Genomic DNA, 72089 nt, shown 5'->3' on the forward strand with positions numbered 1-72089 from the left:
AAGAGGAATAGAGATGATTGTCGTGTTCCTTTGTGGAATCAGTGTTTCGTATTATGACTCTGCAACAGTTAGGATTAATAGCCTAAAAGTGCATCGGCAACGCTGAAAGGAGAACCGTAATCATCAAGAGACAATGACGAATAACAAATACTCATTAAAAATAAATAAAGCAATTTACGCTTTGACTTTTAAAAAGATGGATCAGTTCTCTGTGAGGAAGATACATATGGATAGTTGTATTTGGCTTACTAAGACAAACAGACGGATGTTATTTGGCCAATATACCCAAAGGGACAATATTCAGACTATGAATGGCAGGATGTTTTTTTCCTTCATGAAAAACGTGTTGTGTCAAAATTGCTTTATTTCTTATCTTATCGCAATCTTGTCAATAGAGGTTTGAAATGATTGCTCATTTCATGTGATCTTTCATGAGAAGTTGAGATTTTAAAAATCAAAACATGAAATGAACACAATTTACTGTTTTATCAAAAAACTGCAACAACCTATATTTTAACGCCTAAATGTACTGAAAATATCCAACGGAGGCAGCCATTTTGTCCAATCGTCCTTGGAATCCTAGGTCATTTTTCCTGACCTCGTTTGTTTTTTGTCATGACGTCACAACGAATTCCCTGCCAGCACAACCAATGGAATTCCCTCAGGTTATTACACTTAAAAAGTGACATATGCAAATATACTACAGTAGATATCAAGGCGGATTATGTTATCTTTTTAAAGTGTGTTGTCATTCCAATTTGGATAAAATCTGAAAGATTCGTATTATACATTTTACAACAAGTGATTCTATCACGATATAGTGATATGACGACATACCCACCCAGGAATCACACTATCATTGGGACATCATCTCCATTTTAAAGAGACCGTGTCATCTTATCTTATGAGTTAAAAGGACATAAAATATCAACATTGTTATCTGAAAGCAATTTCCGTTCTACAGGAAGTTTCAATGACGCATGCGCGGTCGAAGACACCACACAGATGTCACCCATTCACAGCATGTTGGAAGCAGACACTTCCAATCGTCAATGCCCACTATGAATATCAATATTGACAATGGAAGAACGTATTTTAGATAAACATAGCAATTGCGTCCATAGGCAATAATTATTCGAGGTCTGAAAGATACCATGCACGAAAACAGACATGAATGAATGATAGGATGCGATCAAAATATTTGGTTATCAAAGGACACGAGTTCATGGCGAGTGTCAGTGGACGGACACTCGATATAGACATTGTGACAAGGGCAATTAGTCGTTATCACTGGCTGTATTCCGTAATTATGTTTTGCAGAATTATCTACCCTTACAAGCAGGTATTGATTTGACACCATGTGTTTACAAGCACAACACCTTTTTAAAGAGAAAACGACATGAAGTTTTTCTCACGAAATATTGACGACAAAACAAATACCTGCCGCTAGGGCATACTTATTTGAAATTCGGTTTGTTAATATATCTTAAATTATTCTATTCTGCTTTAATTCGAAAATCAAATATATATTCTTGAAAGAACATGTCATACGTCATGCAGTTTCTGTATCAGTTGAACGTAAATAAATATATATAATATGAGATAAGCGAATAAATCGATTAAATAAATGGACGTTGATAGGATAATAACAGTAGTCATTTATTAGTTATGTTTTTAATGTGACGCTTGGAATACATAAAGCCTTTATTCTTATTAGGCATTAATAACATTAATAAAATTTATATGTTTTATATAATCATGATTTCATCTAATTGCGAACGCTTTCAAAGTAAGCACAACCAATTTTTGGTGTATATTGAAATATATGAGAAATAAATTTAGTTATGCGGTCTCTTAGAACTGTAATGCATATGTCAGTCATATAACAAAATAGCATATGCCAATTCCGTTATCACAATGAGACAAAACATAAACATAAATAGCTTTTCAAATATAAAGTACATGGGAAGCCGTCACTAAACGATCTATTTAAAACGGAACACTACTATCTATTAATTTGGTATGATTGGAGTTCACGAGAAACTGAAATAACACCATCGTTGTCTTTATTGTGATTTATGACATCCAATTGACACGGTACTTTATGTATAGCTATGTTGGTGTAGCTAAATTGGTTTCCTATATAAAGTCTCCATACTTGACCTTTTTAATTACCGGAGCAGCTGGATAGCCCCGTTGGTAATAGGAAATTAATATACACATGACTATTTTTATAATGCTTGGCTACTTACTAAAATATTTTTAGTCGACACTGACACTCTTTATGTGAAATATATCATACTTGAGAGAAATAAAGCTTTTTAAGCGAAAGGGAGGACATACGTCACTTGGTGATTTGACACAAAATGGCGACAACAGGACGGATATCTCCCGCCAAATTCTATCTAGGTCACAGTTGATCGATATCACCGTCAAAATGTCCTCCATCATGTTATCATGTTGGACATATCGAAAATGGTAAACTATGAAAGAAGGATTCCAGACAGGCCGACTTCCTGGCTTTGTTCATTAATCAGTAGGTTTGCCCTGTCCAGCATATCCGGACACACATCATCTTTAACAATGGAGCGAGACGTGTGTTAATTAATCCTATATATATGCGCATGCGCAGAAAACTGTTCTTTGCCTGTAGTTCCGGTTGGCTGGTATATTACGTTAACGTCCTATTAACAACCAGGCGTATTTGAGGACGTCATCTCGTGTATAGGTTATGTGGCGTGTTCAGAGTTTGTTAATGTCTGTAACTGACTTATACCTTCTAAAATATATTTAACGACCCACGATACTTACCAGATAATAGACTTAACTTTTATTGTGACGGCTTGTTAATCTTCTGTTTCTATACATGATGTGTGGCACCTCACTTATATAAAATACATTATACTACCTACGAAACTTACTAAATAATCGAGTTAACCTCTACTAATTACATCATTCTCTATACAGAATCTATTTAGCATGGGCGGCCTAATTCTGTCTTCAACCAAATCAGGAACGTAAATATAATCTTCATTTAGACTGCATAAACCGTCGACATTGATAGGGCACTAATGCCGCGCTGCGCTCTATAGACATTTTTCGTTACCAATTGCGTTCATACTATCATATATCAAGTCTTTATTATGACTTACAGCTCACTCCGTGTTCATATATTACGATATTTATTGTTAAAAATATATATGCATAGATATAGTTATATATCTATATATTGTGATGTAGTACTGTAGCATATATATTGTGAAAAAAAAAGAGAAAAAAACTTACAGTACAGTATCTCGCAGTACAGACTGCTTTCTGATCCGTGGTTTTAACCACGACCTGATAGGAAGATATTTCAAGTTGTTCCGGCCGAACGTTGTAGAAAAAAACACGTTTCCATGATATGTTTAAAATAACATTAAGATAAGACAACTAAGATAATAACATCTAATTCGGCTTGAATTATGTCATATAAAACAATGAATCCAGATTTTGATAATTTGTGTTTTTGTATATGCACCATTGCTATTAAAATGTCTCATAATTAGGAGCTGCGATTGACATAAATTCATTGAAACAGATAACGACGTTTTCTACTCTGGAAAAGCGCCCCTTTTATCTCAGTGAGGCTTATCAGGAGAGTCTGAATTTCATATAACCTTATTCGTTGATAAAATTGGGTTTCTTGTATCAGTACATTTAACATAAGTAGAATGAGGATTACAATGCTGGTTATGTGTCTCACTCAACTTAATAGCAAATAGCTTAAATCAATGTGTCAGTATTCAGAGTTCAGTATAACAATTACATAAAACACATTAATTAAGATAATCTTCAACAGCAAAGCATATTTGCATTAAACATTACAAATGAAAAAAAAACCATAACTGTTATTTGTCGATGCGTTTAATCAATTAAACGATACCGAATGCTTTGTAATCAGTCTTCATAGATAGTTACTGAATTTGTTTGTTTGTTTGATTAATTAACGTCCTATTAACAGCTATGGTCATGTAAGACGGCCCCCCATGTATGCGATGTGTTGCATGTATGTTGTGCGAGGTGCGTGTTTTGGGAGACTGTGGTATATTCATGTGGTGTCTTCTTGTATGATGGGACTGTTGCCCTTTTTATAGTGCACTGAAGCATGCCGCCGAAGACACCAAGCAACACACACCACCCGGTCCAATGTGTCTAAATGTTTATTCGAGTTTCAACACGAATATCTTATATCTCCTGAACGTTTGCTGAATGGTACATGTATCTGTGCAATGTCCTACAAAGAACAAGTTGTTTGGTAATACATAGGGTCACCTATCTGATGATAGTATATCTTTGAGATTATTCTTTATGCCAATAAACATATGTCTGTTTAGGGCTACATTGGTAAAAAAAAGAGTCGGTAGGTCGGGATTTTTTTAAGTGTCTTTCACTCTAAAGTAATAGCCGGAACCGTAGTCTGAGATTGAAATCCCAACGTCTTTTTTCGTAGAAAAGTGGGGAAAAATTTGGATCGGGGGTAAAAAAATTAAGGTCGGTCGGGTAACCCTAAACAGAGATATTTTTTTGGCCTTAGTACATCGACATATTATGTAAGACAATGAACTCCACCAGTTGCCAGGTACTGACCGCAGGTTTCTCCGGGTACGCCAACTTTACTGCACCTCAAAAATATGTTACGTCCTTAATCAAATTAGCTGTTATTGGGGCTTTAAACCAAATTAAGTAACATTTGTGTTGGATATACTTGGTACCCAATAAGTACCAAATATATCCATTTCAGACTTTGCCTGTTTTTATGATGTCCGTGACTTTACGCGAGCCGACGAAAAGTCATTTCGCATTAGAGGTTTAATTTTATAGTATTCGTATTCATTTTTTGCCAGTCGATATGTTTCGTTTTTCCATTTAACCAACTATTCATTTGTAATTATACTTTGACTTAAGAAATACATGACATTGTACTTTTTTTGACATTTGCCAGACATAAATGGTATTTTGCTTTTGCGTCTACCTTCATGACAATGCTAAACTTTTTATCTATTTTTGGATTTGAGATAAAATTCAGTGGAAAAGAGCAAAACATATATAACGCCAGGACTTTGTATTTCAATGCGTGGCAGTTGCCAGGTGCTGTCTGAAGACCAATGATTTTTATCCGTGTACTCCGGCTTTAAGACAATACATAAACATGTCAGGTTGTTAAATGGCATTAAATTGAATATAAATTGGACGTTGAAATAATCAGACCGCATAGTGTACTTCAGGTTTTGCAATATGCATGAGAGTAATTTTTATCTGTAAAATCAACAGTCTTATAACGCAGAGAGTACATGGTGACATTCTTGATAAAGCCTGAAACACGTCACATAGAGCAACAAATTCATCATCATTTCCATGATAAACGATAGCACTGTAAATCATAAACAAAAATCATGCAGTTCGTGATGCGTTACATTGATTAAAAACGGCTTATCCGATCACACTGTTGCTACACTTCCGATCCAGTACAGTAGGTGGGAGTTCGGGATCAGGTGGTCCGGATAGGGCGAGAGGTGTAATCAACAAGGCTCTGGAGCTGATGTATCCTATCAAATCCAGAAAAAGCATCGAAAACAGGAAATGACAGCTTATTTAAGATACACTGAAGCCTTGACCGTCTTCTGTAAATATGTCTTACAGTGCTTCGTAAATATGCCATACATGTTAAGCATAATACGATGATTATATGCTACCATTATACACTGTATATTCATTTTAAGATTTTTTGTTTATTATGCGATATCTTTATTTATCTGCTGCATGTTTACTTATTTTAGCGTAATCAAATTTTTAACGAAAATGCTATAATCTTTATATCATTAAATTTTAGCGGTGATATAAAGTAGCGCATTCCGGAAATACACTTTCCAAAAATATAGCGCTGTGCATGAATTAGTGCGTCAACGACAGCGCGAAAAGCGCAAAAATAAAACTATCGATGAAATTAGTACGTTAACAATACTTGCAAATTATCGTTCAATAGTTAATAAATACACTTATGTATGTATTTAAATATGTCCGTTCATTAGTGCTCACCATAGTTTTTGTCATTTATTTTAAAAAAGTAATTCAATAGTTGATAAACTTCTTGTAAAGATGACTTTTCTATAAGAGCTACCCTTATTTTTTAATTTAGAAATTACTGGTTCGTTAGTTTATAGACATATGTCTTTGTCAGTAAATACAAATGCTACACCGTTGACAAAATTAAAGAAAACTTTTTAACAAATAAAGGTAGATCTAATTGGCGCTTACACATATACAATGGATTGTTAAAGAAATTTCACTTCTGGGCGTTTCTAATTAATCTGATGTGCCACCGTATTTCAAAGAAATTTCATACGGTAGTAAATTGCAAATCATGTCACTTTTGTATTTGGCGGAAATACTAAATGCCTTCGCCTTATCTTATTTCCAATATTAGTTGTCACCGTTGTCACCGATGTTGCGCCTTTGAAATATCTTTGCACACTGTATAAGCTCTTCAGGGCATTTTGTAAGTACTGTATAATTAACAACTTGTCTTTTTTTGATAATCTGGTCTTTAATTTGATATCTTTGTCAAAACTCAAATCTAATTAGGGTAGTTAAATTGATAAAAAGCAAGATGGTTACTTGAAGTGTAAGCTGCAGTTGTTTCTTTGACCAAGGTTATGTAGCCGATCATTTTAAATCTAGACATTTTATATTAACTTTTGTAACGAATATGCCAAGGAAACCCTAATTACTAGTAATATTAATAGCGTATATCCTTTCATGGAAATTTCGTTTAAAGAAAAAAATGAAAAGTTGATTTTTTATATGCTGTGCTGTAATCTGATCATATTTGATCATAAATGCTTAATTACCCTGGGATTACATCTAAGACAGTCAATTATATTGTAAATAAAATCTTGTTTGATGATTGGCACTATCAATTACAATAATGAATGGAAACGACTTTGTATTTTTTTGGCAATAAATAAACTACGACCTGTATCAATCATCTTTAATAATCTATTGTTTATTCTAACAAAACTTCCTTGTCCGTATCAGTGTAGATATCCGTTATAGTTTTCTGACACAATGGGGGCGACCGGGGCGGAATCTGATACAATCATGGATTGCCTGAAAATAACTAGCTAAGCCGATATATCGAACGGTCGCGAGGTGTTCTTTACTGGGAAGGGAAAAAAATCATTGGATAATCGATCGATTACCTGGTCACAGTTACGGGATGATAAAAAACAATAATCAGCATGGTTCCAAACGTGATAGGGATACAGTATATCTGTTAATAACTGTTTACGCTTTCTCTTTTTTGTAGGTGGACGACAAAACATTTCGTATCTTTCGAATAGGTGGTTGTGGTGTCTAAACGTTTAGGTGTGTTCTCATCAGTTGTCGTCGTTAGTCAAAATGTCGAACTGGTCAGACAGTACTGAGGATGGTGTAACGATGACGTACACAGAAAATGTAACGAGTATTGTTACAAAAGGAAAACAGACCTACTCAGATCACAAGGTAAGATTTAAACTATCCAAATATTGGCCTCTTAGCCGTCCTCAGACACATGAAAAGAAACCGCTATCAAGTAAAATCCAGCTTGATCTACTTGATATCTCAGTTAGCTGTTATCTAGCAATATATTGTAGCTGGATGATTGGTTTTACCAACAAAATGATATTACATTAAATAATTTATTAATGGTAATTAGTTTATAAATAATTTGAAAAGTTAATCATACAATGCAACTTTTATTGCACTGTTTGTCTTTCATAAATAATAAATTTCTCTTTGAATCAATTGTCGTTGCATAAAGCATTTAGTCACTTTATTGAGTAATGAAATGAAAAACGACACAAAAATAAAAATAAAAACTCAATAATAGCAAAATGTTGTAATATCCTTACTATGCATATAGTAATGTCTTTAAACCATTTTTATTTCCTAGCTAGGGAATGATTTAAACGAAGTTTTGTTTTAATAATGTACAATAATGTTGTTTCTATGCAAGGCGTGAGGTGATTATTCATAACTTCCGTAAATTTTACTTTTGACTTTGATAATTGAAATACATTGTTGTTTTATTGCAGCTCATGTGGAATATAGCCACGGCCATTATATGTGTGGAGTTCGTCTGCGCCTTCGTCCTTAATGCCATAGTGATAGGACTGTTGAAGAGGAATAAGAAACGAAACCGGATGTCCTTCTTTGTTCTACATTTGGCCATATCCGGTAAGTTTGCAAGTACTATTTCAGAATTGTATACAATCCCTCAACATTTGCGTCCTCAGCAAAATACGTCCGGATTGCGATTTTTCGGGACTACCAGATTCCATTTACATTCAGCAATTATACATTTTTAGTATTAATGATATTTCCTGCAATTTTCGTTAGGATTGTCAAAGTTCTGGAATACTGGCTTTCGGATAATTGGGGGTCCACTGTAAGTATTTATAATAATATTATTTCGTTGTTTTTTTTTACACCAAAATTGTTTGTAAAAAACACATGTATTTCTTAATACAATATTTGAAATTTCCTTTTCTTCCAAAATTAGGACATATGTCATGTTGTTGATTGTCGCCATTAGTGTTGCAATGACGTGAAAACAAACTACAAGAAGTACATTCAATTTTGGAAAAATAAGCAGAACTCAATGAATATAATGAGATGCAAATTAAAAATGTCTGTAGTGTGTCACCGCAAAAAAGAAACCATATGTCCCACATGCAATGAAATATAAATGTGATCTTTATTACTTGTAAGTATTGATGATTGAATGGCTTATTCTGTTAAAGTGCAATGTCGAACGTCTACCACCATTCTACATATGTAAATCAATTGTAGGAAACCGTTCAGTTTCATTTTCGACTAACCATTGGCGACATGTTATGAGCTATGTTGCATTCAATATACAGTAGTTAGGATTCTTGTACCCCACGACCAATCTTAAAAGTGCTCCTGTTTTGAAGAAGATGAAATTAAACAGGCACTTTAGTCTACGGATTTGCAAAAGGTGGAATAATAAAATGAGAAACGTTTTTCATTTTTTGCATGAAAACAATAATGCCTATTTGAGTGCAGACCATAAAACCACCATCGACTCCAACCGGTTTATCTGTGTGACATAAGTAAAACAAACGGCTGACATTAACTTAATCTATCAGCTTTTATCACGTAACGTAGAGTAATTGAAATTATTTGATTAAGTGTCATTATCTGTGATTTCCATACTACAAAATATTGGTAGTCATTTAATCGCCTTGATTTCGTCCATGGCACCGTCGCTATGCGTCCTAATTTAAGCGGACGCAACTATTTCTCGCTCAATTCGTTAACCTTATTGATTGTTCATCTGTGAAATTTATATTAAATATATCGAATAATTTCATTAAAAAGAAAGGTTGTTCTCATTTCATGTTCATGCCAACCAAGCATTTAAACATATTATATTATATAGTATGCTTCGATGATGACAAGGCAGTCACTGCTTCGCAGTTCATTCAATTTGTTTTAAGAGGAACTCGATTCATCACCCCATGAAATCGACCAAAGCAAGATTCAACCTTCATCATGTATTGCCATACACTTACTCTCCCAATTGTATTTTCCTGGACATTTGCTTTCATTTTTTTGAAACCTCGCAATTGAATTAGATAGCTAACCAATTTGTAAAATTTATTTAATAAATTGCCTCGGTTATATTTATTTGAATTCACATTACAGGTGCAATCTTAAAAGTGCTGTTATTTCGGAGAAAATTGATTCCATCTTTATTATTAGCAAGACAAAGCTTCCGCGTTGTGCAACCGTTGTTGTTTTGACGAATCGGTTATATCGGTGTAGGAATTGCAAAATATATAACTCACATCATGTAACACGTTTTGGAGATTGGCATTTTTATAAAGAATAACAATTTGATTAAAATACAGATCCTAATTATCACAAAATTAAATTAATAGAATATTTCCCTACCTAGAGGGTGTGATAACGAAATCACAACTATAGGGGTTCATGAACGTCCAACCCGAGGCTTGCCGAGGATTTGACATTAAGGAATCCCCCCCTGGGTTGTAATTTTGTTGTCACACTTTCATAAATAGGGAATGATTCTTTTGCTCCCATTTACAAAAGACAAAGATGAGATAATGGCCTACAGCAAGCATGTTCACTGTGACATGAACATGGTTCTTTCGACTGCGCGTCAATATTGATGACATCATCGACAATATATGATACGGTTACACCGCATGAAGTCATGTCACGTCATTCAATCTGCCATACCTTAGGGGTTGACAAAGAAATCTCTAACGGGTAAAACCAATGACAAATCAGTAAATGGCGGGAGAAAAGAGGATCTGACAACATCCCATTAGGGGTCACGTGTCACATTAGGGTGCGGAATAGTGGAACGCTTCCCCTGTAGTGCTATCTCACTAAAGCATACTGCCAGACATTCAGAACAACCATATATCAAACCAGTCGTTCCACTCCTCTTTTGCTTAACGGGAAGCTAAACGTAAAGTGGTGTCAAATGAAATGTCTGGAAGAAAATTGGGATGCTATACCTGTTGGAAAAGTAATAATGCAATCAGAAGGAGAGGAGCATAATACACAAATATTAGACATGTGCATTTGATATATAGGGAAACAGACTTTAAATAAAAATAAAAAGGACAATATTTGAAATTCTTACAATAGGTATCTTAGGATTAAAGTCGTCACGCGACCTCTTTAATCAATACGATAATCTTTTGAATATCGAACTTTAATAAATAGACACTACACGAACATACCACAGTATTATAGCCGAGACGACCGAATGTTTAAAATGTTCCAACAAATCACCACTAGGCCTCAAACAAAACTGATTTTCATTACTATATATATGCAATATAATGTATAACTGATACCCGAAACCTGACGATTATGATTTCACCAATTTTGAAATGGAAGCGTCGGCTGATTAACATCAAAATGGCTGTTCCATCATATGACAATAAAAGGTTTTCCTGGTATAACCTACACAGTTTTAATGTATACCCCCACAATGAGTTAATTCTGTAAATATACATACAAACATACAATTATCTTCTTTTGGAAACTATGGTTATGGTATTGCAGACAATACATTCACAATGCGCAAGCAAGCATTATAAGTATTATCTGCAAAGCTCTAGCATGTATATATACCATAAATATCGTTTGGAAATTGTGTAAGGCTTAAATATTATATTGTGTTTTACGTTTGTCGATATCTTGTTACTAGATCAGAATCGCAATAGAAATAATCTGTACTTGGATTAATAGTGATGTAGTCAGTGTAAGATTACAGGTACACCAGAATGTACTATTAAAAAGATTTTAACAGAAGACAGTGTAAAAATACAGGTACAACAGAACGTACTATTAAAACAGTTTTTTAACAGAAGTCAGTGTTAGAATACAGGTACACCAAAATGTACTATCAAAAAAGATTTTTAACAAAATGGTGATTAGTCCCGTTTCATTTTGATCTGAACGCCATATTAATCAACGTTTTTTTAAGAACGAGAATAACGAATGAGTCATGTGCGTCAATAGATTCTGTCTAATGAGATCCCGCATTTGTGAAATTGATTCCATATTTAATCTCGTCGTAAATGTGTTTTTTCGCTGTTTGTAGAAAATGGCCTGACTTCGGGACGTTTATTAAACTAATATATATTCTGGGCGAACCTTAAAGTACATCGCGGTGATTCAAGTAAACAACTTTGCCTTTTTTAATAAATAGATGATTAAAAGTACAACGGTATTCCAAGCCCAAGAGAATCTATTAATTTGTCTTAGCAAGATTCAGCATTCTCGTTTGCCATATCTGGTTTATCTATTAATTATATGTCAGTAATGAAGCAATTGGAACGTAAGTAATGAAGCAATTGGAACGTAATCATGTATGGTTAAGAGGTATCCACTGTTGAGCATAAAACCGTATACATGACACATCGACATTTCGTTATCTGGCTCCAAATATGCAGGTAGATTACACACTTGATGCTGTTTTATGGATGGAATGTTTGAATTAATCTCCATCTCTTATGAAAAAGTGAAAATATTTCCATTTTTCAAACAGGAAACACGAATTGCTATGCCTAACCAACAGATGCTAACAGTATCTAATTAATCGCTCAGGGGACATGGAGGTAGTTTTAAAAGATCAACTGACACAATTTATACAAGGCATGATCCCGAGGTCGTCGCGTCTCTCATGAACTGACGTTAACGTTTTCGTATATAGATAAATAACATTTCGGTGCACAATATGTCAAACTGAGACCGATGGTATGTCATAACATATCCACTGGCAGTAAAAGGTGACAGAAATTGACATCCCTGAATGTTCTTTCGAATATCAATCCTCATACTAAAATCAACATGTACCAATTCATTATTATATTTTTCAAAATGCACGCCATACTCGACTATTTACCATTAGATAATTTGCAGAAGTCATGGCGGTTTGCAAGCCCAAGTCCTGGTTTGGAAAAAGAAGAAAAAAAATTCGTTTTTACAAATATATATCCTTTCAAATACTAGTTCTCCAGAGGGATATATATACCCTGCGCTAGATACACCAATGGTTTCTTTGACCTTTATATACTCTTATCAGGAAATTCCATAATGTGTTGTCATCCCCTTTCTCCTGGATACATTTATGGTAACTTCAAAGATTTCTATTCAGTGACTGGGAACGGACATGAAACATTAAAAGTGATGAACGAAATAAAGTTTTTCTTTTTAGCATTGGTTTATTAATACATTTGACATCATTGGAGCTCACTAAACGAATCGGTCGTGCTGTAAGTATTATAGTCAGCTAAAAGAAAGCTAATACTTACAATGAAGTATATATAAGAATCGACATATTCTAATAATTTAGCAATTGATGGTGGTATTGGAATATATTAAATCAAAATTAATCATTGCTAAATTAAACTACATCCAATCATCAAAGTCGTCGTCATATTAGTTTGATGTTCATATCATCACGAATACCTTACTTAGCAATTTCCTAAAAAGCCCAACAATTTCCACATTGTTTTCGTCTTTTAGTTATTGTAACCAGAGCAAAACAGCTAAATATGGTATTCTCGTTTAAAGGTCGATGACATACAATCTGAAATATAAACATTCTTTAATTGGCAATCACACATTACGTGATATGAAGAGCATTTGTTTCGTGCTTAAAATCTGACAAATCCTTCCCAAAGGTGATGAAGACTGTAAATAAGAACAGATCAATACCCGAATTGATAAGACAATGTCTCGAATATCTCTCTTATAATCACTTATCAAATATCTGTTAAAGTGTCATCCATTAACGGTATATAAAGTACATGGCAAACACGTGATAACTGCTGTGGTTACATTCCACGAACATTCATCATGCTAGCGTTATTTATTCTAGGAAATACAAATCGATCATCTAACCTTGGTGGCATCTAGACTTATCTATCACTCCCGAAGGAGATTTTTTTAAAGTGTCGGTTGTAAAGTGTCGTGAAACATTTAAAACCACTGACATTATAAAAATGATGCATCTTTTTCAGACTCGGTTGTAAATGTTCTAAAGTTAATTTAGTAAATGTCTCCCGGTAGCTTTTATGGATATTAAGTATATCAATCTGCAGTACTTCAAGATAGTTTGTAGTGTTTAAAATGCCATTATTTATAAATCAATAAATAACGCATGTCTTTTGAAATTGTATCTGAAATATATTAAAGATACATTTATCACATTATCATCTTCTATCTAGTTATTTAGCATATTCAATAATTTATTTACAAATTTGTTTATTAGTTTATTAGCCAAGTAGTAGAAAGTTTGAAATAAGTTATAATTAAAATCATAAAAATGACGGCGTCATTTGTAACAACGACTATCGGCGCAATGATTAACAAGACAAAAAGACTTCCTCAGCAAATGAGCTCAAAGGAGCAGATTGAATATGAAGTAATAACTTGAATTTTTTAAACAAACAAATGATTTTTTATATGTTTTTGAAATTTATCATTAAAATAAAACTGTACTCTAATCATAAACCTTAGGTTTATTTTAAGATTTTTTAGGTCACGAAGTCTCAAGTGACATTTTAATCGCCTTTTATCCGTCGCACTTCGTGTATCGTCCGTCGTATGTCTGTAAACAATTTACACTTTCAACTTCTTCTCCAAAACCGCTGAAACCTGCATAAACCTTCTAAAGCATAAGGCCGATCAAAATTGTGAATTATATTACCCCCACCCCCAGGGGGACTGTGAGAGGGAAAAGGATTAAAATTGACTAAAATATATAAAAAAAAAATCCCACTCACATATGTATAAGAATCAAATATCTTCATAGATAGAAAGGGCTTAAGGTCTATTACACAAAATGTGAATTATATGACCGTGGGGTCTCCAATCTAATTAAAAAACATATCCTTCTTATCACTTCGTTTGAGTAGGGGATCTGACCATATCCCATTAGGGGCCACGTTCTGGTGACCTTTGGAAATGGCAAATGCGTGTTAATTAGACACATATGCACGATTTAACATAATGTTATTGTTCGCATGATGGGTATCGTTTATGCTCTGTCGGCGGTGGAACATTTTTTTAAATAATAATGATAAAAACGTAAAATTGATCAACAAGTTTTGGAAATTACAGGTTTGTAAATGGAGCTTGACAAGTTGACGTATGTCTGATGTACTTGATTTTGACAAAGTTTTCTTGGTTCAACATACCGCTGTCATACGATGGCCTTGGGTAGTACAGATACAAGACAACGCAATACCAGATAACTAAGTCGATTGGGAATAATAGCGACATCTATGTCGGTAAGAAGTGATAAAATCTTCCAATGATAAATGACGTCAATAACGTCAGTTAACTCGACGGAGGGTTATAAAACAAAGAATATAGACATATTCCTCATGCCGATGTAGCCTCCGGGGGTTAAATCGGTATATCTTCAGCGCTCCATTGGGGGTACATTATCCTTTATCCACTTTTGTTGTCAATCTCCAGTAATATGAAGCACAATACATATTATACATCAGTGCACTCTAAAACACATTGCGGAAATATTTAGCTTTATTCCTGAGTTTATGACATGAAATAAAAGCATGTATGTATGTATAATGTTTTCTGCGTAGGTGAAACATGTTTTTATGACTTTTATTTTTAAATAAATGAAATGAGTATTGTTTTCGTCTACTGTGTATTGTGTATAATGCAATCAATTGTTTATTTGTTTTTAAAGTTACCTTAAACTGGTTGTTGTGAATTTTGTATAGCAATTTATATTGTTTATTCGCACTATTGAAATTCGACTCAGTACACATTAAAAATAAGATTCATTGTGGTTGACTGTTAATCAATGAAGATACCTGACTATGAGTCTTAATGCTAGTAAGACTTATTTCACAGTGATAAGTATAATGTGACCAAGTATGTTGTGCTTGCTCGGTATCTTCGGTGAGATAGCACTATAAAAAGGACAAATATCCACTATGCCACGAAGATACAGTGCGAATATACCACAGCCTTCTAAAACATACAGACATTCACACAGCGAAACACAATGGAGGTTGTCCTCAAATGGCCCTGGCTGTTAATAGGACGTAAATATAATAAACAAAACCGCAGTTTAGCACCTGTTTGTTTTAAATACATGTATACATCAAAATAAGGGTCGTTTTGAACACAACACATTGTTTGATGTATCATGTATATCGTGTCATAAACTACCAAATAAACACATTAAAATACATGTTTTAATGGCAATTGTCAACACATTGTTTGATGTATCATGTATATCGTGTCATAAACTACCAAATAAACACATTAAAATACATGTTTTAATGGCAATTGTCATTATCAACTGTTTAGATATAATTACACGCATATAAATTGCTTCTTTGGTGTAGTTGATCAATATAAAACACGATAAAAAGTTTGTGTGCATCATGACTACCCTTGGGTATTAATGGGAATTGTTTTGGTCCCTACCGTTCTGAATCGAAACATTGACTTTGGAAATTTCAACTTATTTTACAGATTTTCTCATGGCAGTGTTCTACATATTCCCGGTAGTGATAGACCGTCTACTTGATGTCTGGCTAGCCGGCTTGTTCATGTGCAAACTCATCAAATACCTGAGTCTTGTCGTCTGTTTCGCTTCTACGTACATGTTGGTTGTCCTAAGTGTTGACAGACTGTACGCCATCGCCCGGCCATTGTCCGCCACGAGAAGAGGAATGGTGTACAAGTGGACATTGGTCATCTCTGCTTGGGTCATCGCCGCCATGCTTGGGATTTACGACCTAGTGTTTGCTGGCATACTCCGAGGAATACCAACCCCTGATAATGAAACACCGTTCTGTGAAATCTCCTACCCAGATAAACTGGTAATATTATCTTATATTGCGCTAATCGCCTTTGTTGTCTACTTCACAGACAAATAACTCATAACGGCATGGAATTGTCGGTTTTCAGTGTATCTGGTAATTTGTGTATTTGAGATACATGTATGTAGCAGTATACATATACCATATTTTTACTATGAATGTAAACCAAAGCAGCAATAAAAGTTCGCGATTTCCATTTCAAAAAAGGGCGCGTAGATTCTGTGATCTCTTAAATTAAAAAAAAATATATTTGAATTTTTTTTATCAATATAAATGGTAAAGATGTTAATTTCTGGATTAAACTTTCATCGCGCTTGTAACTAACACAGTATAAGGGTAAAAAATAATACAACATCCTTTTAATACAGTCACGTAGATCCCTGGAAACAATCACCATACAGATAGATTGGTCTTCAGTGGGCCTAGTTATCATTAATAAGCTTAGACATATCAAATTAAACAAAATTATTGTGTCTTTTTGTAGTGATGCTTTCGGTATTATTCTAGATGTTGAAGTCCCCCGCCTCAATACAGTAGATTCAGTTATATAATAAAGCTTTTATAATGTTTGATAATAGGAAAGCAAATCAAACATCCTACACAACCATTTTATGTCTGATATGTTATTTATCTGTATAGATTGAGTCATGCTTCAGTTTTAATGACATCATTTTGATGTGAGCTTCATTTCCTTCTGTTATCTATATTGGGACCTTAAGAATTTTAAAGTAAACTGCTTTCGTTTAACTTTACTTTGTTGACCTAGTACATGAACTGTCATTTTGCAAAGAACAATTGGTTGGGTGATCATTGTAGTAGACGCTCTAGTAACAGCCAGGGTAATTTAAGGACGATCACCCGGCATGGACTGTAGCACCATAAAAAAGGGTTCCAAGACACAAGAAGACAACACGATATACCGCAGACCCCCAAAATACGCACCACGCACTCCATACACGCAATACACCGTATACTTGTTTGTTTGTTTGTTTGATTATTTTAACGTCCTTTTAACATCTATGGTCATGTAAGGACGGCCTTCCATGTATGCGATGTGTTGCGTGTATGTTGTGAGGGGTGTGTGTTTTGGGAGAATGCGGTATATTCATGTTGTGTCTTCTTGTATAGTAGAATAATTGCATTTTTATAGTACTATAATACTGAACATGCCGCCGAAGACACCAAGCAACACACTCAAACCGGTCACATTATACTGACAACGGGCGAACCAGACGTCCAACTCCCGTTATATGCTGAGCTCTAAGCAGGAGCAGAAACTACCACTTTTATAGACTTTGGGGTGTCTCAGCCAGAGGGCAGAACTTATAGCCTTCCTCTCAGGGGCGAGCGCTCAACCAAAGGCCAAAAGTGAGGCTATGTCAAGGGAGACGTTAGGAAAAATAAAGTAATTTAGGAAGAAAGAAAAGATAAGATCCTAAATTAAGTCGCCCTTTACGATCATGCAATAGCGGCAGCAGGTACAATTCTAACGCCCTACCTGCAGGGCAGACACCGTATACACAAGAGGCCGTCCTTACATGACCCTAACTGTTAATAGGACGTTCAGTATGGAGTGTGACGCGTGTGTCCTGTATGTTACCAGAACAAACCACCAACAAGAATTTTCAAATTAATATGTTCATGTTGATGATAATTCAATATCAACTGTTGTTTTTTTCCGAAAAGGTCTTGTTTTGAAAGCCATAACCGTTTTTTTGTTTATACACGTATTATTTATTAATACCAAACATTGATATTTGCTCAATAATTATGTAAACATGTTCAAACATTAACATCTGATTCTCAGGAGCCTCTCCATTAAATAAGGTTAAGTTATCGGTTTCCTATGTATAAAACATTTACCTGTATATATAATTTTCCATGTGTCCCATTGTAATTTTTGGTCTTTATAGACATGTTATTATTATTTTATTGTTTGTAAAATGTATGTTGCCATCTTGTAGTGATAGGGTGACTGTTGTTCATCGAGTTTATCTAAGTCGAATAAGTTTATTTTCAAATTTCAAAAATTCATTTGCTTTTGTGTTTTCAAAACTTGAAAACAATTTTATGATATTTTGATCAATATCATAAGTAGGTCACTCGTTGGGAGACTTGTTTGTTCTTTACCAATGATGAGTAAATGATAATAAATTACCATGATAGAATTTTTCTTATGTCATGGCTATAGGATAATAGCTTAAGAACTTACAAGTAATTAATATTGACATTTCTCCTTTCAGAGGAAACTTTTGATCTTACTTTTTGCCTGTACAAACATGTTCGTCCCGGCTCTGATTATCCTAGCCTGTTACACGGCTATTGTCTTGATTCTGTGGAGAAGAGGAAGAAAGGGGATACCGATGACAAAGCGAAATACAGCAGGTACGATAACAATTGTGGATATCTCATCTTATAACGCCCTCGATACTTCAGGGATTACTTTCACTGTCGTTATACCACCTATGGAATTTACCAAAGCAAACCTAAACGCATTTATGGAAGAATAACTTAATTGACTTTATTATGTCCATATTTCTATACATTTTATTTAAACAGAAATGTGGAAATCCGGATGAGAAGCCTTCTGTTGAAGGAACACTGTAATATATTCAACATGTAACACGAATAAAATTTAGTTTGAAAAAAAAATCTGAATCATATGTCTACATAAAACGTCCTTTTGAATATTTGCAGAAAGCGACATACAAATTCAAAGCCGTACATGAAGTGTACCATTGTTTGATGCGCCTAATGTACACTACTAGGCTTTATTAGTTAAACGTCCTATTAACAGCCAGGGTCGTTTAAGGAAGTATCTGGTTTGGTGATGGAGGAAAGCCGGAGTACCCGGTGAAAAACCACCGACCAGCAGTCAGTACCTGACAACAGCCCCACATGGAATATGAACTCGCGACCCAGGGGTGTAGAGCTTGAGGTAATATATATCGGGGCATCTTAACAACACGACCACCGTGTTCCCTTGGACTAAACCACCTTCTGATATGATACAAAATAAGCATTTAAAAAAACCAATCACTCAACGCCTACATTCACATGTTTTGAAGATTAATGAGTTTTCGGTTTGGTTTGGTTTATTACATTTTCGTCCGATCACATGTAATAGCCAGTGTCATTAAGTGACACCCATCTTCAGCCATCAGGTTTGCAATGATATTGTCCAAGGTCGGGTATTGCGACAGTGATAGTAATCCCTGGCTGGAGTATCGAGGATTATCTAATCAAAGTTACCACGCGGTATCAAATGATGTAAAATCACCGGGGAGAAAACCCTAATAAAGAAGATAGATCGTATGCTACAAATTAACTGCGATAGGCCGAAGAACAACATATTTGCATATACTTTTTGGATCGATGACCTTATATTAAAAAGTCTGTTAAATCAACCGATCTTGTTTTATACGATGGGATTTATGTATAGTAATTATAAATTTGAGACAAACTTTGAAAAAATCCAATAAAGTAAATAGGTCTTTCAGCTCAGTGATTTCAAACTATTATGGAGATTCTAAACAAACGTAACCTGTATGAACTTTTATTTGATGTTAATATTTAGAATTTAAAATGTCATTTTTCTTGATCTTATTTATTGAGTTTTGGATGCTTATTAGAAGAATAGTGAAGGTCTTAGGACACCATCCTGAGTAACTTGTCATTTTAGGCATTGTGAGGTCACAATAGCAATATCAAAAGGGTATTTCTCTAAGAGGGAACATCGAGTTAATGTGTTAAATATCGACTTCAGCGTGACCATTGTATGCATTAAGTATGTATTAACCAATGACATCACCGGAAATCACGTGATATCCAAGATACAGTCATGTTAGGTTGGAAGGAATCAATCATATTGGGGTTGGACAATAGAGTTAAGATCTTTGCCCTGAACGCCATCGTTAGCAACGAGATGGTGCCCAAGAAAGAGAGAGGAGTTCACAAAGTGCTATTGATTTTTTTTCGTATTGCAATTTATTATTTTGGATTTTTTTTATCTTAAAGTTAAATCATAAGCTCCAACTTTTCAATAGTGGTAATGACGTAAAGCAAGTAACTTTTGTAGCTGAAGAAAAATGCTGATTCGTCTAAAACTGGTTTTGATAGAGAAAACATATCTGTTGACAGCGGTTAGCATAAGTTACCTAGCGTAACGATTCTCCCAGATGCATTTGAAGGATGTGGTTGTTATATTACCAAAGCTGTTTGAACTTGAAGTAAAATCAATCAGCCAAATTAACAGGACTTAGGCAATAGCAAATCGCATATTTCAAATCCATTTCTGGTGTATTACGTCTGAATCTTTCCTATCCATTGCTACATACCATCTATGTGTCTTTAAAGATTAGCTCCAAGCAATCGTGAAATACGTTTCCATAAAAAAGGCAAATTAAGGAAGTGAAATGTGGAACTGATCAAGACAGACAATTTCATACGATACCAAGGTTACACACCGTAATCGTCTAAATGGTAGGATTTGGAGTCAAGTTTTGGTCAAATCATTGGTTACAGCGTCCGATTCAATGCTTTCTCTCCAATTCCAGCAAGTAATATCATTTTAACATATACGATGTATCCTGTCTTGAACCTTTCTCGTACAAGCTTAGATTCTTACACGTGTCTAGCTTGCAGACAGCCTTTACTGACCTGACAGGCATCACCGAAAGTTGGTCGCTGGATATTAATGCTTTAGGATCGTCTGCATGAGACAGTCGTTGCCCTTTAATTACATAGGTATCGTGTTTTCTAATGAGTGCGATTCTGGTTTCATATTACTTTTCGTCCTATTAATAAGGCTGTCTATTCTGTATTGCGGTTGGATAATACTTATGTATTCCTTACTAAACACCAAGCATACCAGGAGTGAGACAATTAATTCGACTGTTGTTAGTATAATGTGACCGGGTAGGGTGTGTTGCTAGGTGTCTTTAGTGGCATGCTTCAATGAGTAAGTATTACACAAAGGGCAAGGGTATATACAAGAAGACACAATACGCACATACCGCAGTCTCCCAAAACACGCACCTCTCACTTTTTACACGGATGTCACCACATACACAGGAGCCCGTACTTGAATGACCTCCGCTGTTAAGAGACGTTGGACGTAAATATAATTAAACAAACAAATCTGACGACTAGTTTATATATGTGATATTTGTTATATCGTGAGTTTCTCGATACGACCAACGTCCTATTAGCAGATGGGGTCGTTTGATGACAACTTATCTTGCAATCGGTGTGCTGCATTTGTAAAGGGTGTGGATGTTTCGGGAGGCTGCAGAATGTTAGTGGAATAATGGAACTGTTACCTATTGTGTAGTGATATTACACTGATGTATGCTGCTAGAGACCATACATGCACACCTCAACCGGACCAAGTCCAAATCTGTGTTAAGCTAAGATTTAGACATTCTAAGAGGACGTTACAAAAACTTACATCATTAATAATTGGCTAAGTCTAAAACTTAAGTCTAAGACTCTTTCATAATCCTGGAGCGTGGTCGTATTATTCTTACAACGGTGGCTACCTTTATGCCAGACGAAGTCCTGATGTGATGTTTCCTGTCAGGACACAATACACTGACAGCATGGTGTTACTGATCTACTAATGAAGAAATTTTCAAAAATAAAAGTACAAAGGATCCCATTTAAAACTAATTTAATCACCAATTGATCAGAATCAGAAATGAGTAGTTCATCAAAGAGCTAAAGGACATCATCAGATTGAAAATACATACGATTATGCAGATTCAAAAATCGAGTTATGGATATATCACCAAAGATTTATAAGTGAGACTACGTCCTTGATATCACATATTTTAAGACTCTTGCATATGTGTATAACTGTATATTAAGGATAGGGATATTCTACCCGAGGGTCACAGCATCTAAAACCCGAGGCTTGCCGAGGCTCATACATGTACCGTGACGTTTAATTGCAATTCTACTGTTGTGCATTTCCGCCATCTTGAAATAAATTTGGAAAAAAAACTCGACTGTAAGTCAATTATCCATATATGAAAATTGCGTGGTATTTTAAACACTAATGGCGCTGTTTGTATCTTTTGCTAATAAAGTAAACCCAGCCTAGTTTCTGAAAACAAAAGTTTAAATTTTACCGGGAAAATAGTAATTAAAATATATGTATTACCTGTATATTTCAACTTCATTTATAGATATCCAAACCGACATAAGTCATATATGTATCAACAAGAAAAATACCTAGGGCATAATGCTCGACGTACATGTGTCATTGAGTAATACTCACAAAGCTATTTTGGCAATCTGATTAAAATACATATCTTTATTATCACTACGTTTGATAAGAGGATCTGACAACATCCCATTAGGTGTCAAGATGACCTGTGGAAATGGCCAATCAAATTGGCACTGCCAGAATCTTGAATGGGAACGAAATGGTTTGAAAAAGTTGTCTGAATTATTTTCGTGTATGTAGTTATCTCGCCCAAAGTGCACAACAAAGCTAAATGTATATGTATACTGGGACGAGATGGCGTTATCACTTGACGTAGTAATGTGTAGAAAATGCATTTGTACTGAAAGACACGTGGTAAAAGGTCATCCGAACATGACCCCTTACGGGATGTTGCCAGATCCTCCATTGCCGTGGTGCAATTCAGTGTAAGAAATACTGTCATCTGAAGTGACTTACAGATAATTAGGCGTCGTCAGTTTCTAAAAATATTGATAACTTAAAATTGCTTAGGTCGATTATTAATTTGATAATGACTAGTCCATATATATTCTACACAAAAATCTGTGACATTTCGCAAACCAACTTTTTATTACTGCACTGAATTAATTGATCGTTTTCTTATCCAAATATTTTCTCATGCCGATATTATTTCGCGATTTAATGGTTCTGCAGTAACTGCATTTGATACCATTACCGATTTGTTTTCACAGTAAGATATTGCACGTGGTATACATGTAAGATGAATTAAAACAATCATTTATTGTGTTTTCATACTAGATTTGATTTTCTAATTGGCTTTTATATTTCTATTCGTGCATATATGACAGAAATCTGAATATAGCGCGAAAGCCCCGCGTTATCATGACTTTACAATAGTAATATCGACACACCAAAACATTGAAATTAAAAAATAATGTCCTTAATACTTAGATGAAGTTTAAAGTTCACAAACACTACCAAGAACGAGGTCGTGAACATTGCGTGTCGGTCACGTGATCGACCAGTTCTATCCTCTCGAGAGACAGGTACCAATTTAACACTCTTCGCGAGCTCCAATTAAAGCACAGCGATATACGAGCTTGACCCCAAAGTGTGTTAAAATCCCGGCACTCGATATCGCTCAAAATCAATTATCTTAACCATTGTCAGAAGGGAGGGATAACGAGTGTTGAAATGGCTGCCCTGTGTACATGTAGTTTCTATGTTACTTCTGAGAATCGAGAATATCATAAGTGTATAAGGTCATATCTGCTGCTCGTTATCGAGTATCATTAAAGGGGTATCAATGTATGAATAGGGATCAATGGTACTCACAATTTTATCCTAATAAACCCTTAAGAAGTAGGGAAGTATTACACAAACCAAGAGGTCAAAAGGGTCTGTATCTCCCATTGAGGTGATCTCGAAAAGTCGATCCCCTATATAATACGTAGTTGGTACATTGTAACATATACATGTGTATAGATATATTATCGTTACAAATCGGCGTTAGAAAGTATTATTATAACAATAATTTCATATTCGAAAATATCAATTAAAATCAATTTACATAATGTATGTTTAAAAAAATTATTAAGCCAATATTTGCAAACAAGAGGCCCAAACGGCCTCAATAGTCATTTGATAATCATTTAAAGTTTATTAAACTGCCCTTACCTTGGTAATTGTATATTTCGTATAAAACAGTGACATAAAGATGGATTATTTTAATACTGTCATCTAAACATGATGCAATAGAAAGAAAGGAAATGACAGATAACTCGCAAGTTGTTTAGCCTATTTGTGACCTTGACTGAGGATCGAGTTCATTCATCAGAACAAACGTGGTTTTGTTTAGTTGGTATGGTGGACGAAAAGCTTGTCAGTCCGTTATCTAAGCATTAATCTAATATTAGGGCTATAAGCCTATTTATTCTGAGACATTCTAACGCATTTTCACCTGTTATCGTGAACTTTTTTTCGTTTATAACACTTACATCCTTAGCCGTGGTCCAACAGCTCAAAATCGATGTCGTTCATTTGAACACAGCCCTTCATCCCAGCATGCTACATGTCCGATATCCTGTCCCTAGGTCTCTTAGTTATTGACAAGATTCTTTTAAAGATTTTAGCCTTTTTGACCAATGTGACTTTAAATAAAGGCCAAGATCATTCCTTTGAACAATCCTGATAGTTCTTGATCAAAGCATGTTACAAGCCCAATATAAATACCTAGAAACGTGTATGTATTAAGAAGAAGTTTCTTTTATGAAAAGCACGCGACGAAAAAATAGAGCATGGAGACTATAGGTCTTTCTGACTCCTCATATCAGACGACCTATAATGTTTTAACTATATGTGGTACACAAATAACATAGGCCTAATAATAACATTACACGTCGTAGTAGCTTTCGGATAAATAGTGAGGCATATTTTTGACATAAAATTACAAATTATTTCATCATAAATCGGCTTAATAATGTGACAGGAAATTGGTGCTTCCCCACTCTATAAAATATCTTAATCATATAGAGTGCGAAAGCGTTAATCTCCAATAACGTCTGAGAAGAGGTCAAGGATGGGATTAATTTTGTCTGTAAACACTGATAGAGTGCGAAAGCGTTAATCTCCAACAACGTCTGAGAAAAGGTCAAGGATGGGATTAATTTTGTCTGTAAACACTGATAAGGGTCACAGTTCATAATTCTGATAAAATCATACGAAAGAAGTAATGATGACAGAAATGACACTACTGTAACAATAACAGTCTTCATTGATTTGTTGACATTCCGGTATGGCCAGGTGTCACAGGCTATCTTCAATGTAAGCTGAATCTGGCTACGAGCTGTAACATCGTGCCTGATTCTAGCCTCGGATCAATGACGAATGTTATATCGTTCTCGTACAGAATGCTAATCATGCTGTTTGATTCCGTAAAATGTATCGCTATTCTGACATAATATTATTAAGATGCCTAATGTCGATCATATGTTACAATTATGTTGTTGGATGTGCATTATGTGTAAATTAGAAATAAAATTGTATTTCTTGTGAAAATGTGTATCATATAAGATTTTGTTTTAATATTTTACTTGTTTTTATCAGGCAATGGATAAACATTAATCATTGTAACACATCCTGATCTAGATAGGAGTTATTTCCCTTTGTATCACTTTGTCAGGAAGAATCAAATAACTGTGAAGAAAGCTATTGGGTTAGTTAATCAAGCCATATCACTTCGGTTGTCTCCCCTCGAACCTAAAACTCTAATTCGTGAACCATAAATATCCATGTATATAGTTAACTCATCAATGTATTTGCATTCCACAATGTGTATTATTTGTCGTCCGTGTGCTGTTATAGTGTTTTTGAACTCTCGGTATTCATTGCTTTCTTCGGATCATTGATTCCATTTTAGGTAGACCGTCCCTTCTAGTTTTCTCTTAGGGATTTCGTTCATTTTTTTATATTTTGATTTTAGGTATACCCTGATCACAAAAACCGCATAAAAATTATATGTCACCGGGTTAATTTTTCTTCCAGGGTTGCTTAAAGATATGTATTAACGACTAAATATTCCAGATTTTAAGCATTTTTGAATAAATAATATTTCCTCCTTGTAACATCACTTAACATATAAAAAATATGCTCATAACATCTTCATACCTTCAGTAGGTGCTATGTAATGCATAACTATATCACATAAACTGGGTTGTCCACAATAAAACAAAATATTGTTATTTTAAAAGTAATTCCCGACCCAATTTTAGTGAAAAATTGCATCAAAATGGTCATGTTTCCTTTTTTTCTGAAAAAATGATCTCAAGAAAAATCGATTTTTTAGAATTTCTATAAAGATTGACCTATTTGCAATAAGAAAAGCCAATAAAAACTATACCTCACCGAATTATATTTCAAAATATGACCGATTTGCTTTCTAATACCCCTTAAATTTTGGCCTGAAAACGTTAAAAATAGGCGAATCCGTAGCACTTTTTAACGTTTTATGTTATTCATTTACCTTTGTTAGTTTTCTATATTTATTATATTATTGGAGCATACAAAATAGCATTATAATACATATCTTCATGATTTTATTTATCTATTATATAAAATATAACAAACCAGTTTGCAAGCTACATGTAGGCCTGACCTAAAACTTTCAAAAAGAGTCTAATTTAGCAGGAAAGCTTTTCTGAGACAAATATTTTGCTCTGTGTGATACTGTATTAAAATGGATTATTTTCCGTAACAGCATCTTTCAAATCATAAGTAAAGATTTAAAAAAAAAAAAAAATGAAAATATGTTCCAGCAATTTTAATTCCGTATATTGTTTGTCCGTTTCCGGACGAAAATTAGTATACCGGTACGTTGCGATTCGTATCTATCGAAGCTCAAAACTCGAATGTTTGCATTTAAAACATCGCTAACTTCCTTTAGCATTGATATACTGTGGGAATTAAGACCAATCCTGCAAAAACATAGGTACATAGCATGACGGTCATTCTGATGTTCAGTTACTAGGCCTATTAACTGATGCGAAGTTTTTCGTTTTGGGTCCCCGTCAATTCGTGTAACGTTATTCCATGTGATTGTGTAGCGACCAATATGATTCTTGGAATTTACTTCATGCACGAATCTTCAAAATTATACTACATTTACCGATTAGCACACAGTTCACACCTTTAGATTGGTAGACGTCAAGTAAACACTCGGAAAGCTGACAGACGAAATATTTGCGGATATCCGAAGCGAGTTATAATAGGTGGGTACGGAGAAATAATTTATGTTTGCTGGGATCTGGAACGCGACGTTACAAACGTATGACGTCACAGAAGGGACGGTCTACGTTAATCACATATTTTTTTTTTATTAAGAATTCAACAAATATAGCCCTACATCAATATAAATCGATAATCACATGGCTTTCAAAAATACATATATATGGAAATATATACATTATTGTTATTTTCGATTTCAGTCAGTGATTCTGGAAAAAACAACATGTTTCTTAAAATCGTATTTTAAAAAAGAATTTTTTTTAAATCCTTGATTTACGGCCGTTTATCAATTCCGTTGATGGAACAAAATTAAAACCCTCGGTAGTTTCTGCTTTTTGGTAAGACCATCTGCGATCGACATCACCTGAATGTTTACTTTCATCACTATTGTGATTGTTGAGTATACCATAAAAGTAAAGAAGATTTTATTCTCTGAATATATTTTAAAGCTTATGCCGTTACTTGATAATAAAGCAGGGTTTAATGTACATTATTTCATCATCTTCCTTATACAATTGGAATTTATCTAACAAATACCAGGCTTCAATATTTAATACATTCCAGGGTACAAAAACGCTTTGATACTCCTTGCTTTGATCATAACTGGTTTAAATTTGTTTCCTTCACAATAAAATTTTAATCAATAAAAATATTCTATGTTGAATTAACGCAGGTATTTATCTAAAAATGAGCAAAATATTGTTTCAATCTGTTCAAAGTACAGATCTTTAGTAACCACTATGTTCCTAACGTAGTGTATAGTTGATTAGATTGAATGGTGTTTGTGATTTGTACGTTTGTTATCGCAATACAGTAGGAAGTGTATCATTGTCCGCGCTTGTTTACACAGAACATATATTGTTTTGATATCTAACGCACCAGCGGCAAAGCACCCCACATAAAGACAAAATAGTACAGAGAGGCTGTGTCTGACAGGATTGATTATTAACACTTATATTAGGCTGTTTCTTGTATTCTGATAATAAACAATATATTTCCTGTTCGTTGCGGTGACATAGTGCTATGATTATTGAAAGAACAGACTCAATGCTTCGATGGTTATTTACAAACCTATGTAGAAGATGGCATGTTGCCAGGGTTTCCTTTATTCTTCAGAAATAAAAGTTTTTCTGGTAACTATAATGAATAGCTGTAATGGCTTTTTTTATATGACCTACATTATTAGCATTATTAGTGCGATCGTTGTCAATGTGGTAGTGTGTACTTCCGGTATAATCACGCGATACCGGAAGTCACTGTCTTGTCCTCTTTAAAATGTATTTCGTACTGATTTAGTGACACAACCCTTATAAAAAAAATAATAAAAGATTCCTACCTACGATATTCTACGATGAATTAACAACCCGTGAGGATATGCACTATATGCATCGCACAGTGATGGGTAGTGTGTTCACTAATTTGTTTTCAATCGTAAAGGACTTTCACCAGTATCTTAGTGTAACTATCTAGTTATCTATCAAAATATTTCATAAATATGAATGTATAGGTCATGTACTGCATCTATATAGTGCATAGATTTCTTACATATCGATGTTGTAATTTATAAATCAAATACCTTCTGTCTTATTCAATAGCTGCCGATTGCTATACTACGGACTCCAGGCTGAAGACAGATTCCGGGATTATCCACAGAGCTAAGATAAAAACTATCAAGATCACATTTGTGGTAGTGTCGGGTATGTATTTAACAATGCATTTAATACACTCTTGACAATCCTCGATACTCCAATGGTTACATTCAATGACGTTGTATCCACTCCTGGACTATCTTAGTAACTCAAGTAGAAGTTCGGAACAAAATAAAACTGACAACCCACATGCCCACAGAAACTACTTTTGAACACTAAGAGAGAAGGATGCCAAACTGCAAAGCCACACAGTTAACCGTTATCAAATTCCTTTGATGTTCGTCGAAGGACCAAATTACCCGTGTCTTCTGTTGCTCTCTGGCGTCAAGGGGTAGATATAACGATATCGTTAGTAACCACTGGCGTATCGAGAATGACATGTTAATTTTGAGCTCATGTTTCTTATCATCATATATTGGATATTGACTGAAGTTAACATAATCTTAATTAAAATGCTATCCTTGAGCGATTATTATTTACAATGTGGAAAAGATTTGCAGCTTGATTGCAATTAAATGTAACTTTTCTTTCACCAACATATGCAATCCTTTGCTTGCACCTTAAAACAACCCTTATTGCATAAAGCCTCAGTTCAGAAATTGATTTATGTGTCAAGCGTTTAAATACATTAGCATTTTTTTTCTTGTTTCTTTTACTTATTCACTGGCCTTTAATTTGGTTAGTATGCACCAATACCCATGCGCAATGAAAACGGAACGGGCGTTTTCCTATTGATTAATTGAATGTTCACATTACGTGGAAATTAGGAAACGTTCATATGCTCTTTACAAAGAATGTGGGAAAGAATAACTCTCTTACAAAAAGGATATGACAACATCCCATATGGGATCCCGTTCCGACGACCTGACAAACTGACTAATTAAAACACTACTTTTACATTTCTTGAATGCGACAAAATAGTTTGCAGAGCTGTCAAGAAACAGCTGTCAAGAAACAGTTTTGTGTATATAATAGTAATTTTGCCCAAAGAGAACAGCATTGTTACACTTGTCCATGTCCATGTATGCCGTGACAAAATGTACCTTTTCAGTCGATGTAGTTATATTGTTTGTTTGTGTTTTTGTTTAAGTTGCGTCCGATTAACAGCAATGATAATTTAAGGACGGGCTCCCCGTGTGTGCAAAGAGTTACAGTGTGTGAATGTCTTAATTTTGCCCAAAGAGAACAGCATTGTTACACTTGTCCATGTCCATGTATGCCGTGACAAAATGTACCTTTTCAGTCGATGTAGTTATATTGTTTGTTTGTGTTTTTGTTTAAGTTGCGTCCGATTAACAGCAATGATAATTTAAGGACGGGCTCCCCATGTGTGCAAAGAGTTACAGTGTGTGAATGTCTCTATGTTTTGGGAGGCTGTGGTATCATCGTGTTTTGTCTCTATCTTCCAAAAGACGCACCACACGCTACACAGGCGCTACCCACTGCATACATGGGAAGCCGTTCTTACATGACCATGGCTGTTAAAAGGAAGTACAAATAAACAGACAAATTCTCAGAAACCGGAGACTATAGTGATTGGGCAACTTATGGGGGAATGCCTTTTCACATCGACAAGTGAGTTAAATGCGTTCAATAAAGTGTTGTTTCTCCACGTAATTGTGTAACTCTTGTTCCTTTGTTACAGTGTTCATCGCGTGTTGGGGACCTTTCACATTTTACTCTATATTGATTCTGTATCACCTGGTGCCACTCAATGGTTCCTTCTTTATTGTTATGTCTCTCGCTCCACTCAACAGCGTGGCCAACCCTCTGGTGTTTCTCCTGTTCAACTACAAGACACTTTGTGAGCGGAAACGGAAATACAGACAGGACTACAACGGAACCACCACCACTACAAAAACCACGTTCACCACATACATTCACAAAGATTCTGATTGGTCGAAAAGTTACCCAATGGGGCGTGTGCATTAGTTTCATGGAAGTATTAACGTTATGTTTTGTGGTTGGACTAAATGTGTAAAATATATGCGTGCCAAAGGCCTACGTTGGATAGTGACTGTGATATATGATTTAAATTGTGTTATGATATACTGATTGGTCAAAACCATTCAATGGCTTTAACACATCCCAACGCATATCAAACGTTATCGATGATGAATTCTGATGGATTTGGAGCGAACATTTCAAGTGATAGATATTGTAATAAAGATATTGTAGCTCTGATTTCTAGTGAAACAAGATTAATAAAATGAATACCGTCGTTTCATTGTTTGTTTAATTTAGTATGATATTAACAACGCAATCTGATTGATTAAATAACAGATCTTTATAACCACTCCGTTAAATAGAGGATCTGACAGCATCAGATCAGGGGTCATGTTCGGGTGACCTTTATACGACGTGTACTTCATATCAAATGCAATTTGTACACCTTGCTACATCAATTGAAATATATTTCGTCCCAGTATATATAGATAGCTACAATTAGCTTTATTGTACTTTTTGGCGCGTTCACGAAATAATATTAATTAAAGTTTTTTTATATTGTATTTCGTCCCCTGAAATTCAGTGTCAAAATTTTGCAAATTCAGTGTCAAAATTTTGCAAGCAGCATTTCCAAAGGTCATCTGAACATGGCCCTTAATGGGATTTTTTTCAGATCCCCTTTATCAAATGAAGTGATTATATGATTCTATATTGGAATCAGATTAATTAACAACAATGTATTAAAGCAAAACAATGTGTTTTTTCACATTCTTATCACATTACATAGGTAGAATGTCGTCCTGAAATGGCTGTTCAAAGCACGTAAGACAAATCCAAGAAAAAATAACAAAAGTACCTTTTTATCTGTTATCTCACTAAAATCCTACAGTCGGTCTGCTTTGTCCAGGGGTGGACATAACGACAAGAATTTAACATATTATATGTTATGAATTTGCAGAGTAGTGTATTATTATAATAAGGACAGAAAAGAACACAAGACAGATTCGCTGATAATGGACTTATTTTATTGTTTCAGCATTTGTACTATGTAAGTTTACACATACTACATATCACGTAGAAATATATATTGTGAATACAATAATTACAATTGTTCTCCAGTCAACAACAATTTGTTTGCTTGTTTGATTAAATAACGTCCTATTTATAGCTGCGATCATGTATGCAGTGTGTTATTATAAAAAGGACAATAGTTCCAATATACAAGAAGACACAACATGAATATACCGCAGTCTCCCGAAACACGCACCTCCCACAACATACACGCAACAACAACAACATTTTTCTATTCGAACTTTGCATGTTAAAAAGTTATTTCCATTTTTGGTAACGTTACATTTAAAAATGATGTTTCGTTCAAACTATACTAAGTTGAACGTCATAACCTTTTTACAGATATTCACAGTAATCAGCGCCCCTCCCCTTTTCTGGAGAAGGAATTAAGGCTGTGTAAATACTCCCATCACATGGATTTAACGATGTTCTATAACATGTGACGGCTCTAACATCAAAATTGTATCCCACATTGCATGAACTTTTACATGAGAATCATGACATAATAATGTGTATCATAGGTTAACAGACATAGACACATTTACTTTACAGACTAATGTGTAATGAGTACAGAATGAGTTAAAATGACTCACATTTTCGTCCACAATGTGCATTTCGTTTCACTGATAAGCGTCCTTTTTGTTGAATTTTAATTTCCCAGGACGGTAATTGCGGCAAATACGGTATGTGCAAACATGCTGTAGTTTGATGAGCATCATCTGCATTGCCTCTATAGTTATACGCGCTATTTCCACACGACTGGTTTTCCCGTTATCAGTATAAGTATAATGTGACCGGTTGGGATGTGTTTCTTTGGATCAGTTATGTACAGCACTGTAAAGCATGCAAGTGTTCCACTACACAAGAAGACACAACATGAAGTCTCCCAAAATATGCACCTCGCACTACATACACGCAACATACCACATACAGGGCACGTCTGTTGTCATTTCCCCTTTAACAATGAATCTATAGTTTCATCAACACCATCTCCATTGCTTTAATAGTGTTCTCAATAGAATATTCCCCTATAATTTCATCAAAACCATCTTCATTGCTCCTATAATTTGATCAATAACATATTCGCGCCCCCTATAATTTCATCAACACCTTCTCCATTGCTCCTAAAATTTGATCAATAATATATTCACGCCCCCTATACTTTCATAAACAGCATCTCCATTGCTCGTATAATTTGATCAATAACATTTTCACGTCCCCTATAGTTTCATTAACACCATCTCCATTGCTCATGTCCCCCATATTTTCATCAAAACCACTTCTATTGCACATATAATTTGATCAATAACATATTCATGCCCCCTATAGTTTCATCAACACCATCTCCATTGCTCCTATAATTTGATCATTAACGTATTCACGCCCCCTATAGTTTCATCAACACCATCTCCATTGCTTCTATAATTTGCACATATAATTTGATCAATAACATATTCACGCCCCCTATAGTTTCATCAACACCATCTCCATTGCTCCTATAATTTGATCAATAACGTATCCACGCCCCCTACAGTTTCATCAACACCATCTCCATTGCTTCTATAATTTGATCAATAACGTATTCATATCCCTTTTAACTTCATCTCCATTACTCCTATATTGTTATCAATAACATAATCACGTCCCCTATAGTTTCATCAACACCATCTCCTTTGTTCCTATAATTTGATCAATAACGTATGCACGCCCTTATTGTGCCATCAGCTTCATAGTCAGCGGTCCTATAGTTCGATCAACATCATCCTCATTGCCGCAACAGGGGTATAAATAGTTTGTGCTTCGAAAAACCTTTGCCAATGCATTGAACGATATAGAGGTTCCGCCGTATATTTGCCGAACAGGTTAGCGTCCATACACCTAACATACCACCATGCCCCGTGTGCAATCTCGGCGCAGTTACCATTCCCATTACTGTCATTATCGCTATCGAAAGTTGAGAAATGCCGTCCATTGTGGTATGAAAGACGATTATCTGGAATCCAACAAATATGAAATGACTGTTAAATATATTAAAGCTGAAAATGCAAGTAAAAAGGATTTAAGTTATTTCCTTTTTAAAAAACGTATACTTCAACAATCCTTTATGAGACATTCCCCTGTTTAGAAGAGCCATTTTTGTTTTTCATTCCGACGACTCCCCGACCCCTATATGGAGCGCATGATTCGACACACATGCGCTCATTCATGTACATATACACCTAGCAGTCCATATCACCTACAAACAGGTAAACAAAGCCATCACCTGTAAAACCAAATGGGGCTTGTTTTAGCAAGAAAACATGTCAGCTCCTCTAAGCTGTCATTTAGATGTTTGTCAAAATACAATTTCAGCACAAGTGAATAGAAATCCAAACAATAATCCGTCCACATATCTCAAGGTTTATCAAGGACACACTCACGTGTCAATGTACATGTAAAGCCTAGTATTTATTGGAGTGTTTTATTGGCTCGTATTGGGCATAATTTGGGATATAGCTGACAACACATTCATCTTTTACTTTAAAGTTATATCTGCCGTAACTGGCCGAAAATTTGGACATGGTATTTTTTCTTCAAATATCTATTTAAAACCATAAGTTTTAATAAATAAAGCTGTGAAAATCATTCAAAAGGACAGAAAAACATATATAATGCCTTATAAACGTTAGTTGGAACACATAGGTTATGCACTGTGAAATTCTTGTTTTTTTACGCCTTATACACGTTTAGATGGAGACATACCTTCAGTAATCACTTTACAATTACTAGTAATACTGTAAAAATGTGCAAAGAAATTGTAGACAACAATATGGCTTCATGGTCTGACCGTATGAACTTATAATGATTTTTGGCAGTACTGCCAAAAATCATTTTCAGCTCTCTTTTGTACTTGTAATACTAAAACCTATACATTGAAAGTATTGTAATTCTCAAAATGTTGGTAACTTTTGGAGCTGAATAACATATTAAAAGCTCTTCTTGATTCGTGACTATGAAAAATGTGGCACATATAACTTTAATGAAACCTTTTCAGGTGAGCGCTGTGTTTATTTTTCATTTTACATTGTTATTTGCAATATCCTGGCATGTGTATCCGTGACAAGATATGTTTAGAATGACGCACATGTGTCAAGTCCCGTGCTTTATATGAGGATGGTCAGTGAAGGTTACTTAGCATAGTAAAATAAAAATGGCTGCCACTTCCTTGGATACGACGCTGCCATACCAAGTGGATGTCTCAGACACAGAAGAAAAAAAATCAATATATATATTTTTAATTTCTTAACTTGCATTGTTGGCTTTAAGCTGGTGGTTAGTTGATTGGTTTCTAAAGCTTCCTCAGTTCCTAGCATAATATCAAAAGCCCTTCATATCTTGTCGCGAGTTGGAATCCCATGTGAGGTAGTTACCAGCTATTGACTGCTAGCCAATATTTCTTATCCAGTACTCCGGTTTTTCTCCAACACCAAAAACCCATCACGACCATAAATAACACTGAATGCAAATAAGACTCCCAGTAAGCTTAGCGCTACACTGGTTTGCCCGTGTTCAGTATAATGTGACCGGGTGGGGTGTGTTGTTTGGTGTCATGGTGACACAGCACTATGAAATGAGCAATAGTTCCAAATAAGACACACAACGAATATGCCGCAGTATCCAAAAGAACGCACCACGCCTTTTTTACGGGCAAACGCACCGTATACATAAGAGGCCATCATTACATGACCCTGGCTGTAAATAGGACGTAAATTTCAAACTAACATATGAATAGGCCGTCAAGCTAATGAAACCTAAACAAACCGAGTTATCATGTGTATTTCATGTGACTGTTGTATGATTGTGTTGTAAATGCTTTTAACAGCGAAACATCTGCCAATTTTATAGTGTTATCTCATTGTCATATATCGCCAAAGACACCGAACAGCACACCTCGTTCCTATGTTGCTACGTATATAAAGTGCCGATCAGTCAGTTGTGTACATTAAAGATGCTCCACCTCTGACAAATGGTATTTTTGCACTAGAAAAAACGGGAGCAGACGATTTAGTATTTTTCTTCAGTTACAAATGTTACTTACTTTACACCATTACCACCATTGAAAAGTTTTAGCTTCTAATTTTACTTCAAGTTAAAAATATGAAAAATAATTATTTGCTTCCCGAAAAAAATCCGTGACAATATATCCTGTATGGAATGAAGTACTGATTGCGCATGTACCAAAGGCGAAATAAATAATTCTTTATTATTTTCTGTGTTAACTAGGCATACATATACACGATTAAACACCAATTAATGTTCAAATGATTAAAATAAGTCATTAAAATTAAAACTGTCGGCGGTGGAGCATCTTTAAATTGATAAAATAAATCCGTTTATATAGGAAACTGAGATTTCAACAGCAAAGATCAGATGTGAACGGCCTTTTCTATAAATGAAGGAGATAAATGCGACACTTTATAGATAATGGTCTTGCTGATTATCCTTGAGAAAGACGAAATAAGTTCCATTCATAGATTGACTATCATCTATACAGCAACATACTGCAAAAGTGATAACAATTCCACTCAAGAGTACTTAGTGCTACTCAGGACATGGCTTAATAAAGTCAGTTACTGCATTAAGGGTATATATACGTCCTATTAACAGCCAGAGTCATGTAAGACCGGCTTCTCATGTATCAGTGTATATCGTTTATGTAATGTACCACGTGCATTTTGGGAGACTGCGGTATATTTGTGTTGTGTGTTCTTGTGTAGTGGAACACTTGCCCCTTTTATAGTGCTGTATCACTGAAGCATGCTGCCGAAGACACCAAGCAACACACTCCACCGGTCACATTATACTGACAACTGAATCATTCGTGCACGCCTTGTATGATGAGCGGTAAGCAGGAGCAGATACTACCACTTTTATAGACTATGGTGTGTCTCGGCCAGGGGACAGGAGCCAGAGCCTATCTCACAGGGGCGAGCGCCAAACAGAAGGCCAAAAGTGAAGCAGTATCAAGTTATACCATTAACTTTGAAGTATTAAGCATATACATTGTAGGCTTAATGTTATCTTGATGCATTGAAGACACATCGATGGATTGGGGAGACGGGGTGAAGGTCGGTCATTCCTTAAAACATTAAATCTCTCCTTACATGTTCTCTATGGGAAAATCAGTGTTTCTTCCTTAAGTTTTATAATCAAATAAAGTGCATAGTAATGGGCAATAGATATTTGTAAACTATTTCTTATTTTTTAAATTCGTGTACTAACCACCACGAGAAATAAAGTACACTATCTGTTTTCAAAAAGTCCATGCAATCCTATTGTGTAATTATCAATGAAATATGGATGGGGTGTTTAGTTATGACATGGTTCATTGAGCTAGCACTATCACAATGAGACACAACACGAATACACTGCAGTCTTTGACAACATACAGACACTCAGAAATAAAAGATAATGCATATGGGCGAGTCTGTCCTCGGTTGTGTATAAAATGTTAAGCCTTACCAACTCGCCAAAATTAATGCAGTATATCAATCGGACAATACATATATATATAAGTATAACAAATACAACTGTATTAAGAACATAAATGAAAGTTGAATTTAATAGCTGATACCTACACAGCCCGTCTGGTGAGTTGAATGTATCTACTGTTAGTGTATATTTTGATTCCTCGTCAGCTATTGCGAATGTACTGTATTCAACATATCTCGAGGTTCCCTCATATCCTTCCATGGCTATCCGAAGCTTCATACTTTGAGCAGACAAAACGATTCTTAATCTGTCGAAACCTGAATTCAAAAAGTATGTAATAATAATAATAAACTTTTATGAAAAAGGAAAAACAACACCTGCTTAGCTTAGAACTAATCGCTTTCAAGTTGGTTTGGAATATAAATATTTTTATTTAATACCTACACGTGTGATACTGGCTGTTTCAGGGAAATGCACTCATGTCGCCTGAAGCTGTATTACATGGCTTCCAATGCAATTAAGCCTCATGACATCATGACGCCACCGCGTTAACGAATTTACTGGTTTTTTACGGTACAATTTTATCATTGTTTTAAAAAACTAGACTGGATTTACTTAAAAAGTTACAAACAATGGGATTTGCATTGTAAATATCACGTAATTTTCATGTATGGGAATTGACTTACAGTCACGAGTTTTTCGGATTTATTTCAAAATGGTTGAAAATTATAGTAGTAAAATTGCAATAAGGACATAGTCATTCAGATCCCCCGCCAATGGAGAGCTAAATCAATTAATGCATTAATTTTATATGCTAGTAAGAGTATAGGGAAAGTATTTTAAAACCCAACTGCAATTGAAGAATATATACAAAACATATTTATGTTTTTTTTAACAAAGTGAAACCAACTTTGAAAACATTTGCTTCTTTGAAAAATACCAGAATTGATCTTAGCTTTAACAAAGATCAGCAGCTAACAGTGCGATTTTGGATTTGTTTTAAACAGCGACGAGTAACATAGGAATTAAGTGAATGTTCATAGTAATTGAGTTTGATATATCTGAGTTTTAATGCATGCATATTAAATAAAAAGTAAAGCATAATACAAAATTTGAAGTCCTACATAAAATGTGTCTATGAAGTTACATGGTTACGGAAAAAGTGCAAAAAATGAAAACCTAAAAATAGCAAAAAGGCACTACTACACCATAAGAACAATGTGTCTATGAAGTTTCATAGCAATATCTCTGCTGGTTTTAGAGTTGTGCTCCGGAAACGAATCTTACACAAAAATCTGCCATTTTCAGCAATGTTACCATGGTTACAGAAAAAAAGTACATAAAAGTGAAAACCTTAAAATAGCAAAAGGCACTACTAGACCATAAGACTAATGCGCCTATGGAGTTCCGTGCATATATCTCAACCGGTTTTCCAGTTATGCAGCGGAAACGAACCTGGTACAAAAATATGATATTTTCAGCAATGTTTCCATGGTTACGGAAAAAGTGCAAAAAATGAAAACCTAAAAATAGCAAAAAGGCACTACTACACCATAAGAACAATGTGTCTATGAAGTTTCATAGCAATATCTCTGCGTTTAGAGTTGTGCTCCGGAAACGATTCTTACACAAAAATCTGCCATTTTAGCAATGTTTTCATGTTACAGAAAAAGTCAAAAAGTGAAACCTTAAATAGCAAAAGGCATTCTAGACCATAGACCAATGTGTTTATGAAGTTTCGTGGAAATATCTCTTCTGGTTTAGAGAACGAACCTGGTACAAATAATATTTTCAGCATGTTTCATGTTGAAATGCTCAAGCTATGACCATAAACGAAATGGCACACTAAAATGCTTTCAGCATGTTTCTGGTTACAGAAAAACAAAAGTGAAACCTAAAATAGCAAAGGACTTCTAGACCATAGACTATGTGCCTATAGTTCCGTGCTATACTCAACGTTTTATAAGAACAATGTGTCTATGAAGTTTCATAGCAATATCTCTGCTGGTTTTAGAGTTGTGCTCCGGAAACGATTCTTACACAAAAATCTGCCATTTTTAGCAATGTTTTCATGGTTACAGAAAAAAAGTACAAAAAGTGAAAACCTTAAAATAGCAAAAGGCACTACTAGACCATAAGACTAATGTGCCTATGGAGTTCCGTGCATATATCTCAACCGTTTTCCAGTTATGCTGCGAAAACGAACCTGGTACAAAAATATGATATTTTCAGCAATGTTTCCATGGTTACGGAAAAAATGCAAAAAAAATGAAAACCTAAAAATAGCAAAAAGGCACTACTACACCATAAGAACAATGTGTCTATGAAGTTTCATAGCAATATCTCTGCTGGTTTTAGAGTTGTGCTCCGGAAACGATTCTTACACAAAAATCTGCCATTTTTAGCAATGTTTTCATGGTTACAGAAAAAAGTACAAAAAGTGAAAACCTTAAAATAGCAAAAGGCACTTCTAGACCATAAGACCAATGTGTTTATGAAGTTTCGTGGAAATATCTCTTCTGGTTTTAGAGAACGAACCTGGTACAAAAATATAATATTTTCAGCAATGTTTCCATGGTTACGGAAAAAGTGCAAAAAATGAAAACCTAAAAATAGCAAAAGGCACTACTAGACCATAAGAACAATGTGCCTATAGAGTTCCGTGCATATATCTCAACCGGTTTTCCAGTTATGCTGCGGAAACGAACCTGGTACAAAGATATGATATTTTCAGCAATGTTTCCATGGTTACAGAAAAAGTGCAAAAGATGAAAACCTAAATATAGCAAAAGGCACTACTAGACCATAAGACCAATGTGTCTATAAAGTTTCGTGTAAACATCTCTACTCGTTTTAGAGTTGTGCTCCGGAAACCATTCGTACGGACGGACAGACGACGGAAACCATTTTTATATCCCCCGCGCGCCAACTTCGTTGGGCGGGAGATAATAACACTTTAAGGTATGAGTAAAAATTACTCTTTCATACGTGGATATGAAGGATAGATATACTCTACCTTCGGGATCACAAAATGGCAAGCCTCGGGTTTCACAACATTCTGTGACCCTCGGGTAGACTATCCCTGTCCTTCATACACACATATGAAAGAGTCTTATAATCTTTATCACATAATCGACCATACATCCATTAAGTTTCACTATGTAATAGTATGATCCTGCCTGTAAATAGGACGTTAAAAAAATACAAAAATGGACATGTCACTACGCGTAGGAAATAATGACGACGCAACGATTCGAAGATGACGGACAAAATGTTTGATTTTAACGTTGCAATTGTCCAAAATATAGGTTGTAGCTATGGGATAAAGATATTTCAGGTTCTGATCAGCATGAATAATCTGATAATGAACGTAAAATATAGTTTCTACAGATTTATTAAAAGGTCATTCGAGCAAATATTAGTCTTCCTAAACAAACATATCCGACATCTGTCATCTGTCAAGGGATGGTATATTATCTGCTTATCATATATAAGTAAGTGTTTAGGGGGGGGGTGTATACAGAGGTGGTGGAGTTTGGGAAATCATCAATATACTAATTTAGAAAATAAGATTTCATCTGAAATTGGTATATGCATCTGTGCGTCAATTTGCTACTTAAATACCTAGCCAGAACTCGCCGGTCAAATTTCCAAATCCATTTTTGTATTCACTCCATCCTCTGTAAAAATCAACTGAGCCATCAAATCTGTTTGCGAAAACCTGGAAATGGGAGTTATAAAATACTTAGTAAACCATCGCAAGAAGCATAAAATTCATCTGTTGCAGACTGCTAAGAAAATTAATTATATACACCCTTCAGAACAAAAAAAATTAAAGTAAAATAGATACTAGCTATGCAAACTTATGGGCCGATTATTTGTATGATGTGCGCGCTATTGACAGCTCCCACCCCCACCCCCTCCCTGTAAAATTATAAATAAAAATAAAATAGAAACGAATAAAGAAACTAAATTGTTATAATCTTAAATAATATAATTTCTATTATTGCAGCTAAAAATAATTGTTTGGCTATGTAAGCACTCGGACACATCTTTAGGAGAAGTATAAAGTTTTTTTTCTTCTGTAATGATGCAAGAGGCCTTGATGGTCACCTGAGTACTAACACAGGGTAGTTATTTGACATTATAATATATCATGTCAGACTGGACTATCGTGAACTTTTAATATCTAATTGCTATCCAATAATTTGCTTAAGGTGTAAATATTGTTATCATAATTAATTTAATAAATAAACTATTTAATTTCCTATTACAAATAATTCAAAAAAAAATATGTTTCGATATATTTACTTTAGTAAATTTGACCCCCTCACCAGGCAAAAATGTGAGACCTCAGGGTCATATAGTTCACAAATGTTGGTAAAGGATCTTAAGACCTTTCCATCAATAGTATTTGATTCTACCATTTCCAGAATTTCAATAGAAGATTTTAAAGTTTTAGCCTATTTGACCCCTTTGGCTCAACCCACCAGGCCCCTGGGTGTCTGAAAATTAAACGGCCATCTCTGGCCAAATTAGACCCATTTCCTATTACAAATGACCAAATGATGCTATAAAATGTGTCTTCCTTATATAGATTACAGTAAACTTGAACCCCTCCTAAGGGGGAAATGCGAGACCCCAGAGTCTTTAAATTAACGATTTTTGTAAAGGATCTTAAGACCTTTCCGACTATGATGAATATTTAATTCTACCATTTCTAGAATTTTTTGAAATGTTAGTAAATTTTACCCCTTTTGGCCCCTACCACAGCCCCCTCCTGGGAGGTGAGGACCATATAAATAACACTTTTGCTTTGCCTTATGCCGTAGACGGTTTGTGCAAAATTTCTTAGAATTCGCTTGAGCGGTTTTGGAGTAAGAATCGAAAATGTAAATTCTTTATGGACAAACGACGCACAACGGACGCCGAAAGCCGAGGACTAAAGGCGATTAGAATAGGTCACTTGAGACTCTGTCTCTCTATTAACTCTAGCCTCTTCAATTCGAAAAGTGGTCTTTTTCTCAAGAATTTTATAGACTAATTTTTTTTTATCTCCTAAGAATGCTTCTGATCAAAAGTGTTTAAAATCCAATCAGGACTTTTGACTGGTTGCGATGTAAAGGAATCCCCATATTGTAAATTCTTTTACCCTTTTCCTAAGGTTGTTTCGAGTCAAAAACTAAACATAGAAAAACGTTACCGTCCATGGTCCACCGGCTGTATCCATATCACAGTAAACATCAACGTTAGTACTGAGGGCAAGGGTGTAGACACCAGAACAGTGAGTTGTCGGGATATCCCCACAGTTGTCAAGATCTGAAACAAAGCAAAACCATTGTTATGGAACAATTAATTATGTAAAATGACGTGACGAAAATATGGGAGGGTGAGGAAATGACGTGACAACAGTATTGGCTGAAATGAATTACAGCTTACCGTATTGGAATACACAAGTCTCGGTAACAGACAACGTGTTCCTAAATAATCACCTGTTAATTCTAAGACGTGACGGTTTTCAGTTAAAAAAATTACTTCATCGATAAAAGAGACAATCTGACAAAATAAAAAGCACTGCCAGAAATTGTTAATATATTGTTAGGCCACTTTGGTCGTTATAAACTAGTTTAATAATCGTTTAAGTGAATTAATCATATGCTACTTAAACTGAGAACAAAAAGAAAGGTATCACTGTACGGGGGCATCTAATGTGAAGAGGGTCAAATTCATAAGTCCCACACATCAAAACCGGGTGTGACCATCATGGGCGTTCAAAACAGTAACACAACGACGCCTGAATAAATGAGTATACATTCTTTCAACATAGACTTGGAAGTGCCTGGAGCGTGTTATGGGAAACGGTATATTCATGTTGTGTCTTCTTGCATAGTGGAACTGTTGCCTTTTTATAGTGTTGTATTACTGAAGCAAGACACCGATCATTAGTTATTTGTTTGATTTAACATCCTGTTAACAGCCACAGTCATGTAAGGACGGCCTTCTATTTATGCAGTGTGATGCGTGTTTGTTCATGTTGTGTCTTTTTGTTGAGTAGAAGTGTTGCCCTTTTTATAGTCGCCGAAAAAACCAAGATACACACCCTACCCGGTTATGTTATACTGACAACAGGCGACCCAGTCGTACCACTCCATGTATGCTTAACGCTAAGCTGGAGCAGAAACAACTACTTTTATAGACTATTTAGTGTATCGTCTAGGTGACAAAACCCAGAGCCTGCCTTACAGGGGCGAGCGCTCAACCTCGAAGGTCAAATGAGAGGCCGTTTGATAAACAGAAACACATATTAATGTCGTTCTATTTTTACTTAGCTTTGAGCACTAACTTGGTTTAAGTTATAAATTATGAGTGTAAAAAGTCATGTATAATAAATGGAAACTGTACAAATGATAATTTAATCAGCCACAATAGGTAGTTGTACACTGAACATTGTCAAATCCGGATATGAGGTTACAAAGTGTGGTTGTTTTAAATTTGTAAATTTATCCAATGAGATGAGTGAGCCAATTCAACGTTATTCAATATAAAAGAACATTTACCAGTGGAGCAAAACACGAAGTCCAGATACTATCTATTGTTACTGAGGACGAAAACAAATTTACAATGAATGTTGGTTTTCTAAAATAGCAAATTAAGACATAAATAATGAAAATAAACCACATTCTATAGTAGGTAAAAAGTTGATATTGTCGGCGGCAATGATGTCTGATTAAATAACTTGTAATTGCATTGGGGGCGACTATTAGGACATTACATTAATCGAACAACCAATCATTGCCCTATGTATACGTTTTGTAATTAAAACAAAAGAGCAGTCCATGTATTGTTAATAAGTATCTGTTGTAATCCTAACACTAAGCTACTAAACAGTAGAACATTCGTGAATGTTGTGACATGGCATGCCTAACCATGCGATTTTATATAATTATATTTACACCATGGACAAATGGTATTTAGTATCTATTGAAACAAGCAACCGAAATAGCATTTTTCCAGTTACAAAAGTTACGTACTTGACAATACATAACGTTATAAATATAGTTATATGTCATGGTCATTTCAATGTAACGATATGTCGCTTAAACATTTGATATTTTAACATGGTAATGTAACTTGATGATTTAGCTCCCCGAAAGCATATGTCGTTCTATAAGAGAGCCGGGATCTAGGGATCATATATTTTTGGTTTTGAATAAAGCGCCTTCAATCACCGCTATGTTCAGTACCTTCGGGTTTTGTCGCAATTCCCAATCGTATCACGTGACCGACGTCCACATGACCTGCACGTGCCGATCCAGGTAACTAGCGTAAGCGCAAATGTGTTTGTTAACGATTTCCTTCTGGCTAATATGATCAAATCGTGCTGGTATTTGTCTACACAGCGAGTATTTGAAACATCTAATTCACACATTGCCGTAATTCAATATTGTATCAAATATTGTAATGTGCGATCATTATTTTCTTTGTAGATCCAGGGACATGTTAATTCAAATGATTTAACACATGGACATGTACAAATGTATGTTTAGACAATACGCAATGCATGCATTTAAACACCGCGGTATTTTTCAATGATGTTTAATGATTTAGCTGTCATTTGACAAGTCACATATTATGATACATTATGTACATGTACTGCGAATAAAAACCCAACTAGTAAATTGTCTTTTGTTGCATATGACCATTATATTAAATAATGGACACCTACGAGTCAATTATGTAACTCGCCGTCCATTTTGTGGGGCCACTGTCCATTTTTCCCCAAAATGATGGACAGTCGGGAAAATAACGTACAGTCTATTTTTAACAATGAAAAAAAAAACCGCTGTTGTAAGGAAAACCAAACAAGTTTATTGAACCAACCAGAATATTAAAAATTTCACATTAATGTTCACTGCTCCATCAAAATGATTACTTCCTTTCCTAGCTGTCACTGTTATGAAATTTTAAAAAATCCAAATAAGAATCTTGCATTATTATTTGTTACACAGTTTAGTAGTTTAGACAAGTTGAGTCTAAAAAAAACTTGTATCTGACGAGGAATAGAAATTCAAGATTCTTGACTGAGGTGGGATAAATGACTTTTTACACCCTGTCTCATCTGACCATACAAGTCGCTCCTACATGGTGTCGTATTATACAGTTTTTACTGTATATCCATGCAATACTACCTTAGTAATCAGATAGGTTTTTTTTAATATATATCTAACATGCGCATGGTCGTTTGTGAAAAATAATGTTTAAATTATAGGGAAAACTCACCTTGCTTGTATGTATATGATGTAAAAGTAGACCATACATCTGTCCTTGTGGGAATAAAATGGTCACCAAAAACAGGCAAACAATTATTTAGTTAGAACGTATGTCATCTGAATCACAGCTGAGTACATCCCTACATGATGACTGAGTAAGGATTATATATCATTATCCGATATGTTCAAAAAACTGTTGTATCTCCAAAAGTTAAAAAAATAATTGTGCATGCATCTAAACACTGTAAGTCCTTTATTTTTCACAGGTGATAGGCCATGGGCTAGGAGGGTCCCACATGCACCCCCCCCCCCCCCCCCCCAAACCTCCGAACCAATATTTTTCTGAACCCTTATGACCCACTGATCACAAATCAAAATGTTAACATTGCATAAGTTGGGATGAACTTCCGGTTATGACGTCATCAAGATGGCCGCCATCTCGAATTTCACTAAAAATTGAAAAATAGTCATAACATTGACATTTTTCAACTGAAGTATACAAATGAGGTATAAAAATGACCACAATAGAACAACAAACACATTTCAGGACCAAAACATCCAATATATGAAGTGATTTCTACGCAGGAAATGAAAAAATCTGATTTCAAGCTCAAAAATGGTGATTTTTCAGCAAATTTTTCATATTTGGCTTGACGCAGCAAAAATGTTTCCCAACAGCAAACTATTATTTCTAATAAGTTTTTTGACCACTTATCAATCAGTTTAAGCAACAAAAACAACAAAAACCAATGTTAACATCGTATAAAATCCGGTTATGACGTCATCAAAATGGCCAACATCTCGAATTTCACTGAAAAATGCAAAATAGTCATAACATTGACATTTTTCGACTGAAGTAGACAAATGAGGTATCAAAATGACCACAATAGAACAACAAATACATGTCAGGACCAAATAATCCAATATATGTAGTAATTTGAACGCAGGAAATGAAAATACGATTTTAAGCTCAAAAATGGTAATTTTTCAGCATTTTTTTCATATTTGGCTTGACGCAGCAATATTGTTTCCAAACAACAAATTATTATTCGTAATCAATTATTTGACATCTTATCAATCAGTTAAAACAACAACAACAACAACAAAAATATATAGAAATGCAAAAGAGAATTGTTATACCATCATTTGGTTTACAAAACATCACCGGATGCGGCATATGATTGTTATTTTTTTCCAAACCACTGACACTACAGTTTCCTGGTGTCCTGGAATTTCCTGAATATAACATTGGCTATTGACGATTTATATCTTAACAAATTTAAATTTAAAATTGGCTGAATATCTATGTAGGACTTCAAAATAATCCATTTTCATGTTCGAAATATTGTAGACTAGCAGCCTCTCAAACTAAATTACTACAGCAAAATGCCAACTAATAGCTATAGGGTATCAAATTAAAATTCTGTAAATACCATGACACTTTTCGAAACGTGTTGTGTCTATTAGAATGAGCACATCCATTGTTTATTTCCTGTGTATAACGTAAGGAAATATAAGATGGTTACTACAGTGTCACAAATTTCTTTCACTAGTTCTTAATGATAATCATTTTCATTGTGCGTGCTTTCTCGCCAGAGTGTCGTCTTCGATTTCGATGTCCTGATGTGACATTACATTACCGGGTTACCATCGTGGTTCTAACTTGTCAACCGTCCATGATTTAATATCAGAAACATCGGATTCAGGGATGTTGGAGCTCTTCCTGTCTCCAACCTAGTTTCACCTAGATTCACATATCGTATATGATGTTTCAGACTTCCCCGGCATTATGGAAAAGACACCAGATCAAAATTCTGCGGAGGATTGGGTTGGTTCTCCTTAATTCGTATGAAGCACAATTCCCCATTCTTGTGAACCTCAGTGACCGTAGGTGGCACAGTTGGATTCTTTGAGGTCATAGATGAGGTATGCAGTGAAGTTTCACTCTTTGCCAAGTCTTGAAAGCACTGTAGAGAACTTTTTACTGGAGAGTCTTCAATGTTCTCTTTACGCATACACCAAATGTGACACAACCAGCACCTTCAAGGGACTGGGAAAATTCAGACCAATGAAAAGCATTTAACATTTATGGTCTCATTAATGACCTCGATGGTATCACCTGTGCCATTTATGGTTGCACGAGGGTCCACAAGATTGATGAATAGTACTTCATACGAATAATGGAGCTATGCGCTAAGGAGAACTAATTCCACCATTGGAAGAATGTGGATCTGGTGTAATTTCCATTATGCCGGAGAAGTCTGAAACAGCATATACGTACGATATGTTAGAATATGAAAGAGATCCCACATCCCTGAACCTGTTGTTCCTGATATGAACTCTGACCATGGATGGCTCATAAAAGATGACAGGCTAGAACAACACTGGCAATGTAGTGTCACATCAGCTCATCGACATCGAAGACGACGCTCTGACTTTCAACGAATTGGATACTGATATCTCGATTACTCTGATTCGGACTGCATGTGCCAGCTACCAGATATGCCGAGTCTCTTCAGTGGATAGTGCAGTGAGGCGAGAAAGCACGCACATTGATAATGGTTATCATTGAGAACCAGTGAAAGACATATGTGACACTGTAGTAACCATCCGACATTTTGCTTATGGTATGCATAGGGAATAAACAATGAATCTACTCATTTTCAAAGACACAAACGTTTTGGGAACTGTTAATGATATTAACGGAAACACAAGCTTAGCTTAGGTTACATTTGTTACGCTATCAGTAGGCGTTGTGCTATAATAATTATTTTTGAGACGCTGCTAATCTACACAAATGAGGGTATAACAATAATTCTTTTTTGCATTTCTATATTTTTTGTTGTTGTTGTTGTTGTTGTTGTTGTTTTTACTGATTGATAGGAGTTTAAATAACTGATTACGAGTAATAATTTGTTGTTGGGAAACATTTTTGCTGCGTCAAGCCAAATATGAAAAATTTGCTGAAAAATCACCATTTATGAGTTAAAAATCTTATTTTTTTCATTTTTTTGCGTACAAATCACTACATATATTGATTATTTGGTCCTGAAATGTATTTGTTGTTCTTTTCTGGTCATTTTGATACCTCATTTGTCTACATCAGTTTAAAAATATCAGTGTTATGACTATTTTGCATTTTTCAGTGAAATTCGAGGTGGTGGCCATCTTGATGACGTAATAACCGGAACTTATACGATGTTAACATTGGTTTTTGTTGTTTTTGTTGCTTAAACTGATTGATAGGTGGTCAAAAATCTTATTAGAAATAATAGTTTGCTGTTGGGAAACATTTTTGCTGCGTCAAGCCAAAAATGAAAAATTTGCCGAAAAAACACCATTTTTGAGCTTAATATCAATTTTTTTTCATTTCTTGCGTAGAAATCACTACATATATTGGATGTTTTGGTCCTGATATGTGTTTGTTGTTCTATTGTGGTCATTTTGATACCTCATTTGTATACTTCGGTTGAAAAATGTCAATGTTATAACTATTTTTCAATTTTTAGTCAAATTCGAGATGGCGGCCATCTTGATGACGTCATAACCGGAAGTTCATCCCAACTTATGCAATGTTAACATTTTGATTTGTGATCAGTGGGTCATAAGGGTTCAGAAAAATATTGGTTCGGAGGTTTGGGGGGGGGGTGCATGTGGGACCCTCCTAGCCCATGGCCTTTCACAGGTGAGTGAACACCTGTGCAATACCTGAAGTGGGATGTCCCATTTCTCAGACAGGGTACGCAAGGTGGGTAGTGGTATTCTGGGTTTTAAGAAGGATAAATTCCTCAACCTATCCAATATTAGAGAGAACGGATTGTACCTCGCTCTGTAGGCACAGTAATATCCATTCTCTATATTATATAATAATGGACAGGTTGAGGAAATGCTCTATTACATTCAGGACTACATTTGTAATTCAATTTAATGTACATCTTGCAAGCATTGTTAACTGGTGTTATATAGGGATTGTATGTTGCTCTGGTCGATTTCATGGGGTGATGAATTGAGTTGCTCTCGAAAAAAATTGAATGAACAGTGGAGCAGGTCATATTGAATTTGTTTCAAGAACAATTCAATTCTTTTGTCCATGGAATCAACCAAAGCAAGATTAAATCATTATATTTCAATTATATCGTATTAGATTTTTGTTAATTTTTATAAAAAAAAGTTTTGCGAGTCGCTAGGCTTGTGCCAACGACAGACGTTAGAAGTTAGTGCGTCACTAGAATACAACTAATTAAAATAAATAGCGCAAATATTACAATTTGTCATACATTTATTTAGCAACAACTTTATTAACAAAATAATCCAGATGAAACAAGAAACATTTACAATATATTTAGAAATGATTGCAAAAATGGTCCAACGAAAATGCGGAAGGACACTGTCTAGACTTTGTGATAAGGTTGTCTCCAGCTTCGATTCAAAATGGAGAGTCACCGTAACGTGATGGGAACGAAAATGTTCTAGTGGTTTATGTAGCCTTTAGCATGTTTTTTAAAAGTTCAACAGCTGATTAAGGGTAAATACGTTGTATTTAATGTATGATTTTTAGTTATCTAAATAATCCTTACCTCACAACAGTTAAGTTTAATAACAGTTCTATCGAATTATAATCAATTTTATAACAAAAAACAGCCAATTGTTTGTTTGTTTGATTAATTAACGTCCTATTAACAGCTATGGTCATGTAAGGACGGCCTCCCATGTATGAGGTGCGTGTTTCGGGAGACTGGTATATTCATGTTGTGTCTTCTTGTATAGTGGAACTGTTGCCCTTTTTGAAGTGCTATATCACTGAAGCATGCCGCCGAAGACACCAAGCAACATACCCCACCAGGTCACATTATACTGACAACGGGCGAAGCAGTCGTCCCACTCCCCGTTTGCGGAGCGCTAAGCAGGAGCAGAAACTACCACTTTTATAGACTTTGGTGTGTCTCGGCCAGGGGACAGAACCCAGAGCCTTCCTCACAGGGGCGAACGCTCAACTCAAGGCCAAAAGTGAAAAAGGCCGTTACATATCGTGATCACGTCAAGTTACTGTACCTATGATCGTGATTTTTATTTCAAAAAATATTAAAAATAGTTAGGTGTGATGAAATAAATAAAATTTGATATCATATATTCACACATATCTAAATATTTAAATACAAAATGATATGAAAACGTTCATGTAAAAGAAAGAAAACATGTCTTGTTCACAGTGTATGAACGGAAGTGTATAGTATAATCATTAGTTGCTTTTTGTATCGTCACTTGTGAGTATCGAAGCAGGAAAAATGAAAACAGGCATGGTATACGGGTCAGTAAAACACCAAATGTCTGTATTATTCGTTACTACAAATATGTTTAGCATTATAGACGTCATCGGAATATATTTCCTCTTTATAACAAGCGACTATACAAGTGCTCTCGCAAGTAAGTATACATCGCAGTTTCAAAACAATGCAAGTGACTATACATGTACAATTTTAACTGATAATCCTACAGCTTCAAAATACGATTGAGTCAAAGATATTGTGTCCATTAATATGTATTTATGTGTTTTATATTGTTGGATTCATTTATAAACATGTGATGGTGCTTGAAATGATGAAAGCCAGACAGAATACCTTAAATATTGCAAAATATTAGGCGGGTGTCTCAATTCTTCGGTGATGAACAGCAGATCAACTCACGAAAAGTGTCTGAAATGTTAATGCTGGTTAACACTCAAAATTTCATTAGTCACTGGTAGTTCAAATTGCTATCCATGAAGCCGTTTATAACTTTAGATTACAGCAAAATTGTATCGAATAAATAAAATTGGCAAAAAATATCCCCTATCCGTTGTTTCATTTGTCTTACTAGCAAGTGACCGAGTACCGCTATACAGACTCGCAACTACAAAATTAAAAAAAAATACTATACAACTCCGTTCATACACTGTGTTGTTTGCCACCAGTCATATAAAATTATGGTCGATTATGACATCACGCTGGAAATGACATCCGCTATTTTACGATCTACTCTCTGGCAAAATATCTAATATTTTTAATATGTCTTCATGAATGCTTGGTATTTTGAATACATAATGAAGATATTTAAATGATTTTCGGTGGTTATTGATTCTGTAAACATTGAAATTACAAACAAAACAGATATACAGTAGTGGTCTACCTTGTATTTTGTCGTCTTGTCAAAAGCGCTTACATAGGTGACCCCGACCAGCGTTCTTTTTTGTCAAGTTAAGTTTTGAACGCTGTTGTCCGACATCATAGGAAGTAGACGATATATGAATCGGGACTATTTATTTTAGAATAAAGCCGATATCATGCTTTCTCCCTGACTAATGTCATTTTTGTGAGGTAAGTTTTACTGAAATTCGATATGTGTTATCTAAATATTCGAATTTTCTTCTAAAACATGATAATGTTATCGATGATACTGGTATGTTATCTTTCTACACATATGAAAGATATTAAAATCGCATTTTGTATATCGCGCCATAAAAATCACGATATAGTTCGCCAGCCAGCTGTACACCAGCGTATTTCGGAAATGTTTATCAATTTCATATAACGCATCATTCAATGCCAACACTTTCACACAACTGGGAAATCAGGGAAAAAACATCGTCAAATTATATGATTGGTTAAAAAAATTGTAGATATCTGTCCTATCTGCAAATGAAACAGATTTTAAGTAGTTTCAGTGAGAATTGAAATATAGTAGATTGTAGTGGTTTTTAGTGATGAACATCGACCAATCTGATTAAAATACATATCCTGTTTATCACTACGTTCTATTGAACGGAGTGGTTATAAGGATCTTTATTTCAATCAGATTGGAACATCGACACAACCTGTACTGAAATCTTTGTTAAATACAGGGTTGTGATTGCAGCTATTAAAAAAGAGGAAGCCACTTCTCAATATATTTTTTAATGTTTTAGATCATATCTGACATATGATTGAATGCTCAGAAATGCTGTTCACTCAGAGGAAATACTGTGAATAAAGCAAGATTCACATAGAAAATATCCTGTGAATAGAGTAGGAATCTAATCCTCGCATATATGTGACGAACATGTACATATAAGACTTCCATATAGTCCGATTAGGAATGATTTGGGCTGGTTTATTACATTTACGTTTTATTAGCAACCATATCAGGACGGCCTCCTATGTATGTTGTTTGTAGTGTGTATGAAGTGCGCGTTTGGGAGACTGCGGTATCTCCGTGTTGTGTCTTCATGTATAGCGGAACTACTGCCCTTTCTATAGTGCTATATCACTAAAGCATGCCACCGAAGACACCAAACAACACACCCGGCCACATTATGATGCAAATACCGAACAGGAAACTCGTGAAATTTAATAGCTCATCCATGCAGGCAAACCGAATGCAAATTCATTCTAGGGTTTCATACTTTATTGATGAGTATTATATTGTAAAAATATACTGTTAATGAATAAGAAAGACAAAATCTGTGAAGTAAAGAAAGTGATGAATAAAATAAAACAAAACACTGTTTTAGTTGAAAAAGTCATAAATAGTCATTACTATAATTGTAGGTCATGTCACTGTATATTCCTTAAAACTTAAAAAAGTCAGGGGTTATCTGCAAGACAGGATATGATTGATTTTCTCCAGTCACTCCAGTTCTCTTCCACTCTTAGTAAGACCCTTACATTATGTGCTCAAGTGATCTGATTGAGGTAGTCTATGCGAAATTTCTCGGAGTTTCGCCCATCTCCACCAATGATTCAATATGCTAATCAATATCTGGATAAATGCAAGTACTAGTAATTCACCACATGGTCCTTTGTATATTTTGCATATAACGCGTACGTTATATCATTACAAGTATACTTATTTTACTAGATCAAGTCTGTGGCTGACAGTGATTCATTTGTTTGAATGATTAATTTACGTCCTACCACCAGCCATGGTTATGTAAGGACGTCCTCCCCATGTATGCGTTGTGATGCGTGTATGTTGTACGAGGCGCGTGTCCTGGGAGACTGTGGTATATTCATGTTGTGTCCACTTGTATAGTGGAACTGGTGACCTTTTTAAAGTGCTATATCACTGAGGCATGCCGGCGAAGACACCAGGCAACACTTTCCACCTGGTCACATTCACAGGGACTTATAACGTAGGTTGTGAGAAAGTCTGCTGTGTATACATATGTACTATATACTATATAAAAGGACAAGGGAACCAACGACTCGCTTGGAAGAGGTACACCTGCCTCTACAAAAGTCGTCCGTATTCCGTCAAACATGGATAAATATGTACATATTTAATACCAATATATTCTTAAATAAATTTTCGACATGGAAAACACAACTTCAAACACGAAATAATATATTAACATACCTTTATTTCACTATGAACGTGGAAAATGCAGTCAGCTATCACCGATGTCGTTTTGCATGTCCACTGAAATCTAGGTTAAACACGTTTGTGTGGATATTGTGTACCCCATACCCGGACCCGGACTAAAAACACCATATACCCGGTGTCTGTACACTAAAAGCTACACTATCAATGTGATAACGGTCAAGTACAACATAAGAGCCTCAATTTAAGTTAGATTCTTCAATTTATGATACATGCATCTGAAATAAAGGTTCTTCTAAGAACCTTAACAGTGAAACTTAATTTATACAGAGTCTGAGTACAGAATTTCACTGCAGTATCGGGTAAGGGCGAGTACACGAAAAAGGTACCCATCATCAATTACAATATGGCGGATTATACGAACAAGAGTCGAGTGTTAGATAAAAAAGTGTGATTCATCGGTTAGCTGTTGGATTGGATTAATGAAAGAGTTATCAGAGATAGCCTATTTGTATTTGCAATGGGAAAATATCACCAGAAAGTGAAATGAATGCATACAAAATTTGTTACAAGGGAATATGAATGCTTCTGACCTAGATTTTACTGGACAGGCAAAACGACAGTGAGGATATCTGACTGCATTTTCCACGTTCGTAGTGAATTAAAGGTATGTTAATATATTATTTCGTGTTTGAAGTTGTGTTTTCCATGTCGAAAATTTATTTAAGAATATATTGGTATTAAATATGTACATATTTATCCATGTTTGACGGAATACGGGCGACTTTTGTAGAGGCAGGTGTACCTCTTCCAAGCGAGTCGTTGGTTCCCTTGTCCTTTTATATAGTATATAGTACATATGTATACACAGCAGACTTTCTCACAACCTACGTTACAAGTCCCTGTGGTCACATTATACTGACAACGGGCGAACAGTACATTTGCAGTCTAATAATGTATTCTAGTGCAGGCAGCTAATCACGTTTACATGTTGAATTATTTATCTTTTTTTGAAACGTTTCACTTATTTCTTGAAAATGCTTTGCTAATGGATGAGCATATTAATTATTTGGAGGCTTTGTAGTAAAAAACATGAGCATTGCATATTGTAATTTCCCATACTGTATGACATAGCGCGGTGAAGACAGCGTGGATGTCATTATAACCAATGGGGACAACCTACGTCACCGGAAGTGATATCGGGTACACAAAAACAATGAAGAAACGCCCGCTTAAAGATGAACATCGGCTGAAATTATGACATAAATGCAATGCATGTTCTAAACCTATCGTGCGTCAAAGACAGTGTATTGTTAGAGATTCTATGAAGCTATTAAATATGGTCAAACTAGCTCAGATAATGCAAACACCTCGACACAATATTTTTCGACAGCAGGGATATCGGTCACATTTTATTCACTAAAACGTTAAAAGTTGTAAATAAATAAATTTTGCTGTCACAAAACCGTCCCGTTTACTAATATGTAATATATGAGTGTTGAAAGAAAATATTTCATTCATTATATCTGCTTGTAGAGAAACATAGACGGTTCTTAAATAGAAATTATGAAAGTGATGTCGGTCACACTTAGAACTTTAGGGGTAACGGTCACATCCAAAGTTGCGAAAACTGAATATTACATCATTGTACATGTAGTCGTTATTTACGCATTCATGCAACTCCAATAGATACCCCGTCAAAATATTTTTATTGAATTGATCTTTTAAATGGCTGGCGAGCTATAAAAATAGCCTTTCCCCCATTGCTCGTCATCCGTCCTTCTTTTATTTCTGTTATTTCTCTGAAAGTACTGGAGGGGGTTCATATGTAGATCCAGTTATGTATAATATATTTCGGAATCAATCCGAAATCGATTTATTTCGATACCGTTACATGTATTTGCCAGAGAGTATTAAGGATCTTTTTCAAATTTCATGTTTAGAAAGTCATCTTTCTGGATTCTAATAGATGGACTTGTTGCTGTGGTTCAAATTCAACATTTGAGCTTAATACTTAATGAACCTTGTATCGCTCTCTTTACTCTTGTTGTGCATAATGCACCAATTGGAAAACGCGGTAATCGACAACTTGAAGTTCGTTACCATATAGACATACAATTATCAAATATCTTGTTCGATATAGACATTTTGATAATCATTTTTAACATAGGATTGTATTTATTAATGCTCATTTTTTGAGACAGATAAGATTTCAAAATAATGAATATTTGGCTATCTTGAAATTATTTGACTACCACGGTGCTTTATAGCATTCATATATATACATATATTTACTTTTTCACTGCAACCCTAATATGTATACTTACTAAGCGCATTTTACATTTAGGGTTGCATGACCTGCTATCCGCTTATTTTTATGTGATGTCATAATTTTTGTGCCATCGATCACAGAAAATGGCTGTTTCGTCCTTGACAATATTGATTTTTTTATAGATATAAATATCTTGGGATGTTATCATATAAGTGTTATCAAATGAAAATATATTATATTCATTAAATTGCATTCAATTGACAATTAGGGGAGTATGAATGCCAACTGGACATCTGTTAATTCAACATGAAGCGTTAAAGATATTGGACCAACATGTTAAATTGACCGATTTGTAAATCCAATGGTAAACGTCACGATATCTCTTGGCCCTCTTGCATGTTATCAACTGATTTGCTTTTATAATTTGTTTGCATATAATCATTTGTGCTATTGTTGTTAAGTTATATTCTTAGTACCTTTTCAATCGTTATTGTGTGTTAAGTCTGTGGAGAAATTATTAGTGAACTGACATGTAGAACTGTATTAACGCTATCAGCTAAAAACCCTCAGTGATCCTGTGTATCATGTATTCACGTATTTCTGTAGCTTATAGATCAGTGTGCTTTTCCTTTTGTTTACATCGGATACGATAGCTACTACTTGAAATATAAGGTATTTTATATCAGTAAATCACAGTAAAGTTAAAAAATACACTTGATATAAAATAAAATGTGACCAATAGCCACGCTGTGGAAAAAAAGACGGACGGATGACGAGCAATAGACGAAAAGCGATTTCAATAGCTCGTTAACCATTTGCTGATTGGGGGTTAAAAAGTCGTCTTTCAAGATCAGATAAATTCAATAAAAGTATTTTGGCGTCTTATCCACAGTTTTCTTAACTTTGGATGTGACCGTTACCCCTAAAGTTCTAAGTGTGACCGATATCACTTTCATAATTTCTAATTAAACATCGTATATGATTCTCCACTAGCAGATATAATGAATGAAATATTTTCCTCCGACAGTCATATATTACATATTAGTAAACGGGACAGTTTTGTGGCAGCCAAATTTATTTATTTGCAATTCAACCACGTTTTAGTGAATAAAATGTGACCGATATCCCTGCTGTCGGAAAATATTGTGTCGAGGTGTTTGCATAATCTGAGCTAGTTTGACGATATCTAATAATTTCACAGAGTCTCTAATAATACACTGTCTTTGACGCACGATAGGTTTACAAAATGCATTGCTTTTATGTCATAATTTCAGCCGATTTTCATCTTGAAGCGGGCGTTTGTCATTGTTTTTGTGTGACCGATATCACTTCCGGTGACGTAGGTTGGCCCCATTGATAACCTATAGTGAAAGTCCTAATATTCCAGTACCGAATGTTTTCAATTTGTATATAAAGTCAGGTAAGTTCACATTACCACGAGGTAGAGATAATTGCATAAATATAAATAAACATAGTACGACTCAGTACAAACACTGACCTGCAGGTAGGGCGTTAGAATTGTGCATCCTGCCCCTATTGAATGATCTTAAAGACGGCTAAATCTTGGATCTTATCTTTTATCTTCTTCCTAACATTTCCCTTTACACCGTCTCACTTTTTTCCTATTGTTGAGCGCTCGCCCCTGTGAGGTAGGCTCTGGGTTCTGTCACATTGCCGAGACACACCAAAGTCTATAATAGTTGTAGTTTCTGTTCCTGCTTAGCGCTCAGCAATAAGGTAATTATAAAATGGGACGACTGGTTAACTCATTGTCAGTATAATGTGACCGGGCGAGGTGTGTTGCTTGTTGTCTTCGGCGGCATGTTTCAGTGATATAGCACTACAAAAATGGCAACATTTCCACCATACAAGACGACAAAACATGAATTTACCGCAGTCTCCAAAAACACGCATCATACACTACATACACGCTGGACACCGCATACACGAGAGGCCGTCCTTACAAATCGCAATGACCCAAAATACAAATGTATATCAAAATGAAAATATAACTTTACATGTATTTAAGTTTGGCATTGTCCTTGCATAAGGTAAAAAAAAACAATAAAATAATACAGAATGACGATATGTATGTAGCAAACGGGAAATAATAAGTTTTAATGACCAAAGATAGTTCAAGTGTTATGTTGGTAAACAAAAATTTGAATTTTTCAGAGATATATCATAATTGACACAATAAAACATAACAAAAGCTCTAATATCTTATTATGTGCATTGTATAATTTGTATCTCGTATGTCGAACTGAGTTGTCCAAATTCACTATATGAGTATTGTAAAACTGAAAAATGGAAGATCCGCAATAGGAAAAAGCACAACTAGGGCACTAAACTGATGTATATATGTACTTCATGGGACTGCATTGAAGTATTTGAGTTATATCCAGGAAACAAAAGGAAGCAGTAATTTGGTTGGCTACGTTTCCATGGTAATAGAAAAAAAAAGAAATATAGAAAAAAGTAAACACGCACCAAGCACTTCACACACTCATCACACTACATGGGAGGCCGTTATCACATGACCCTGGCTGTTAATAGGACGTTCATTTAATCAAAACAAACCAATGAAATATATACATTTAAAGCATTAGGAAACTATGGTTTTTCAACATTCAAATCATATTTGACATTTAAAAACATTTAAATCAAAGAACTTTACCGAAACTAAATAACCATAAACACTTACTGGCGAAGTTGATTACTTTTGTGTAGTAGGTGATCGTTGATGAAGTCACACCATCATCTCTGTAGCACACCTCGTTACTGTATATCTTACATTCCCCGTTAGCTGGTTCGTAGGAAAACGACAGGCATGTCGGGGTATTATCACAAGACGAAGCACACCCAACCTTCGTACTCCAAGTCGACGTCGTTATCAAAAATCCAGCATGATTCTGAATAATTGTCTTCATAACGACTTTAAACTTATTTTCGGTAATTGCCGCCAAACTAAATTGAAGAACCGTTGTCATAATATAACATACAAATACGGGGTTTACGTTCCTTGCATTTGAGTTTATCTCTAATCCATCCATTATTACGCCGCAATCGGTAACATTTATTATTATAAATGTATACGGTTAAACAAAAGACAGGCAAATCGTTAAAATGTATAATAAGAGTGCCGTACTCTCCAACTATCCAAATGTTAAAGTTTAACAATACATGTTTTAGACTAATACTCCATACGCTGATGGAACTCCCATTCATCTATACGATACACTATGGAAGGTGTCTCGAGCGCTGCTTTAGTCCTAGTAAGAGCTTGATTACCTTACGCTGCGGTAGACTTAGAATCCGTGAAATTGTTCAGTCCAATGATCTCGTTTCGACTGAATCCATCTGGTTGGTTTCGTCAGATGTTTTACGAAGATGTTTAGGCACCTTTAACTCTGTTATATATCTTTTTTCCTTCCGACAAATATTGATGTTGTAAATCGCCTTTTATATGAAAATAATTTGCTATCCGGCCGACTCTTACATTTGCTTCTGTTTTATTATAAGGTCATCTGACCCGAAGGTTCAGGATGACCCATAGTCATCATGCTTCGACAGTAATTGTCCGCCGTTCGCCATGTAAACTCAAGTTATGGCTGAAACCTGCCTGAAATGATCATGACATGGTCCCATCAAAGTGTTGTTTTTTATCCGAAATCCAGTATGTCCCACATGACATCGTATCTAACTAAATTCCAATGAGATTGTTTCCAATGTTGTCAGATTGCCGTTAAGGCCCTTAGGCGTCTTGTTATCCTTAAATCCCCCCTTTGTTCTATGTTTTCTCAGATATTGGCTGAAGCCGTTCTAGCTTCTCATAAGCAGGTGTAAAACATATTCAATTTTACAATGTTTTTATTGTCCTTCTATAGTGAAACAAAGTATTGTAGACGTTTTCTTAGCATTAATCAGAATGGAAATAAGACAACTGGTTTGCCCATTGTCAGTTTTATTGTGACCGGTGGGGTGTGTTTGTACGGTGTCTTCGGCAGTAAGTTTAAGAGAGATAGCACTATCAAAAGCAAGCGTTCCGTCAGCCCTTTATATAGGGCGGACTAGTTCTAGTGCATGATCGTAAGAGGCGACTAAAGGACAGGTTGCATTATGGATCATTTTTTGCCCAATTTAGGATTTTCTTTTTGCATACAATGGTTACCCGATTATATGACATTTACGAAAAATGCTTTATCAAATATTTCTGACGTTGTGTTGCTTAGCAACGGTCCAAGCAACATACATAGCATATTTTATACATTTTCGTATTTTATATGGTTTATGATCGACTTTTTGCTTTGTGCCTTTTGCCTTCTAAAAAGACAAACAGACTAACATTTTCTACTATAAATATTGGTATATATTTAGGCGATGCAAATTTAATTGTTTTCTTACTGTATCCTTGTTATTCCCTTAGCGACCAGTGTACCTCCAAAGCAACATAACAAAGCTGTCCAACTTATCATATGTAATAACAGCAAGCATTTACTTTAATAAAATTATTTGTGAAATATTTTATTTTAAAGATTGCTGATATCGGATAATCATCAACATGAGTACCGAGATCAAGGGGTATAAACACCAGAACAGTGACTTTTTGATATATCTCCTCAGTTGGCCAGATCTTAGATATAGCAAAAAACATAATAAAATGATATAATGGATTACAAGTTGGTTTCGTTTATTATACTTAAGTCCTTTTAACAGCCAAAGTCATGTATGGAGGGCTAATTATAAGATGGAAAACTTGTGCCAAATCCCATTTTATTAAAATATTGCAATTAAATATGTTTAGATAAAAAGATCATTTATATTTAATGTCAACTGAACAACGGGAAACTTAACCTTTTTGTTTGTTTGATTCAATTAACGTCCTATTAACAAATATGGTCATGTAAGGACGGCCTCCCATGTATGTGGTGTGTTGCGTGTATGTTGTGCAAGGTGCGTGTTTTGGGAGACTGCGGTATATTCATGTTGTGTTTTCTTGTATAGTGGAACTGTTGCCCTTTTTATAGCGCTATATCACTGAAGCATGCCACCGAAGACATCAAGCAACACACCCCACCCGGTCACATTATACTGACAACGGGCGAATTAATCAAACAAACAAACAACAGGGGGTAGCTAGGAAGAAGAGAAAAGAAAATATAAATTTAATTGCCTTTTACTATCATGCAGTAGAAGTGGCAGGCACAATTCTAACGCCCTAACTGATGGGCCACCAAAGATAATTATACCAAACAGTGATTTTAATTGTAAAAGCGAGAATTGAATTTATTGCATTAACTGACCTACTTGTCGCGAATATTATTGTTATCGGTCTAACAGGAAACGCACCATCGAAAAGAATTTGCGTACACTGTCAACAAATACACATTCCATGTACAAGGACGATCTCATAAAGCGAACACCTAGATACATTGCTCAAGAAATGGCTTGTTTTTATTGTGTCTTTTTCACAAGATGGCGGTTAATATATTGTGCAAGCAGGACATGTTCATAAAATGTTTGAAAGCGGCACTAAATAGCAATAAGTGTCGTAGTTATCATTTCCATTATATAACGTTATAATCTCCCCTTTTAATTGTCAATTGTATTGCGTCACAATGTAGTTTCTACATGTATGACATTAAGACATCGCCTGATGATCGAACAGCCCTGAAAGCGCAAGCGATAGAAAAGTGACTTTTTCGGAATATTGATCTTTTTGAGTTTGAATATTCATGTTAATATATTGAGTGGGCTTTAAAACATCAGAAGAAAGAAACTAATTTACAACGGCACCAGACCGTATCCCGCGTAAAACAATAATATCTATAAGTTATAGACGTGCCTATATTTGTATGAAAATGAACAAAAATACCAGGGACAAACTATATCCCTATCTAAACAGGTTAAATAATAGATGCAGAGAAACATGGGAGCCGAATCCAAAACCAACGTAGGAGTCAGTGAAAATTAATGCATTGTTTTCATTGTGAAAACGAATTAGGAATTAATCCTTATTAATCAATTACATTTACCTCATGAGAATGGGAATGCTAGATACCAGCTTATGTTATAATTCTTTTTTTATTCTTTTAATCTTGAGGATTGAAAGAACCCAGCTTGCGATCAGCAAATCATTTAATATATCCATGTCCTCCAGTCATGAGCGTCAAAGTCCAATACATATGACCCGATTTAATGAAAAATGGATTCCGTAAACGTATATATATGTTATTTTTAATTTTATGTGGCGTTTGTTTGCATTATGCATGTTGCGCTGATAATAGTTTCTATATATCGTTATATAAATAATTCATGGCTAATATCTTTCAAGGATTATTTTGTTCGAGACGCAGGAGTGCCGAAATGACTCGTTAGTGGTAACCCCCTAAACCCCTTAGCAACACAGGTGATAGAGTATTTTTGACAGTGCAAAACATTTATCTCCCGAAAAAGATGCGCACAATTTTTTTGAAGCGACGCTTCTAACTATTATTTGAAGTTTCTTTTTTTTTTTTTTTGCAAAATTGGTATGTTTATCAATATACATTTTTTCATATTAAATCCGGAGCTTTCCGTCGGATGACCGTAATATGAGCGAGGTGACAATAGGCAATGTCATATTCTAATGCAGGTTGTATGTTTATAATATATTGATTGCATATCAAACATTATATACAGCCGATAAAACTCACCGAGACTAACAATAAAGAACAAGATAACATCAATCTGATTTATGCATATAACCTGTATAATTTATTTAAAGCAGAATGAAATAAACCTCTATTTCTGCCCACATTAGAATTTGCTCCGGCAAATTAACAGGCTGCTTGCCCATCGTGGTCCAGGTTGCATATCAGTGTTTTCTAATTCCTAATGAGTTATTCTAGAACTGCAGTATGATGTTATGGAATAGTACTTCAAGGCCGAGGAAAAATACTAGGCGGAACAAGAAATGTTCTATCATTAACAAAAATAGTCAGTGGTAGTGTTTGCCCGTTGTCAGTATAACGCGACCGGGTGGGATGTGTTGCTTGGTATATTCGGCAGCATTCTTCAGTGATATAGCACTATAAAAAGGGCACGACTTTCGCTATACAACTAACAGGAATGTGCCGCAGTCACCAAAAACACGCACCACACTATACATAAGGCTACACACTTATCCTTATATGGCCCTGGCTGTTAAAAGGACGTAAATATAACAAATCACAGATATAAATGTAAATGCCACGGTGATATTTTATTGCCGTTCTGTAATTTAGCACAGCAGTATAGAGGTATAAAGGGAGTTTAGACGACTGGTTTGTCCGTTGTCATGATAATATGATAGGTATAGAGTGTTCCGATTTCAACAAAATATGTCATAATTACTAAACACTATGTATATGTGTTGTCGATCAAAAGATTTAATTTGACAATTTCTACAGTGATCATGTCAGCATAGCGAACCGACTATCACTTCGTCATAGAAACGTCCTATTTTGGGGACGTGTATGTGGCACGGTGGTAGAAGGCGCAGGTATGTTTGGTTAGACGATTGTTTGCCGTATATCGAGTGTTCGAGGCATGAATAGCTCACGAGTCAATAAATTGTCATCTTTTGTTAAATTGAGTTCCTGTGATGTGTCATCTTTTAAAATATGTACATACATTCTGCATTATAAAATGATGTTGATTGGATTATATTCATGAACTATGCCGACGTCGAAACCGGTAATCGGTTACACGGCTTTCGTAATATTAGATGCCGATCACGATGTCATTGAGAATTATAAAATTTAATGTTATCAAAACATCGTCGAAATGTTTCAAACGTACGACTTATTTAACATTGCAACAATTCTCGGTTGGTTGACAGTTGTTCAAAATAAGCCAATCGAAAGATCGGCTGACAAGCTGGACACGGTACTGCAAATCCCCATCACGACTTAACTATAGATCTATTAGACACAAATGGCCGGTGCTTCTGTATACTTATTACCTTTATTCAGGAAACACTATGTAAATTCCAAATTATCAATTCGGAAACATCGCAAGCCTCGGGTTTTTTTTATCTAAGCTAACCGATCGTAGAGCAAATTTCACATTAATTTTGGTCGTTTCGTCGATGTCATGGACAGATATTACGGACTGGAGTCTTGCAAATACTATAAATGCATCCGTAAATAATCGAATAGGAAATTCTGATAGAATATTCATTAAATGCTGCACTTTGTACACCACATATTGCATAGCAGTATCAACAACGCTGTCAGCTGGGGAAATCTGAAGTGGATGGAGCTTTGCGATATCAGAATATGAGAAGCGGTTTGATTGGTTAATGGGAAAGAAGCGGGGTGATCTCAAATTCTCTTTAGAACATAATGTGTGTTAAATATTAAAGGGAATTACCACATGTATGCATCTCCGCATCTTAAATAATTTTAGAATTGGGATAGAAAGTCATTTTTCATGAATCTGCTGGGGTTTACATCATACATTTTAACACGATACGAAGTAAATCCCTTAATTCATTCCACCCTCTAATTAATTATTATGCAAGTAAAATTTATTACAATATTGCATAGCTCCAGTGAAGTGTGTTCGGCGCCATGTTTCACTGAGACCGCTCTATCAAAAGGCAAGGATTCAATTATTACAATGAGACACAACACGAATATTCCCCAGCCTCCCAAAACGTGTAGATATCCACACTTCGCACCAATCTGATAAAATTATATATATAGATATATATATTAAGAAGACCACTGGAACATATTCCTACAAATGTCCATACATATTAAACATCTCATTAGGAAATTGTAGTTTTTACCTATCGTGTTTGTGCATAAAACTAACAAATCCATTAATTTTCAAATAGATGAGGTATCTTTTGCGAGACAATAGTTCAAAATACGAGCAATTGATTGGATTATAATTGTCTGAGTGCCATGTAAGACATGCGTTAAAATGTTCTTGTTCTGTAACCGTAGAATTCTACTGAATTTGCAATTATTTCTGTTTTCTATAAATTATTTTTTATTAGTAAAATAATGATGAAATTATAAGAATCGGTGGAGAATTTATTTATTTTGCCATACAATGATACATGGGGGCGTGTGCTCTCGACATATCACAAAACCTCCACCTCTGAATCGCGTGTTCGAATCCCATGTGGAACAGTTGTCAGGTACTGACCGCTGGTTTTTACTCCGGGTTCTCAAATCTGATTGAAGGATCTGACAAAATCCCATCCGGGTTCTCAAATCTGATTGAAGGATCTGACAAAATCCCATAGGGGGTCACGTCCAGATGACCTTTATACCACGTGGAATTCATACCAAAACAAGTTTTTCAAACAATTGCGTCCCCTGAAATTCACTGTCAAAATTTTGCAAGTAGCAATTTGATTGGCCATTTTCAAAGGTCACCTGGACATGACCCCTAATGGGATTTTCTCAGATCCTCTTATCAAACGGTGATAATAATGATCTGTATTTTAATCAGATTGCGGGTTCTCCGGCTTTTCATCACTATCAAACATGGTGCGTCCTGATGTCTCTATCGATAGGACAATAAAGTGATAGAACCATAGCATTGTTATTAACAACAAATGATACATATTTAAATGACAACGAAACGTTGCATTATTATATGTTACATTACATTCGGCCTAAATAATAATGAGATATTCCCGCATAAATTTATAACTTTTTGTTGTTTATATACACCTAAATTCGAGACTGCTGAGCGATTTACAAACTAGTTGCCGTAGAACATGTCGCTAATCTCCGAATTGACTGCATTAATTTGTTTACATATGTGGTTGGTTGATTTTGGGAATCATGATCATAGCAACAACACAAGAGCTGCATTCAAAACATATGCCTGTTCATCAACGGAAAGTATTCAGGTGTGTATACATATCCAGAAAAAATATTGAATTGAGATAATTCGTAGTCCCTTGACGACATAGATTAAGTGTATAATTACAGGCTATAGCAGAATAGAGCAGTATACCATGCCTGTCTGGAGGTATGAGGACGTGTTTCACGATTATCTACTTTAAATGAATAATGGATGGAATGTTGGAGTAAACATCGTGACAAAAGAACATTGGTTGCTTTGGTTAAACTTAATCAATCGTTATTCAACAGCCAGTAAATAATTGGCTTCGGCTTCATGCTTATCTGCCTTCGGATCAATGTGCGTTAAAAGTCCGATACGTATGTAAATTATTGATCAAAATCATATACCAAAGCGTCAATGATGTATCAAGCCAACACAATACAGATAGTACACTGATAATACGATTATATTGATGAATAGATGGAGTAAAGAAAAGAACAATGGTTGTGTTGGTTGATTCGGCTTAACTACATATTACTTTCATCTGAACTTATTTTCGTTTGCGATTAGTTTTCGCATTTTCTTCGGGCGATAATAAATCGCGGAGATTTATCGACGCGAAATTGCTTCAAATTTACTTATTAGTGCGCATTTTGCGGTGATAGGAAATCGCGTAAAAACTGCTGCGAGGTGGTTTTATACACAAGTAAAGTATGGCCATAAAAGTTTAGATCACTAAATCAAGTCGGTTGTTAGGAAAATGCGAAATTGTTAAAATACGTTTATGGTTGAAAGAAAGTGCAGAACCAAATAATTTTCTATAGACAATAATGTCAACGTTTGCCACTGTCATGGTTAAATAAAGTTATGTCAGTCATATCATTCATAATTAATTTTGAAGAAGGTCACCTCACATGTATGTGAATAAAAATTGGTACCATCTCGGTATATGTAGAGGTTCAATCTTTCGTTGAATTCCGCATTAAAATGTAACCAAAATTTTCATGAAATTCCTATCTTGATTATCTACACTTTCAGAAACAGTCGTAAAAAATCCATTAAATACATTTGAAATATCTAAATGTATTGCCCTACCCACACATTGAACACTTGAAACTGATGCACCATTTATACCAAGTCAGCAGGCTCGGAAACTTTCACCTCTCTATGAAATTTTGAGCCCAAAAGGGGATTTCGAGATATAAATTTTTGGTTTGATTCTGCGTTATCTTGAACAAGAACACCTAGGGTTATTCAAACAAAGCTTCGTCTATTTGCTAGTTGTTGCTGTATGTTTGTCTTAATCTCTAAAGAGCCTGCAGTATATTAATCTGTGTTGCCTGTTTGAAATAGTGGAAGCTGAACGTCACACATAACAAAGACTAGTCCGTTAAAAAAAAGTTGAAGAAAAACATGATGACATAGTATTGATGACTCTTTTAATTAATATCATAGAAATTCATAATCCTTTAGCAACACGATTTAACGGGTACCTAGTGTACACGATGTCCGTATCCGAGTCGGATATCTGTACATTATACATCTGCAGTACATAGTTTACGGATACTCATCTTAAAAAAAAAGTTCAGGCATCTAAAAAGTAAACATATTGCTTAAAAATCCATCCGCCCCTCCAGTCTCTGAGCCGTTAGCGCCATTATTGATCTCCTTTCCCAAAGTACTAGCGATTTAAATAATGTTCTACTGCCTATTATCCCCTATTTCTCCACCGTCTATTACCCCAAATATCCCCCATCATTCATCTGTTCTAGTTTCCCCAGGGGTGTTTTCGGCCAAATTCATTTACAATCAATTCAAAAATCCCTGACTTATAATGATTAACCACTATGTACTCCTATTGCGTTACGCCTCTGAGCTGAGGTGAGGTTTGTGTGGCAGATCTAAGATTTAAATGTTTCTGTCCCAATTACATTCCACGCAGAACTCTGACTAGTAACGATTAAAATAACGCCGCGCAATGACATAAGCCAAGAAAAAAACAATGTAACATAACCTATAACTTAAAATGCATATGATACTTGAAATAATGCAAAAAATCTGTGTAGCCATAATGCATTCACGGTACTTTTGTTTAAACACAATGTGAAATTGTTACGGAAGATTGACCATGGTTAGACTATGCTGAACAAATAACTAGACGACATTGTAAATTGCGCATAACAATAAATATCAATCATATATAACTGCAGTTTTGCTTTTAAACAACAAAACCTCCCATGGCATAAATCAATCAGGATGCATAAGGTTGTGTTTTGAAAAATTACTCAAAATCTAGTTATTTGATTCAGGAACAATACGCTACCGATTAGCAAAGGAGCAAATGTGCATTCCTCTGACGGCGTGAAATAAGGCCTCAGAAATATTGTTCATAAACTGATCGACATCCCATCAGAATTCCATCTACAATCTTTCAGAATGAAGACGGTATGTCAGTGTCCCAGTTTAAATCGAAATTGACAAGAATTGCAAACAAATTGGACTAAAACTGACCCACAATTTAGCCATGCTAGAGAAGAGTAACGTACGAATTAAGTAAATTTATTGCACTGACCCATCTTTTCGTGTCGGGTCATTGTTTAGTCAGACTAATTTATCAGACATGTTAAATAGAAAAGGAAAATTTCGTCTGTGAACTTTAAAGTTCATAGTTGGGTTACATCCATAATCACCTTCACCAAATTAAAAATAAATTCCCTGAAATTGATTCAAAATATTTTCATCTTCATTGGTGTCCCTCTACGTAAGACAACCAATAGTATTAGGAAAGCGCGATTCATTATATTTGCAACTGTCCAGTTTGCATTCATACTCCTATAATTGCAAACTGAATTCAGTCAAATGCTTAGATATTGTTGATCTACGTAAATGACGTTGTGTAATAATTTGTTATTAAATGCTGTTAAATTTTTCATTCATACCTACGGGTGTAATACTGTGCAGGGCAATACATTCATGTCGCCTGAGGCTGTATTGCATGGCTATGCCGTCTTTTTTCACAAATATGATTGGTTTTACTATAAAAGATGCAAACAACGGAATTTGTGTTGAAAATATCACGTAATTTTTCATGTATGGAAAAGTGACTTCCGGTCGTAGATTTCTTCGAATTTATTTCAAAATGGCGGGCTATTATATTTGTAAAATTGCAATAAAGCGTCAAGGTATGAAAGAAAAATACTCTTTCATACATGGATATGAATAGTTGCAATATTGTAGCTCAAAAGACTTTTATACAGAAAATGGTGTCGTCTTTAGATCTACAATTGGTGCATATTACTGCTAATAGAGCAAAGAAATTATTATGCAAACCTTTATAAAACGTTTGCTTACTTGTTTGATATCGCTTACCAACTAGGCAATAAAACCTAACCACAAAAAATATCAATTTCTCAACGAGGCATTATTTTTTTACATAATACATATGAAGGTCTTTCTGAAGGGAATTTATACGGCAAGTCCACAAATTGTGAATTTGACGTCTTGTGAGTGGTACGGACGATATCAAGAATGGTAGTTATGTTTTTTTAGGACGAACATATTATGTAAATGCATATATACTCATAAAATAATTGGAAACCTACAAAAAAGTATAGAAAACTGTGCCCGAGTGATTTTCGGAGGCAGTGCTCCACTACGACACATAGGGGCCAATTCGTACCCGGCCGAGAGGTATATTAGGCTGGGTACGTATATTCGTTCTAGGATATGAAGGATGGGGATTACTACCCTCGGGATCACAAAATGTTGCAAAAACCCTCGGCAAGCCTCGGGTTTTAACTACATTTTGTAACCCTTGGGTAGAATATCCCTATCCTTAATATCCACATATGAAAGAATCTTATTATATGTCATGAGAGATCGTTTGAACAAATTGTAATAACCCACAATTCATACACACACACACCATCTCACGCACACACGCACAATTTCGTCCGAGGACGTAATTGGAATCTACCAAATCCCCACTTCGTTTGTAAGACTTACTTATCAGTTCACAATGAAAGTATTAATTTTCAAAATACAAATAATTATGTTTACAAATAAGACATCATATATAAAGTATTCGTCTATAGTTCATAGAAATGTTGTCATCTGTACACCAGTGAAATTATTTGCTTTCCTTATGGGGTAGCTACCATCATCTTGACGCTTTGAACAGATGAATATTCGCCTTGGCCTGGATAAAAAATATTTCCATACCATGGCTCCATAGGCGAATTCGTTCTTTCTCTCCCCGAATAGGTTAGCGCTGTAGCAGGCATCATACCACCAGCCTCCGCGTGCAGAACTAGCACAGTTACTCGAGTCGTCATCATCGTTATCATTGTCATAGGTGGAGAAGGGGATCCCGTAGGCTTCGTTTAATTTGTCAGCTAGGAGACAAAACAAATTGAAACTTACATTTAAATGATAACACTTCTAACGAGTTCCGTTGGTAAAAGAACATGCTATATTATACGTATGGCAATCGAATATTAAATGGTGTCGAAATAATGTTTCATTATGAAAGTACATGTAATATTAGGCTTGAACCAAGCATTACCATTGACATACATTCATATTACAGTATAACAAAGGCATTTGGCTTCTTTCGGTAAAAATTTCATTGGCTTGCCCGTTTCATTATGCGACCGGGTGGATTTGTGCTTGTAACGAATATTCGGCAGCATTCTTCAGTGATTTAGTTTCTTATGAAATTTGGCACGACTTTCGCATTAAACAACTAACAGGAAAGTGGCATTTGGCTTGTATCCAAAATAACACGTATACAATGGCTTTACATTTTAAGGCTACACATATCCATATGGCCCTGGCTGTTAAAAGGACGTAAATATAACAAATCACAAATATAATGTTTTGTAAATGCCACGGTGATATTTTATTGCCGTTCTGTAATTTAGCACAGCAGTATAGAGGTATAAAGGGAGTTTAGACGACTGGTTTGTCCGTTGTCATGATAATATGATAGGTATAGAGTGTTCCGATTTCAACAAAATATGTCATAATTACTAAACACTATGTATATGTGTTGTCGATCAAAAGATTTAATTTGACAATTTCTACAGTGATCATGTCAGCATAGCGAACCGACTATCACTTCGTCATAGAAACGTCCTATTTTGGGGACGTGTATGTGGCACGGTGGTAGAAGGCGCAGGTGTGTTTGGTTAGACGATTGTTTGCCGTAGATCGAGTGTTCGAGGCATGAATAGCTCACGAGTCAATAAATTGTCATCTTTTGTTAAATTGAGTTCCTTTGATGTGTCATCTTTTAAAATATGTACATACATTCTGCATTATAAAATGATGTTGATTGGATTATATTCATGAACTATGCCGACGTCGAAACCGGTAATCGGTTACACGGCTTTCGTAATATTAGATGCCGATCACGATGTCATTGAGAATTATAAAAATTTAATGTTATCAAAACATCGTCGAAATGTTTCAAACGTACGACTTATTTAACATTGCAACAATTCTCGGTTGGTTGACAGTTGTTCAAAATAAGCCAATCGAAAGATCGGCTGACAAGCTGGACACGGTACTGCAAATCCCCATCACGACTTAACTATAGATCTATTAGACACAAATGGCCGGTGCTTCTGTATACTTATTACCTTTATTCAGGAAACACTATGTAAATTCCAAATTATCAATTCGGAAACATCGCAAGCCTCGGTTTTTTTTTATCTAAGCTAACCGATCGTAGAGCAAATTTCACATTAATTTTGGTCGTTTCGTCGATGTCATGGACAGATATTACGGACT

At 35.2% G+C, this 72089-nt stretch overlaps 3 protein-coding genes across 3 annotated transcripts in view; 1 reads left to right on the plus strand and 2 right to left on the minus strand.

The window, feature by feature from the left end:
- The first annotated feature begins 15634 nt into the window (after positions 1-15634).
- Positions 15635-31312, plus strand: LOC138310045 (cardioacceleratory peptide receptor-like). The gene is made up of 5 exons (XM_069251193.1): positions 15635-15674; positions 16111-16460; positions 18704-18845; positions 29046-29147; positions 30745-31312. Exons 1-5 carry the CDS (start codon positions 15635-15637, stop codon positions 31029-31031), a joined length of 921 nt encoding a protein of 306 aa, XP_069107294.1. The 3' UTR covers positions 31032-31312.
- Positions 31313-32165: 853 nt separating this feature from the next.
- Positions 32166-59518, minus strand: LOC138310046 (ficolin-3-like). Its single transcript, XM_069251194.1, has 5 exons — positions 59170-59518; positions 42793-42908; positions 41214-41310; positions 37736-37906; positions 32166-34110 (listed from the first exon to the last, which is right to left on the minus strand). Exons 1-5 carry the CDS (start codon positions 59516-59518, stop codon positions 33860-33862), a joined length of 984 nt encoding a protein of 327 aa, XP_069107295.1. The 3' UTR covers positions 32166-33859.
- A 10873-nt stretch (positions 59519-70391) lies between these two features.
- LOC138310047 (fibrinogen-like protein A) overlaps positions 70392-72089 on the minus strand; it is an 18435-nt gene continuing 16737 nt past the window's right edge. Inside the window, exon 6 of the mRNA XM_069251195.1 lies at positions 70392-70690. Within this exon, the coding sequence (XP_069107296.1) occupies positions 70392-70690 (299 nt within the window). The remainder of the gene's footprint in view (positions 70691-72089) is intronic.

This window comes from Argopecten irradians, chromosome 16 (genome assembly GCF_041381155.1).
Source record: "Argopecten irradians isolate NY chromosome 16, Ai_NY, whole genome shotgun sequence".
Taxonomy (NCBI): domain Eukaryota; kingdom Metazoa; phylum Mollusca; class Bivalvia; order Pectinida; family Pectinidae; genus Argopecten; species Argopecten irradians.

Excerpts from the sequence above, each read along its gene's own strand:
- LOC138310045 (XM_069251193.1), top strand. The coding sequence starts at position 15,635 with ATGGAGGTTGTCCTCAAATGGCCCTGGCTGTTAATAGGAC. Across the intron at positions 15,675-16,110 it reads GCCCTGGCTGTTAATAGGAC|ATTTTCTCATGGCAGTGTTC; the intron begins GTAAATATAATA and ends CTTATTTTACAG. Across the intron at positions 16,461-18,703 it reads TCTCCTACCCAGATAAACTG|AGGAAACTTTTGATCTTACT; the intron begins GTAATATTATCT and ends TTCTCCTTTCAG.
- LOC138310046 (XM_069251194.1), bottom strand. The coding sequence starts at position 59,518 with ATGGATGGATTAGAGATAAACTCAAATGCAAGGAACGTAAACCCCGTA. Across the intron at positions 41,311-42,792 it reads CAGCCGGTGGACCATGGACG|GTTTTCGCAAACAGATTTGA; the intron begins GTAACGTTTTTC and ends TCCCATTTCCAG. Across the intron at positions 34,111-37,735 it reads CAACTCACCAGACGGGCTGT|ATAATCGTCTTTCATACCAC; the intron begins GTAGGTATCAGC and ends GTTGGATTCCAG.